At 36.1% G+C, this 57,591-nt stretch overlaps 4 protein-coding genes across 9 annotated transcripts; 2 read left to right on the top strand and 2 right to left on the bottom strand.

Moving 5' to 3' along the window:
- The first annotated feature begins 9,832 nt into the window (after window positions 1–9,832).
- LOC107586310 (calcineurin B homologous protein 1-like) lies at window positions 9,833–13,022 on the top strand. The gene is made up of 7 exons (XM_016273595.1): window positions 9,833–10,110; window positions 10,585–10,657; window positions 10,750–10,830; window positions 11,824–11,948; window positions 12,221–12,282; window positions 12,362–12,484; window positions 12,585–13,022. The coding sequence occupies exons 1-7, from the start codon at window positions 10,005–10,007 to the stop codon at window positions 12,636–12,638; spliced, it is 624 nt and encodes a 207-aa protein (XP_016129081.1). The 5' UTR covers window positions 9,833–10,004; the 3' UTR covers window positions 12,639–13,022.
- A 1,259-nt stretch (window positions 13,023–14,281) lies between these two features.
- On the bottom strand, window positions 14,282–16,822 carry LOC107586264 (cytochrome c oxidase subunit 7A2, mitochondrial-like). The gene is made up of 4 exons (XM_016273542.1): window positions 16,725–16,822; window positions 15,323–15,409; window positions 14,542–14,626; window positions 14,282–14,422 (listed from the first exon to the last, which is right to left on the bottom strand). Exons 1-4 carry the CDS (start codon window positions 16,737–16,739, stop codon window positions 14,364–14,366), a joined length of 246 nt encoding a protein of 81 aa, XP_016129028.1. The 5' UTR covers window positions 16,740–16,822; the 3' UTR covers window positions 14,282–14,363.
- rnaset2l (ribonuclease T2, like) lies at window positions 14,394–21,350 on the top strand. 2 transcript variants are annotated; one of them, XM_016273540.1, is made up of 11 exons: window positions 14,394–14,465; window positions 17,802–17,917; window positions 18,049–18,142; window positions 18,890–18,947; window positions 19,142–19,209; window positions 19,357–19,414; window positions 19,498–19,565; window positions 19,934–20,047; window positions 20,137–20,185; window positions 20,275–20,349; window positions 20,897–21,350. In XM_016273540.1, the coding sequence occupies exons 2-11, from the start codon at window positions 17,908–17,910 to the stop codon at window positions 21,086–21,088; spliced, it is 786 nt and encodes a 261-aa protein (XP_016129026.1). In that variant the 5' UTR covers window positions 14,394–14,465; window positions 17,802–17,907; the 3' UTR covers window positions 21,089–21,350. The 2 variants fall into 2 exon arrangements, with proteins under 2 accessions (XP_016129026.1, XP_016129027.1); XM_016273541.1 differs by having other exon boundaries at window positions 17,846–17,917.
- A 24-nt stretch (window positions 21,351–21,374) lies between these two features.
- LOC107586261 (transcription elongation factor SPT5-like) lies at window positions 21,375–36,739 on the bottom strand. 5 transcript variants are annotated; one of them, XM_016273537.1, is made up of 31 exons: window positions 36,634–36,739; window positions 36,050–36,169; window positions 35,757–35,910; window positions 35,588–35,653; window positions 35,236–35,241; window positions 34,577–34,591; window positions 33,914–33,983; window positions 33,762–33,830; window positions 33,547–33,612; window positions 33,415–33,445; window positions 33,262–33,330; window positions 30,834–31,085; window positions 30,587–30,676; window positions 29,975–30,045; window positions 29,783–29,888; window positions 29,608–29,701; window positions 29,362–29,498; window positions 29,006–29,161; window positions 28,755–28,901; window positions 27,587–27,733; window positions 27,372–27,497; window positions 27,200–27,284; window positions 26,863–26,967; window positions 26,557–26,659; window positions 25,467–25,594; window positions 25,280–25,385; window positions 25,030–25,188; window positions 24,783–24,951; window positions 23,772–23,975; window positions 22,825–22,920; window positions 21,375–21,917 (listed from the first exon to the last, which is right to left on the bottom strand). In XM_016273537.1, the coding sequence occupies exons 2-31, from the start codon at window positions 36,128–36,130 to the stop codon at window positions 21,777–21,779; spliced, it is 3,249 nt and encodes a 1,082-aa protein (XP_016129023.1). In that variant the 5' UTR covers window positions 36,131–36,169; window positions 36,634–36,739; the 3' UTR covers window positions 21,375–21,776. The 5 variants fall into 5 exon arrangements, with proteins under 5 accessions (XP_016129023.1, XP_016129021.1, XP_016129020.1 ...); XM_016273535.1 differs by having other exon boundaries at window positions 34,577–34,588; window positions 35,757–35,913; window positions 36,634–36,738; XM_016273534.1 differs by having other exon boundaries at window positions 35,757–35,913; window positions 36,634–36,738.
- Window positions 36,740–57,591: the final 20,852 nt, after the last annotated feature.

The following is a 57,591-nucleotide window of genomic DNA, read 5'->3' on the forward strand; positions in this document are numbered from 1 at the left end:
ATGAGATTTTTGTTCATATTATCACTGTGCAAAGAAGTACATTAGTACATAAGTACATAAGTGTATTAGCTAGAGAAACGTGTGCTTTAAAAAGCAAATAACCAATTGCAGTGTCAAGTGAATCTACATTCATAACAGGGAAATAATGCAGCCATCACAGATAAATAAGACCAAGTCTGAGACAAACAGAGAGTGCAATTGTGTTCTAGTCCTTGTTTTATTATGTTGGATGAACACAACAGGAACTTAAGATGTGATTAATGGCTAACAGAGACATGCCAGGAACGATGGTTATTCAGACTTCCATTGTGCACACCCACACAGACAGGAATTGGGACTGGTACATAATTCTGTATAATTTGATCAAGGTTTACAAATTTTCCATTACAAAACATAGGATGTGTGAGTATATTTGATTAAACAGAAATGAACTGCTCCGGGGGGGTGTTCACGGTGTGTGTGTGTCTTCACTGCTGTGTGTGTGCACTAAGGATGGGTTAAATGCAGAGCACTAATTCCTAGTATGGGTAACCATACTTGGCCACATGTCACGTCACTTTTTATTTTATTTTATTTTTTTTACTTTTTATGAGTTCAAATAAAATAAAATAAATAAAATAAAATAATGCAACGCATGCAAGCATTTGAAAATACTTACTGCTGTAACTGCACCCCTAGCTATCTGGGACAGCAACTGATGTTAGATTTGTTGGATATTGGTTATAGCAGATAAACATTGAAGATCAAAATTATACAACAACCTACAAATTCCTAAATTTCGAGGTCACTGCATAGTCCTTTTTGAAGTTATCCTAAAAGCGCAGGAGTAAAAGTGCAGTTTTTTAAGCATATTTCATGAGTTAAATATATTGTGATGCGCAGTATAAAAAACTTCAAATGAGATATTTGAAAAAGAACAATGATCAAAATTAGAGAACACTTTCAGATACCTCCCAGTTATTGGTGTTAATCTGGTATCTGGTGCTAATTTCCTTAATTATCTGACAAACACTATTTAACTGGCAGCCTAACTTTTCAGTTTCCAGTTCCAGACTTATGAGATGGTGAGCTGTTCTAAAGTGACTGAAACCCTCCAACAGCAGGTTGTCCAGATGAAGGCCAATAGCAGCAATAGCAAGAGAAGTTGGTCGTTCCAAATCTGTGATTTCAAGAAAACGGCATCTTTAATGATGTCAATAACTCATTAAAGTCCCCCAAAAAGGCTGGTCGTCCACGAAAGACAAATGCACGAGAGGACAGGATAATGCGGAGACTCTCAATGGGCAATCGGTTCAACACTGCAGTTGGAATTGCTTGCCAGTTCAGCGCTGAACAGGGTAAGGATCTGTCTTGGTATACAGTGTCTCGAAGTTTAAGAGAATTTGGACTGAAAGCTCTGCAGTGACCAAATCTCTCATTCCTCCACATTGATATTGTTATTAAAAGCATTCCTAACAATACATGGTGTTAGGGTAATCATTTTGTCTGCTCTTTCAAGAAAAGGCTGACTTTTTGGAAATGTTCACAGTAAATTGCTTGGGAAAATTCTTGGAGATCTGTGTCAGAAAAAGGTCTGTGTGTGATAGAAGTCACCGATGTGACGTTACAGTGACAGTTACGGTGACAGAACAAAATGAAACCAAATGCACTTGTGCTGCACACCTTTTCCTGCTACTTGTATTGGTTATAATAAGAACAGCATCTGATGTTTATTGTGTTAATTTGAAAGCAAAACTGCAATTTATGTTTATACTTATACAAAATAATTGAACGCGTCCTGTCTGGATATCAGTCTACAGGAAATGTTGGCTGACTATTGCAATAAACCTGTTCAGCAGTTTATTTGAAGAGTACAACTGTTCAAATGAAATACGATTCCAGATAACAGGCTTATTTTTCTCTACATGCAGAATTTTAAAACATGCAACACTTCTAAAATCCTTACTGACTCATCACTTATGAAGAAGTGATTTATCACTCAAATTGTGTGAAAAGTTTGAGTTTCAGAGAACCCCCCTCAATTCTTTTTAATTTTCGATTATTTGTCATCTTGGCATCTTGAGATTAAATGGGTAAAATTCCTGAGGAATGTAAACAGGAAGTGAAGTAATTTTGAAGCCGGTGCTTGCTTTGGCTTTACTTCAAAAAAAAGGTTCTTTGTAAATGCATTTGGCTAATTAGAGCTCTTTTTCAACTGACTGTGCAGGAATGACAGGAACCAGTGGAAAGATACTGGAAATTCCCCCTCAAACCTACAGCGGATTTTCTTTTTTGTTTATTTTGAATAAAGAAAACAATAGGCAAATGACATCTATAGAGAGCGAGCTTCAGGTTGTTTCAAACTTTTCCCAAGCATGCCAGAAGTCATTAACGAAAGCAACTGGTTTCATTATGTGACAATGAGGTCTGTTCTGCTATTTCAGATGAGACTTCAAACATACATGTCATGCACTTGTTAGGGCATGATTGACCAGTGCATAAAAAAAATACAAATAAAGCTATTCTATTAATAATGTTGATACAGTCTGAAAACACTGAAACCATGACTGTTGATTTTAATACAAAGAAACAATGTAAAATGAATAAGAAATATTTTATATTCTGCACTATGTCACAGATTAAAGTAAATTTGACTCTTTGTATGGATTGTCTGTTTTTTCTTGCTTCCATCGATCAATCAGAATTATGGTGAAGGCACACCATTGTTCACAGACGTCACTGCCCAGGGCAAGAAACTGTTTTTGTGTGTCTGGATGTTCATGTTTTGACGGGACTTAAATGCTTGGAAGGTGGAGGTTGAATGACCTAATAAGAAAAGAAAAGAAATATTATCAAATCTACATTAAAACAAATTAAGTAAATCCTATATGGTATTCATGCATTTAACAGAGGGGAAATCAGATAAGCCATTTTCCGCAGATGCTTGATTACTGGAAAATATTTAGCTCCCTGCCTGTTTTCTCACAATGGTTTTTGAGATTGAACAAGTCAAAGGAAAAGGCCTTTGCATGGTCAGTTTCTTGTATTATAATTATAGATGTATATTATTATTATTATTATGTGTCTCAAAGTTTGAACACATACTGGGTTCTTTTTTTGACGGCCCAACCATCAGAGCAGCAGAGGGTTACATGAACAGGACACACATACAGTCCTTCAGTGATTTCAGCAATTAGAGCCTTTGGTAAATGGCGTCAGCTGCCAGCGCAGGAGAGTCCCGTCGACCTGTTCTGCACTAATGAGACGTCCGTCCTCCTTTTCCAACAAGCAAGGGTCAAAGTGTACCCACCATAAAACCCAGAGCAAAATTAGCCTTATAGACACTTTTCCCTTTAACACACTTTCACTTTCACAATTTTACCTGTTTTATTTAAAGGACATTCCTTTTGGTTTGATAATTCACTAAAATGTGAATCTTGAGAGTTAGAGATAGGCAAGTGTTTTCTTACTCTCTCTGTATTTATATTGTGTATTTATCATCTACCATGTATAATGATAATGACCTTTGTGGTGTAAACTCAAAAAGATCTGTCAATCATCCAAACAAGTTTCATTTCCATGCTCTGTGGTAAAAACAGAAAGAGGTGTGGGTTACAGGAATCAAACTGAATGGAAAGAACAGAAGAGTTTTCACCAGGTAAACTGTTGAAGGCTTTCCCTTCATTCCAAACAATGGCTGATTATTTGTGAAGTTAGATGGAAGGTTTCATTTCATGTGTTGTTGGCTGCAGCAGCAGGTCTGAGTTCATCAAGGCCATTGTAATCATTTCATTGAATATCTGAGTTAATAAGGATCTGCTTGCATGAAACAAATCCTAATGAGTCATACAATGAGTGAGTATGTCCAGCTATAGACAGGCTCTAAAAGCTGCCAGGGCAGAGCATATCCACAAACTCATAGAAAATAACCGATTTGATTTGATTGATTTTTCCGTACATTTCTGCCTTATGTACATTAACTGACAGTCACCACTGATAAGCTACCACTAAATATTGTAGAAACTTAATTTGCTGTAAAGTTGCTTTGCAACTATTTGTATCGTGAAAAGCGCTATACAAATAAACGTGAATTGAATTGAATTATTTACTATGTTTAAATGACTCGCATGTCTGGCTAAAAGGTAAATAATGTAATGCCTTTGAATGTTTGACAGTTTAAGGATTGAGGCATCAAAAACATTTGTGTTAAATAATACCTTGTTTTCCTAACTACAGTAAGTATATGGAAGTATTTTTAGTCATACACAATAACTATTTTTCTACCAACCGTTAAACCAGCCAAATATCACATTAGTAGTTAAACTCCACAGGAATCTGTATAAACAATATTCCTTTATCCTATATTTGTGCAAAACACATTTGACCATAATTGCTGCATACATATATAGGTTTAAAAATCCAAAGTAATATTATAATAAATAATAATTATTATTTAGTATTATAAACAAATTTAAAACAGGAAAATAAACAAATAAATACAAGTATAACTAAAAAATAATTACAACATTTTCATTTTCATGCCTACATTCAGGATATATGTATATGTATTAAAATTATTTTTTTTTAAATTTGTAACATAATGTAATATAATACAATAATACACTCTAAAAAATGCTGGGTTGTTTTGGGTCAAATATGGACCAACCCAAATGTTGGGTTCAATTTTTACATTACATTTTTAACCCAAAAGTTGGGTTACCCTTACGAAAAATAAGTTTATTCAAGTGTGCTATTAGTATACTTCCTTTAAACTAAAAATAGGAAAGTATACTTTTAGTCTACTTTTTATGTACTTCTCAGAAATGGGCTTTCTGTACTTCTCAGAAATATACTCAAAATTACATTTAAGTATACTTGACTTATACTTATACTAAAGTCTAAATATATTTGAGCTATACTTGTGTTCCTAGAATCCGTGTTTTCATTGTTATATGGTAGGGGGTGCTACTACACATCTTCTGTACAAAATTTCCAAAAACACAAGTGAAGAAGAAACCGAAACAACAGATGCTTCCACATGTAATCCATAGTAGTATACTTCAAGTATGATGTAAAGTTCACTTAAAAAAACTTATGAGTATACTTGCAGTATAAAACTACTAAACTAGTAGTTTACTGAGACTATACTTCAAAGTGTACTAAAAATGCTACTACAAGTATTTAATTAGTAAACTATCAGTATACCTGTAAGTTCACTTTTAGTATAGTTGCAGTACAAACTAAACATTTTGATGTAAACTAGTGGTGTACTCAAAGTTTACTACTGTTATACTTAAAGTATACTTAAAAGTATACTTTTATATTCTAGAAAGTGGGCCAATTTAGTCCCAAGGAGTATTGAAATAGTAAATCTACAAGTATACTACTAGTACACTGATACTTGTATACTTACTACATAAAGTTTACTTAAAAATATACTTGAACCTTACTTAAGTATACTTACTAAAATAAGCTTGAAGTATACTACTTTTTGGCAAGGGTACTCCAAATTTGACCCAAAGTTGGGTTGAAATAACCCAGCATTTTTTAGAGTGTATGAAGATATACAATGGAAGAAAAGGCTAGTTAATTTCAAACAGTTACAAGAAATGGCAAATTAAGAATTAAACATGAAATTTTGAGGTAGAAAAATTAAAATTTTATTTTCTTGTAAAATACTTTTATTTACAACTTCACAAAATCTTTTTTTTTAACAGTGTAGAAAGCATCTAATATTTCATGACCTGGGATTTAATCAATAATTTGTATCTGCCCATTTTTTCCTATATTCATGAGACATATTCATGGGACTTTCCCGTTATTTTAATGACTCTTTGCATGACAAATCAAAAAGCAATCGTTTGTCAACTATTTCAAATTCAAAACAGTTAGTGATGTGGTGCGTCAGGATTAATGTTAACAAAGGATGTGAGTTTGAGAGCATTGCTTTTCTTTCAGATAAATATCTGGAACAAACAGTCGCTGAATAATACAGACCTTCCGGAAGCACTGTGTGGGTGTTGCCAGCATTTTCAAATATTATATACATGTTGTAAGAATGAAAGTTTGGTGTATATAGTATATGGCACAAGAGTTGATATAGAATACATGGATTTCAAAGGAATATACAGATTGCTTTTTCATTTATGCCAATATGAATAGGTTTGTGATGAGTAAATGTGGAGTGAGTTTGCAAATATAAAGATGACAAAAGACATAAAAAATGTACACTGAGTCACAGTGGTCAGAGGAGGTCTTAATGTGGGAATTTCCAAAGGTGGACTCTTCTACTCCCAAATGGTTTGAGAATAAACAACACGTTTTACAACGTGTGCAACATAATCCTTAAGGTGATAAAGACAATAACAGATACAATGTAAAAATTATTTGTAAATAAAGATTATTGAAGTATGTTTCACAAGAAAATATTATTTAAAAAAATTATATTTCACTATTTCTTTCTACTTCAAAAATTCACACAATTCAGTGTGTTACTTGCTCTTTCTTTGAAATCATTCATAGCAATTTCTGAGTTAAAATTGTTTATGCAACAACTTTTGACTATCCACTGTCAAGGTGACAGGACTATAGCTTTACATGCATGTACTGTACAATAACAGAACAATCGAAAACATCTTTTAAACGCTTGTTTCTTTCGGTACCTGAATCAGTTGTCTATGATTAAGGTGTGGATTTATTACAAACGTGCTTTTCTTTGTCTATTTTTATATCCTGAGGAAACTTATTTTAAATGTGGCATAAAATGCCAATGGATCATTGAGAAATTATCTCAATGGTATGAAGAATTAAACCACACTGCATTCAGACAATTTGGGATGTGCAAAGTGTTGAACCCTGAAGGAGGCAGCAGTGAGACGGTATTATGCCATGTTTTGTGTCTTTCTTTTTGAAACTGTTTTCTTTGAATTTCCCCACAGGCCTTTTCTTTGCAGGAATGTGCAACCATTTATAGCGTCAGTGAGTCTCAAGGTGCTTTACCTGCATCAAAAGGTGTGTGGCATCATAGATGTTTCCCTGTCCAGCCTGTGTGTTTACAAACCACTTGGCAATGTGGATTTTACACATTTAATTTATATGATTTAAGCACAGGACTTTCAATAAACCATTAACCATAATGGTTTACAAGGATTGAAAATGGTCCTTGTAACTATGTTAACTATATTAACTTGCAAATATACTGAAAATATGATGTGCAAATGGAGTATATGCATGTGTCCTCATCATGCAAATATGCAAAAAACATCACGAAAGTCCCCACATCTCCATGAAGCGTAATATCCCAAGCACAAACTGGTCAGTTGACATTTTATTGGCATCTCGACATGTGAACTTGCAATGAATTTTTAGCATAAGATTCCCCGGTATTTTTACTTCAGCCATCTGCACTTGATGCAGTTGTAACACAACATGAAATGTCATTCCTTTGTGTCTGTTAGTTTTGTATCATTGAGATACTAATATCGTTTTTATTAATAGTTTAAATGAGTTTTTTTGTGTGTGTGTTTTTGTCATTTTTATTCATTTTAAAATGTCTATATAGTTTTTATTATCATTTTTATCTATAGTTTTAGATTTAATTTATATAATTTATATGTAATATGTGTTATATGTATTATGCATTTATATGTAATTTACATGTATATGTAATGTACAGAAATTGTTATATAAATTACAGTTATTTTTGTACATCAAGTTAAGCTAAATAAAATTTTGATTTTTTTCCCCCCTTGGCAGCTAACTGTGATAAAATAAGTTTGGTTTTTTAAATGTTGTATTATATTTAAGTTATTTATTTTATTTATTTCAAGTTTATGGGTTTAGTTTAATAACTCTGTTAAATTAGAATAAATTCCAGCTGACAGTTACAATATGTGTATATAAAGGGGATTAAATTAGGTCTCTAATCACATTATAATAATGGCTTCCAACAGGAACATATTCTTAATTAAGCCCACCTGCAGGGAATCAATGGTATATTTTCAGTTCACAGAGAACTTTCACAACTGCCAACTTCACAATTTTAAAACTGCATTTTACGAGACGCAAGGCAATAAAGACCTTTTAATAAAACATATAAGGAGTGTGCAAATGTAATAAAATGAATGGCTTTTAAATTAATAAAGTTACATTGCAACAGTTACAAATAAAAATTCATTGTGAACATTTCAGACCCATAGCAACTTTAAATTTGTTCTTTTAAGACCTCACAACTAGCCTTATTGATTTTAAACCATGTCAAAACTCATTATTAGAGTAATAAAAAACCCTTGTAAGCATGCAATGAAAAGCATGCCAAGAGATATAAAAATTTCTTTCTCATTCTGATATTGCTACAAAGTATTAGTAAATACAGTGCTTCAGGACTATTATTGTAACTTTCCTCAGGGCAAAGCTTCTCCTGGTGTTTAATATGCAAGTATTTGTGTTTGAGGACATCATTTTGAGCGTTCCTTTCTTTCTTTCTTTCTTTTAGATCAGCTTCCAGATATATTTCTAGTTCATAAGACATGAGAAAAGCTGCAAAACCTGTGTAATCAAGATCAACATGATCTTTACATGTTTATCTTTTAAACACATGTGACACATCCTGACCTACCTGGAAGTGAATGTATTTCTATACGCTTGTGTTACAATAACTGGCACAAAATGTGTTAAATATCTAAGATACGTTTATCTACCAGCAAGTTTTAATTCAGTATTTCAAAAAGATCAGATGATTTTTTTTTTATTTCCCCCAGCAATTTTCCTTTAAAGTAACTACTCAGCAACAGACACCAAGCTCTGAAACCTGCAGTCACGCTTTCCAGTGTTGCTGCTTCAATCACATAAGATCAATAGCATCAGGGGAAATATTATTTTAAAGATGCAGCTAAGACTGAACGAAATAAATGGTTTTGAGGAACATCTTACAGTAATATTTTAATATCTTACATAAACAGGCAACTGTACAGACAGTGTACCAGAGTAGATGGAAAGATGAAATGCGCACGAAAGACTCTGGCGCCATCCAGTGTATTAAAAGGCGCTGAGCCCGTTATAAACGCTATAAAATTGCACTCTCTTAACAAAAATTGTTTATTAATGTGCGGAGGAGACAAACTGAAACTTTTGGTGTACGTTCTTTATATAAATAAATAAAGTGATATGCGTGATCGTGCTAAGCTGCCATCAAAAATATACATGGTGTATTGCAAAATATAGCTACGGATCACTTGGCATAAAAACAAAACAAACATGCTATTAGTTATAGATTAAATGCAATTATTATGAACAAATACATACCATACCAGTGCCACTGTGTGTGATGGGAAGTCCGACTCATTTCAGCTGATCGGTTCTTTTGAACAATTTCGCAGAACCGGTTCGATGATTCATTTTATGCTGTACGTGACTACGTAATCACGTTGTATCCGAAATAGCGCAAGCGGATATTAAACACTCATTTACGTAGACACATATTGCTGTTTATGAAATGTTTTTGTTTTATTTTCAAGAATGTTTGTTTGTTGTTCATATACCCAAATTCAGTCGCAACAATGATTTATTTCCGAAACATAGATTCATCTCAAATTAATTTTCTTGTCTACAACACTGTAGAAAATGGTCTTGTCTGATAAAACGTATTCATGCAATCACGTGATACAAATATTTCTAGTACGTTTTATTTTTAACATTTTGGAAATTATTCCATTACGGTTCTTGGCTCATTACAAGTAGGACGTTCGAAGTGATTCGGTCTAATTCATAAATGAATCATTCAACCGCTCAGACGGATTTTGTGGAGTCGTTAAAAAGATTCGACTCAAAAGAATCAGATTTCGTTAGTGGGCGTTGTAATCTGTGTAAACAGAGCGTGTATTATTCAAGCACAAGAAAAAGCAACGGCGTATATGCGAACATTCCGCTAACATTTTCAACGTTTTTTTTTTGTTTTAGTTTTAAATTTCATGACTTCTTGGTTTTCATTCTTTTTTGCTCCCAGGTTCTCTCTGCATATGGGCTAAATGTTTGAAAGCTGTCGATACATAACTAACTTATATAAAATGGGTTCGACGAACTCCACCCTATTAAAAATCCCTAACGTCGAGGTGTTGATGCAAGAGACGGGCTGTGAGTCATATTTGACAATTGTGTTTTGTTACTGGCTTATTGTTGTTGTTGTTGCGGTTGAACGAGTAAACAACGATATAAAATATCATTTTCCTGCACATTTGTTTCCGTTTTTAGTTGTAACTCTCAGGCTTATGATCACTAAGATAAAAATATCGGGTACAAATTCGGTTTACATGAGCGAAAACTGTCCTAGATTGACAGTGACAGGTGTTGTTCAGTTTATGAGCATTTGCTTTCCAGTTACAAACTAATGTTACTCAAATACATTGCACAAAAAGGTAGCCTATGTGTATATGTAGAATAATTTAAAAGTAAAAATGCACTAATGAATTTCAGTGAAGCTGGCTGCAGAGAATTGTTTAAATGGTCAATTCAGTTTGTTTACGGTCCACTTGAACTCGTTTGTCGAGTCATGATTCTACAGGGCTTCAGTGAAACATTTTCATAATTAATGTGATTTCTCTTTTCCAGTCTCGCCTGCCCACATTATTCGCCTCCATGATCGCTTCAAAGCTCTGGATAAAGAAGGACGAGGTCATCTCTGGTGAGACTGATGTCTTATCTTCTCTGATGAGATAGATGTCTTTTGCAATTACATAAATATTAAGCCATGCGACTTGTCTCATTCTCACATAGTCCCCAGGATTTTGGAGCCATAAAGGAGTTGGCAATGAACCCCATAGGAGACAGAATAATAGGTGCCTTCTTCTCCCCAGGGTAATGAATCTTGCTTGGCATGAGCTACAAAATTTAGTTGAGTGAAAATAATTGATGTTCACACTGAAGTCTTGAATATTGGATTCTAACATAAAACACTGTAGCAAGTCCTGAACTGTCTGATTAAAGGGTTACTCCACCCCAAAATGAAAATTTTGTCATTAATCACTTATCCCCATGTCGTTCCGAACCCGTAAAAGCTTTGTTCGTCTTCGGAACACAATTTAAGATATTTTGTATGAAAACCTGGAGGCTTGTGACTGACCCATTGACTGCCAAGTAAATAACACTGCCAAGGTCCAGAAAAGTATGAAAGACATCGTCAGAATAGTCCATCTGCCATCAGTGGTTCAACCGTAACATTATGAAAGCGACGAGAATACTTTTTGTATGCGAAGAAAACAAAAATGATGACTTCAACAATTCATCTCCTCTGTGTCTCTCCGCGTCACTGTAGCGCCATTTTGGAGAATATCTGCTGGACGCAAGCAGCGTACGCTATTCTGTGTCAGCTGCGACACAAGGATAGGAGGTTTTCTACGTGTATTTACACTTTGATTTGAACGAAAACAGTGCATCCGTGCAGCGCGGCTGACACAGAAGAGTGTATGCTGCTTGTGTTCAATGGTTATTCTCCAAAATGACATGGGGTAAGTGATTAATGACAAAATTTTCATTTTGGGGTGGAGTATCCCTTTAATGTTTTTCCATGCCAACCTGTTATTGTGGTATATATTTTTTTAGATAACCCTACCCCTAAATGACTCATAAAAACAAAAAATGGTGGTTAGCCGATTCGCATTTAGGTCAAACACTCTTTCCAGTCTAAGTTAGTGGTTTTTGACAATAATAAGCTGCACAATGATCAGGAAATTAGTTCTGAAATATACAGCATGCATGACTACATTTCTCAAAAATGTCTTTCTCAGTAACCAAAATCATAAACAAACAACCATTGTGTCTTGAAGTCATAAATAATGATGTTAATCTCAGGAAGGAAATGGTGGACTTCCACACTTTTGTGAAGATCCTGGCTCATTTCCGGCCCGTTGACAAGGACCGACCCAAAGAGCCCAATTCTCCCGAACTCATCAATAGCAGGAGCAACAAACTCAAATGTATGTTTGCTTTTGCTTTTACCCTGCAGATAAACCACATCCTCTCAGTAATGGAATGGGCGATGTTACTTTAGTGTCAATGTACAGTCAGACAGCCATTATCACAGAATAAAGGACACCCTGAAAGGGTTTATTTCACAATAATGACCAACTGACTGAACAATATCCTGCTTATTACACTGCTATTGACCAAATAATGCAGTATTGCAGTATTGATTTGAGTTTAAGTAATCTTGTTCCTTTAAATCTGGCCTGGTTCTTCATTCCTGTAGTTGCATTTCAGTTGTATGACCAAGACAAGGATGGCAAGATTTCCAGAGATGAGCTTTTAAAGGTCACTTGCTTCTTCATTCATGTTTTCAGCTGTTTTCTCACAAACTGAATAAGACTGACAGCAGGTTGATCATTGACAGGTTCTCCGGGCCATGCTGGGGATGCAGGTGACAGAGGAGCAGTTGGAGAGCATAGCAGACCGCACTATACAGGAAGCAGATCTAGACCGTGATGACGCAATATCTTTTGAAGAGTTTCGTAAGGTATCACCTTAAATTCTGCATTCACGCTGTTTGATAAAAGCACATGTTATAATGTCGATGGAATATGACTGCTGACATGTTTCAACCTGTTTTGTGTTAGTCTCTGGAGAAGGTCAACATTGACCACAAGATGAGCATTCGCTTCTTACGCTAGACTAGAGCATCATGGGAAAGCTTGTACACCAACCTTATACGGCTCTATCTCCAAGCCTCAGAAAATGGAAGGGATGTCTGAAATGCCCAGGACAGTATGATGGGATCAGTGTTTGTCTGTCTAACAGGAATTTAATGCACTGGTAATGTCTGCATGAAAACTGCACATTTACAAATCATATAACGTTTACAAAAGTAGTGTTGGGGTCAGTAAGATTTTTGTTTAGTAAAGATGCATTCAAATAATCAAAAGTGACAGGAAAGACATTTATAATGTTACAAAAAGATTTGTGTTTCAAATGAATTAAACCTTCTGTTCAACAAAGAATAATGAAAAATTTCCATTTCCACAAAAAATATTAATTAATGATTATTATTGCTGATAATAATAATAAGAAATGTTTCATGAGCAGCAAATCTGCATTTTAGAATGAATTATGGAGGATCATGGGACACTGAAAATGGCTGCTGAAAATTAGGCTATCACAGGATTTTAAAATGTATTAAAATGAAAACATTTATTTTAAATTATAATATTTCACATTATTACTGTTTTATTTTTGATTAAAGAAATGCATCCTTGGTGAGCAGGAGAGACTTCTTACAAAAACATTTTAAAACCTTACCGACCCTTGTAGATTTTTGCATTCTGTGTCTTGATAATAAATTAATTTTACTGAATTGATTGGTTAATTTTGTATATAAGTATAACTAGCAGGAAAGAGTTTGTAATAATGTTCAGAATGAACAGTGTTGAATTGTCATATGTGGGAAGTGTGACAATCTCAAGATAAGATTTCCCAAGTTTGAAGGTTTATTAGATAGATGTGTACACTTTCATCTCAGTAGAGTTTTTTAGCATCTCGGTTGCATGATGCTTTCCATACATTTTTTAATGTATGTAAATTTATCCTGAATCCTGATTAAAAACTGGATTTTTTTTCTGTCATTTACATCTCGGAAAATGTGTTATTCTATCAATGCAGCTATGCTTCATGCAATTTTACCTACAAGTGAGAAGAAAGGCTACCTCACTTTACTGCACTTATGCATGCTGTACCAAAACCACTAAAAAGGGCTTTTTTCATCTTTCTGTGAAATGTAACTGACTTTTAAGAATGATATTAAATAATTTTGCACAATATTCAAAGTATTGTTTGGTATCTTTTTGGACCAAAGTTTAAAAAAATTGTTGGCATAAGCCCAATTTGAAAAGCAGTTTTTGTAACTGGAATTCAGTTATGTATTCAGCAGCTAGATCACAAATAATTTTTGAATACATCTGACTGAGCAACCTATAAATTGTTATTCTGTTGGCACTAGGTGGCGCCAAACGCGTATTGTTGATTAATGCCAGTGATACACTACCATTCAAAAGTTTGAAGTCAGTAAGATTTTGGAAGATGTTAAAGGGGTCATATGATGCGATTTCAAGTTTTCCTTTCTCTTTGGAGTGTTACAAGCTGATTGTGCATAGATATTTTTTTGAGCCAGGATGCATTAAATTGATCAAGACATTTAAAATGTTGGTGAGCATAAGTGCTTCTTACAAGTACATAAATACTTTTTTCAAAAACTTTTGAACAGAAGTGTGTAGTGACCAAACACTTCGGTATGAAAGTTGTAGTTGTAGGATTTAATGTATTCATGTTTCATATATGTGTTTTATTGTTTAAGGTATTTGAAATGAAATAGATTTGTACAGCATTATGCAGTTTTAAAGTTATTATGCTTTACTCTTGGGCAAACAGGCCAACAGCAACCAGTAAAAGGAAAAGCCAGTGCCTAAAGAGAACCACAAAGAGAGAGAAGACTTCTTTTAATACTGGTATGTATATTTTTATAAACCTAAAAAAAAAAAAAGTAAATCCAAGTTTTCTTGATTGACCAGAAGGGTTTTGTACCTGCTATTGTGATGGCCATGGTCAAACGGTACAGAAGGACATCAGTAGAGCCTCCTTTAATGTGGACTGGCAGACCGTTATCCTCCTGTTAGTGTGGATAAATAAAAGGAGATGTTATTCTTGCAATGTATGGCCACAATGCAACATAAAATTAGTATAGTTGTATTAACTTAAAAGTCCTTTTTGTTGTGCGAAAGTAATCTTTGCAGATATAAATATGTTTCTTCAGATTAGATACACAAAGAATAACATTATTAATAATTAATATAGTTCTTTATTGATTTAATTAGTTATATAATAAATTATATATATTTATTAGTTATAAAGCTATAAAGGTCTTGTATATTATTTATTATACAGTGATTAACAATATGTAATATATTCTTATTTATTTATTTTACATTACCATATTGAAGATATTTATATCTTTTAAAAGATATTTTGAAGTAACCAGTTTTGATTTCTATTGTCTTTTTTTGTACATAAAATGGAAGTAAATGAGAACTGAAACTGTTTGGTTACCAACATTATTTAAAATATCATCTTTTATGTTCCGCAGAGCAAAGAAAGTAAGTCATACACAGTTAAAAAAAAGTTTTTGTAAAAGTTTTAAATAAAGATTATGGAGTGAGTAAATGATGAATGATAAATGATATTTGACCTCTGAAATGTGCAAATGTAAATCAGAGCACAGTGCACATGTCATCTAAACAGATTAATACATTTTATGTTTTGAGAGTGTATTAATTTTGACATCATGCCAGTCTGAAATTCTTCTTACCAGGAAAACCTTCTGTCTGTCAGGCACCTTGTTTTTCATTTGCCGGACTGTTGTGCTGAAAGCCTGTGAGGCTAGCCGGGGAACACTCTGAAATAACCAAAGTTTCATTCAGTGACGTTCAGTCATGTCATTTTAAACATTCATTCTATAAACAAACAATTGCAAATATGCTAAAACATGCTAGTTCCATGCTAAAATATGTTAGCAGCACCTAAAATGCACCTACAACATGGTAGCAGCATGCTAACAAAATGCTAAAACATGCTAGAATCATGTTAAAACGTTAAAACATGGTAGCAGCAAAAAATGCTAGTGATGTGCTAAAACATGCTAGCAACATGTTTGTAGCTTCTAAAACATGGTAACATAGATCTGTCTACCCATCACACACAGATTTCATGGCTTTTACCATTAACTTTTTACATTAACGTCAATTTTGATTGTATTTCTCATTAGATTACCAAAACTAATGAAATATTAACCTAAGTCAGGGTTAAGCACGTTATATTTTTGGGACTCCCAGACCCCAAACAGAAGGCTCTGTTACTCCACACCTGAATATTTTGATTATCTTTGCTATATTTCAAGTAAGTTTAAAAAGAAGAAAACGTGAAAGGAATGTAACATTTTATGGTTCTGAAGGTCATCAACCCAGCTCACGTGGAGCAGAAATGAGTTATGGTTTTAGCCAATTGCTGCTCACCAGCACCTGGAGCAAACCAATCAGATCGTAATACACACTGTTGGGTTGGGCTAAGAACGTCACGCCCCTTTTACTTCACTGTCCACCAGCGCGCGCGTGTGTGTGTGTATGTTTTTTTTTCTGCATGCAGGCATGCTAAATGTGGAGAGGCTAATGGTGACATGACCTCCTCAGTGTCCATTTAACAAACAGTTGTGTTCATTTCATATAAAAACACATTCATCTCAAGAAGTTTACAAGCAAACCTCTGACTGTTTGTTTCCCTGTAGAGTACTAAAAATGATTTCTGATTAGGTTTTTTAAAAACAGATTTGTTTGCACAATCAAAAAGACAATAAAAGAATAAAAGGACGAACACACTGATTCGTTTACTCATATGAGTTTCAGTATCAGATGGCTGTTGAATGACTGAAAATGAGTGTTTTTTAGAGGTCATTTAAGGCAGCCGGTCATTCAAAACCCACAGCAGCTATCAGTGTTTCAAACTTAACCAAATTCGAAATCTTTTCGCATCAAATATACAACATTACCATCTAATAACCAGCTTTTCCAAGCAATGTTTGCAGTGCAATAGAGTATCGTTGTGTGGCATATTTCCTGTTTCACAAGTATTTTAGGAGTAGATTCTTCCTGATAACACATCTACAGCTGTTATATCACAGACTATGGAAGAATAAAGAAGAACAGTAGTGGATTTACCAGTAAATGCCTCATGTCCGACGCTGCTCTCTGTTGAGCTTGTTGATTCTTGTCTAGTCGGGGCCCTTACAAGGACACACACATATTGCAGAGCTTTTGAACCAGAGCCAGGCAGTCAGGAGGGGAAAGATCACTCTGAACAGCCAAGCTGCCAGCTGATTCACTCAACTGCAAAGCAGTAGTCCTTTTTCATATTTACAAAGCATATTGTAATAAGTTTTTCAGTGAAGCATAATACCTTAAAATGTCTTAAACTATTTGTCATGAATAGAGCCTGTTAAAAGGTCCTACACTGCTTACACCTAAGGTTAAAGATGATTAAATATCAACACAATTCATAACTGTCCCGAAATCTGACATTCTCAAGAATGCGGGTCATCATTTTTTTTTTTTTTTACAACAGATAAAGCTTTCTTAAAATATTAACAAAGTCATGATTTTGTTTGGAATGAACCATTTTGATTTTTGCATCTTCACCTACCAAACCTTCAAAAATAAAATAGAATTAAGTTTAAAATAAAATGAAAAATTAAATATTGAAATAAATAACACATCAGACTAATAAGCGTTTAATTTAATTTTAAACTTAATTTTTGCAAACCTTCAAAAATCTAACATTTTGTTTTTATTACATTTTTATTAAATCTATGTTTCCTATAAACATTAGCATTTGATTGGTTAACATCTTTCAAAGGCAATTTTAAGTGACATTTTGCTTTGTGAAGTAATATATAACACGTTATGTAACATTCCACAGTGTGCATATTTAACAAAAACATGTTTAATTCAAGGTAACTGTTTAAAAAATGTTGAATGGCTAAACAATATAAAATGATTGTTTTGTTTATTTTGGTTAAAAGAAAGGAGCCATTTCAGCCTGTTCGCCCTTAAGTGGGTTACAGAACTTTGCCTTTTTTTCATATATGGAGCTAAAACTACGGCATTAAAGGGTACGGTATTATCATTAACAGCTTGCATTTTTCAATTGCCACAATTAAGACTGCACAGGCGATTCTCACATTCTCCCCAGTCTCTTTCTAATCATAATGCATGGCAGTATCACTTCCTTTTTCTCAGGCATGTAAACATAGAACATTCACTATGTTTCGCTTCTGCATTAGACCAGGGGAAAGGAAACTGATGCTGACACTCTGTCACTGGAGCTCAGAACTGCAGGATCAACATGAGCTACGGTAGTTATTTATATAATTCTAATTAAATTTGCATTTACAAGAGCTATATAGAACCTAATTTCTGAAGTCATACTGCAGTTGTTTTGAATTCATAGATTTTGCTTTAACTGTATTGTGCTGTGTTGTTTCAGATAAGCACATCCTCTGGGCCTGCACCGCTGCTCTGCTCACTGGTTGGGTCCTCGCGTATGATAATGGACTCTGTTCTGGGGCGGTCACGAGGCAGTAAGACACAATAGTTTAAATATTCTTTAATTAATAAATCAGCATATATTTGACTAGCAGAGACCAGCAGTCATTTATCTATCAATATTTAAAGGAATAGTTCACCCCAAAGTGAAAATTTGGTGAATTTATACTCACCCTCAGGCCATCTAAGATGTGGATGATCGTTTTTTTTATTCATTGTAACAGATATGGAGAAATTTAGCTTTACATTTTAGCATTATCACTTGCTCACCAATGAATCCTCTGCAGTGAATGGGTGCCGTCAGAATGAGAGTCCAAACAGCTGATTAAAACATCACAGTAATCAACATGACTCCATCAATTAATATCTTGTGACGTGAAAAGCTGCATGTTTATAATAAATAAATCTATCATTAAGACATTTTAGCTTTTTAAACGGTCGCTTCTGAACAAAATACCAGTCTATAATCCATAATAAATCTTCCTCCTTTAAAAAGTCCTTCCCCTGTTGTTCTTTCACATCAAAATCCACTGACATATTTGTTTACAGCTGTTCATGTGAGAAGTGATTCAATGCTAAATTTCTCCAGATCTTTTCAGACGAAGAAACACTATTTCATTTTTGGGTGAACTATTCCTTTAAATACTGCAAATGAACACAATTAAATAGACAATAAAAGAATGTAATTAAACAGAAATGCAGGGCTGCACAGAATTTGAAAAAGAGAAAGGTACAGCAAATAGAAAGAAAAAGAAGGCCTACAACTGCTTTTTCATTTTCAGCTCATGCAACTGGACTTGTATGCATCTCACTCTTCAGTGGCCTGGGAGTTTCTGTATAGTATGTCTGTATATTTTATATATTACACCAGTGCTAGTAAACTTTGCACAAGACTCTATTGCAATCTGTCTGAAATCATATGAAGAGCAACTGATATTGATATCAGTGCTTCATTTAAAACCAGTTGTGATCTCTGCCTTTCATATTACTTCTGCTTAACATGATCAGTCTTCTTTTTTCCTGTCCTCCCACAGGGTATTAACAACAAAACCATTTGCAAAATACCACAGACTGTTCAAAACTGGACCATCCATGGTCTATGGTGAGGAATTCAGTGGCTGTTGTTCCCATTCCCGCTCATCTGAAAATGAACACTTCACTGGAACATTCTGTGTTTTTGATTGGTCTTTTTTTTATTATTTCTGACATTATTCATTTCTTTATTTGGAAAATTTCGAATGACATTTAGGCCTGTACGTACTGGGCACTGCTGTGACTGTTGGCCGATATATCATTCGCATCTTCAGGTAAAAATGCTTCCACCACTGTTTGTTTGTATGTATTTATTTGAAGCGTTAAATATAAAATGTAACATCATGTTTATGTTCAGGAAATTGAGCCTGAACTCACTCAGCTGTGGCCATCGTTAATAAAAGGAAAACACTTCTTCTACTTCTGGTAAACACAAACTATGAACTTTTGTGATTTAATGTACCACCGCCTGAAGCACAATGATATTAATATTTCCACAGTATATTTCCATAGTAAAGGTGGTCACTTGTATCGTTGCCTAGTGAAAATTTGCAAGCCAAATCCAATTCCAGTAGGTATCCGCATGATCAGGAGTTTCGCATGATTGAAAAAGTTTACACGTCGTATAGGCTACATAATTGACAAAGGCCACTCGTGAGAAAGTGTATTTAGAACAAAATGAAAAAAGAGCTTTTTTAACTTAATGCCTGGTATGTCTGATGGTAGCTCGTACATATTTTCACTGCTAAGAAGCAGTAGTGATTGATTTGATTTGATTTGGTTTGGTTTGGCAGGAGGGATGAATGGATTAAACATGGAACGTGTGCAGGCTGTGAGGAGAGCATGGGTTCACCACTTCTCTATTTCCAGGTCTCTGTCAAGCTTCGGAAACTCTTTGACATTGATAAGTGGGTGTTATTAGCATGATAATAACATTATATACCATGATATTTTCTTATCATGAGCTCATCTGTTTCCCCCATTTCATTTTTTGTAGCATCTTGGAAAGCTCTGGAATCAAAACCTCATGTGACGTGTCATACAAGGTACGTTTATTGGACTGGCTATGTTTCATAATGTCTTGGATTTCATACAAGCAACACTTCCATCAATCTTAACATGATGTGATCTGCAGCATGATGACATACGTGGTGTTCTGACCCCGCTGCTGGGACAAAACTATGATTTGCAATGTGTGACGGACAGCGAGGTGAGAGAATTCAATGTTCAATTATATTTTTCAGTCGAGAATATCAAGAATTATAGAGATCGTCAACTGAACGATCCCGACATCCCGAGGTGTAGGCCTAAAACACATTTGTACATTGCTTCCTGTCCAGCAGATGGCACTAGATAATAAATCATATTCAGTCATATTTTGTGAATATGAATTAGCCTTTTTTTATGTGATTGGCAAGACACGTGTCTCTTTTGAGTTGTCTTCGTGGGGGTCACGAACAAATAATGAAGAGATAAAGCCAGCTTCATTAAATAAATGACTCTGAGTCGGTTCTTTTAATCAATAGTTCAGAAGACGAGTTATGATTCAGCTGTTAAATATTGTATAAATTTAACATTCTCCAAGAGTTTCTTTCATATGGAAGCAAAAATTGCATTATAATGTAAATTTACTCAGATAAATTAGGACTGGAAAATCTGTATTAATACCCAGGTTTAATAACATTAATAAATTATAAGAAATAAAATTACAATCAAATTTAAACCCAAAAGCTTAAATGGTCTTTCTTCATTTTTAGGGCCGTGAAGCGTGGATCCAGCTGAAGGTTCATCTCTTCAGGAACCAAACCCTTGGATGCACCAAACAAGAACAAGAGCAAAATTTTGATAGATTTTCGTGGTTTAACAGCACAGGACATCCCTGTCCAAAGAACACCACCATCTTTTACTTTCCAATTAACTACGAAAATCCTCATGAACCCTGTAACTAAGAGAAGCCGAAGCTATAGACTTTCACTGCTTTCATGTTTGACTATCCTTTTCCAGTTCTCAGATCTGATGCATATGTTCAAATAAAACTTACATAATTCCTAAAGTATTTAACCTTGTAATTTTTTCCCATTATTATATATGCAAATCATAGGGATTTGAAAGACCTTTAATGCACTCAGAATATACACCAATTTCTAATGACATTAAAGGTTCGGAATGTAATGGACCATGATGTTGAATAAACTTTTGTGGTGCAGAGCACAGTGGTTTTTCTCTTCTGCTGGAGCTCAAATCACTCGTAAGTGAATAAAAATGGAATTTTTCTTTATGGTCGATGTTCTAAACACTGGCAGGCAATAAAAGGTTTAAAACGAACAGCCATCAGCTATTAAATATTTCATGCAAACCCTCAGGATGGATGGATTTGGGAACTCATGGTTTACATTTTATTTGACAAGGAATCAGTTTGCCAAAAAGTATGTTTCTACACCACAGAAGAAACAGAAAATGGACTATCCACTAAAACCTTCAACTAAGTAAAAAAAAAATATATATATACATATTGTAAAAGGCCAGTTACTTCACAATGTAGATGATGGTGAACAGAAGAAAATCAAAGCTCACTGAAAGTGACTAATCTGCAGCATCTGCATTCGAATAGCAAAATGTTTAAATGCATGGTGTTCTTCACACTTCCAATTTCCCAAGGAAGCGGAGATTGAGAATCTTCAGTTGCTCATCCAGTTCCATTCGAACAATGCCGTCTTCACCATCAATACTGAGCAGGACTCCTGTGGCCTCCCTGTCCTCTCCCAGAATCACCTTCACCTGAGAAGCACACATTCACATTTATTCATGTTGGAGAAACATTTTCCACAAGTGACATAACAGGGTTCTGACGCTGGATTTGGGACATCCGACTCGGTGGGAGGAGCAGCGGGCTTATATCTAAGTGATATTCGGTCTCTGCTTTTGCACCTGTTCATTTCCTAAACTCCTCACTGCTCATCCATTATATATTTAAAATGGAGACAAAAATTGCCCTGGTTAATTCTCATCACTTCAGTGTCTGCAGCATGGACTTGATTCAAGAGCGATTTCAGGCAAGTATATGCTTCAGTGGTTCTTGCAGCTGTGACTTTCATGATTGTGGTCTTGATGTTCTCTAAAAGCTCTAAATTCAGTATTTCCCAAGAATTTAAAGGCCTAAGAGTTTCTGTATGTGTATATGAAATTAGATCATTTATCAAAAAAGTTACATGTTATTCTAGCTATAACAGTAAATTATTATCTATAGCATGAAAATATATTTATACTGTAATAAGGAGGGCACTTTAAAGTGTATTATATTATATCTGGACTCCATGAGCAGAATTAAACAAGGTGTTTAACGTTGCACAGAAATGTCTAAAATGCTAATTATTGCATACTATTTAACATACTTTTTGTTCATTTATAAGCAACACACAGTATATACTGGATCATGACATATTTAGTAGATTGTAGGGCTGACTAAACATTAATTGACTAAAAATGTATCTACAGAAAGCTTGAAATGTCTTCTTTAAAATGAACCAATACAGTAGATTTTGGTAGAAAAGCGTTTTCTTTGCCAAAATTGTGAAATGAAATTCAAAATCAAAATAACCCACCTCAAGATTATCTAAGGCCTTGTGCTAAGAAACTTAAATCACAATATAAACAATCACATTTGGTTACATAAGACCAGCAGTACCTTATTGTTTTTGGTTGGCGTAACAGGTTCCAAGTGTTCACTAGAAATACTAACGACCTTCTCCGTGGCTTGCAGGAAAACGGAGCACATCCCCCCCTATGTGAAAGAAGAATTTGTCCATGGATGAATCAGAGACAAATTGTGATTTCTTAACAACAAACAACTAACAGGGTGTGATTCATCAAAATCTAACAGGGAATGGATCATTATCACAACAGAGACAAGCTTAATCCATTGGCAAAAATGTAAAATCAGCCCCGGGCATCTCAGCACTACATTTGCAATATGCAAATCCAAACTTCACATGCTTCTACTTGCAGATCCTTGCTGAAAGTCACAGCACATCTATATCCACAAAATCAGATAAAACCACATGTACAACACTCACGGTGACACTCCGGATTACACCGGTCTGATTGATGACGCCTCCATCCAGGAATGTGTCTTTCACACGCACCATGATGTCTGTGGTGACCCAGTCACTGGAGGCCTGGTCGATGTTAGATCCGGGAGTGTGAGGGTTGTAGCCTCCTGGAGATGGAGCTCCAGGAGTCATTGGACTGTACCCTACCGGACTGGGACTCGGAGTGGCCTGAAGATCACATGAAGCACAATTCAACTCAATACTGTTTGTGCAGAAAACGGAGCACATCCCCCCCTATGTGAAAGAAGAATTTGTCCATGGATGAATCAGAGACAAATTGTGATTTCTTAACAACAAACAACTAACAGGGTGTGATTCATCAAAATCTAACAGGGAATGGATCATCACAACAGAGACAAGCTTAATCCATTGGCAAAAATGTAAAATCAGCCCCGGGCATCTCAGCACTACATTTGCAATATGCAAATCCAAACTTCACATGCTTCTACTTGCAGATCCTTGCTGAAAGTCACAGCACATCTATATCCACAAAATCAGATAAAATCACATGTACAACACTCACGGTGACACTCCGGATTACACCGGTCTGATTGATGACGCCTCCATCCAGGAATGTGTCTTTCACACGCACCATGATGTCTGTGGTGACCCAGTCACTGGAGGCCTGGTCGATGTTAGATCCGGGAGTGTGAGGGTTGTAGCCTCCTGGAGATGGAGCTCCAGGAGTCATTGGACTGTACCCTACCGGACTGGGACTCGGAGTGGCCTGAAGATCACATGAAGCACAATTCAACTCAATACTGTTTGTGCACCCAATTATTGTGAAATAAAGCTTTGTTGCTCCAAGATTATGCACCGAATTTGTTTTAGTGTTTTAACTGTGGAAAGACATCAGAAATCTGCTTGTAAACATGGTCATGTAACATTACATTTTCCTCAGGAAAGACATTAAATGTCCACAGATTGTTAGTTAACTAGAAAACTCTAGAGAGGAGTATTTTGTTATATATGCACTATAATACATTCATTATATTCATATTTAAGTGATTTCTTCATTATTTAATGAATGTTTGAACAAATCTCTCATAAAGTTATTACATCCACCATTTAGATGTTTATATTTCAGTTAACTACAACTAAACTGAATTTTTTTTTTTTTACTTGAGGAAAACATTAACAAATAAAACCGAAAACAATTTTTAATTCAGCTATTGGCCAAGGCAACATTTTTCAATATAGATTATAAATATAGAAATAAAGATTATATAGATAGAAAATTTATATATAAAATTACTACAACTTTCTAAACTGAAAAACCTAAAAAAAAAATTAAAAAAAACGGACTCAATATTTGATATGCCTTATGTTTAGTTAGAAGGTTTGTACACAACTTAGTTTTTATTTGAGAGTTGATTATTAAATTAATTTGATTATTTAAAATTATATAAACGTTATTTTCACAAAATTAAAACTTTAATTTCAGGTTTGCTAAAAAAATCATTTTGGAGCATCACTAAGGCATCTCCAAGTAGTTGGTTTCTTGCTTTTTTTTGTTTTCAGCAGCCAAAACTACCTGGTAGGCCATGGGTGATGGGGTGGGGTGGTAACTGGCAGGCGAGTGTGTGTTTTGGTATCCCACTGGGCTTGGGGCCACTTGGTGGTAACTCTGTGGGCTGGGGCTGGGCTGGTAAGACCCTTGCGGAGAGGGAGCTGCATATGGGGAGTACTGGTCAGTGTTGTACCTATGGTGCAAAAACATACTCCGTTTAAGATGTTCTCAAGCCAGAACAAAATCATAAAGCATCTGATTGAGCCCTCACATGGCAGGAGTCCCAGGAGTCTGAGGGTTGTACTGAGGGTTGACCTGTGGGGAGGGCACTTCTGGGTAGCCAGGAGTCTGAGGATTGGGCGTACCCCCATAGCCTTGAGGAGACGGTGAGGGTTCGTCGTCATAGGCAAACTCGTATTCATCATCAGGCCTGAAAACAGAAGGAAAACGAGATGAAGTTGAGGTATGTGTGATTGTTTGATTGCATACATGTGCATGTTTGTCCTCGCTCTGCTTCTTACCGTGATGGTGTGTTTGGATTGCTGGGGTCCCAAGCGCCGCTCTGACCTGGCGTCCTGCTCCCATCATGCAGAGGAGTCTGGGAGCCATAGTGAGGAGTACGGCTTCCTGTGAGCAATGAAAGATGGGTTTAAAAAAACAAAAAAACAGTGTTGCAAGTTTATAATAATATATTTTGGCATTTCTTACCATCATGAAGGGGTGTCTGGCTACCATACATGGGGGTACGAGAGCCAGTTCCATAAATGGGTGTCTGGGAACCATACATCGGGGTTCGCAAATGGGTGGAAGTCCTTCCTTGTCTTTCTTTGCCACCACTGATTTAAAGAGAGCAAAAATATTGAAGTGTTAAAAAAAAAGAAATTACATTTAGAAGAACAAAAGTTCTACACTACTATTCAAAAGTTTGGGGTCAGTAAGATTTTTTTTTTTTTTCAAGAAAATGAATACTTATTCAGCAAGGACACAAGGAATTGATCAAAAGTGACAGAACAGCATTTATTTAAAATTAATCTTTTGTAAAATCTTTAATTATCAATTTCTATTCAAAGAATCCTGCAAAAATATGATGGTTTCCACAAATATTAAGCAGCACACCGGTTTTCAGCATTGATAATAAATGTTTCTTGAGCAGCAAATCAACATATTAGAGCGATTTCTGAAAAATCATGTGACAGTGAAAACTAATGACTACTGAAAATTTGGGTTTAGCCATCACAGGAAGAAATTATTTTAAAATATATTAAAATAGTTCTTTAAAATTGTAATAATTCACAATATTACTGTTTTACTGTATCTTTGATCAAATAAATGCAGCCTTGGTGAACATAAGAGACTTCTTTCATAAACATCTAATTAAAAAAAAAAAAAAGATCTTCTGTCTAGCAATCTCTGAGGTGTGTAATATGCAAGTATGTTCCAGGATCCCTGTGCTTTTCAGAGAGCTGCTACAGGGCTGTCCTATCGGTCATAGTTTACTGCACCAGTGAAATCAAAAATAACATGTCAGACGAACAGAATCCAGTCTACAGTGTAATGAGGCAGAACTGTCAAACAATAGTTGGGAGACTAACAGCTAGGATTCTCACATAGAACTTTCCCACACAGGACCAGCCACTTTTATTTACATTTTTTGTGTGAGGAATATATGTTAAACGAAGCGGAGCATACTGACTTTTACTGGCAGCTAGAAGTAATGTTATAAAATTAGCCAAAAATATGGAATAAACAATTGTGGAAGAAGCAGAGAAAGTGTAAATCTTTGTGCACTATAACATACACAGTTGTTAGACGCTGCCGGTCCACAGAGATGGTCTGGCAAGTTGAGTGGAGTTCTACCCTAGCGGTTGATTCTGTGGCATCCTTCACCACTCCAATGTAGCCTGTGGAAATGTAGAATGTGTTATGAAACCTGTGGCTTATAAGAATACAAGACAAAGTGAACATATGGTCTCAAAGTATTTGGACACTGATGCCACACTTAACATGTTATAAAATGCAATGAAATTTAAACAAAACACTAAACCAAAGCAAAAAGCTTCTCACAAAAGGTTGCTCCAAATAATAAGAATATGATTCATTTAACCTTTGTATGGTCCCTGGGATATACGGACAGTCTGCCCAATAAGATCATTGTCTCGTCGCCCACGGCCCCGACCCATGCCACCACCTCCGCCCCTGTGCTGCTGTCCTGAAAGGAAGACCAAAAAAGATCTAGATCAAAATATGAGTAGTCTTTATATCATTGATATGATTAAAATGATCAAATGGCAACCAGACAGACAAAAACATTATTGGCAGACAAACACACTAGTGTTTAAATGAATAATTACATCCTCTTGCAAGGTTTGAACCTTTTGATAAAAGCCCAGATTTTCAACCACTATGCTACAAAACCCTGTGAGTTACATGAAATTGCTTACCACCTCCGCCAGGGTGCATCGGGCTGCTGATGCGTGGACTCATAGGTGCAAAGCCTCCCACTGTAAAATTGGTCACGTCTCTGGGCTTTGGGGAAAAAAACGGGACTGTTTTACAACAGGAAATTTGGGAAATGTATAAGATTTGTCCACAGATGTAGCAGAACAGACCTACCTTTGAGCCGCCCGCCAGAACGAGGTGGCGTGCTTTACAGACAAACATGCCTCCGTTTTCAACCAGCTTCTTGCAGTGAAGAAAAGCAAAGCCTCTGAAGATGTGGCGAATTTCACCTTCACGGCCCTGATGGATCACATCAAGGAGAATATTAACTTCCTCCAATGTGGATCTGTTATACAATGTCAAACCTTTATTATGTCTCTGGTAGTTACCGAATGAGGTCCATCAATGACTTTTACAATATCCTTCACATGGATGTTGTTTTGCTCAGAGTCGAGAGCGACAGCAAAGCGGTTGTCCTTCCGTCTGTTTACTGCCTGGTGCCGTACAGTCAAAACTTTCCCATGCATGTTCAGAACCTAAAAATGTATCAGTGTGAAAGAAAATTCAGAGCAGAATTTTTATTTTATTTTTTTAAAGAAATGAATACTTTCAGCAATATACTCAGCACACCAGTTTTCAACATTAATAATAATAATATGTTTTTTGAACAAGAAAGAATGATTTCTGAAGGATTATAGGACACTGAAAACTGAAGTAAGGGCCGCTGAAAATTCAGCTTTGCCATTACAAGAATAAATTATATTTTAAAGTATCTAAAAATACAAAACAGTTATTTTAAATTGTAATAACATTTCACCATTTTAGCACTATTTTTGATCAAAGAAATGCAGCTTTGGTGAGCATATGAGACTTGTTTCAGAAACATCTTCCCAACCCCAAACTTTACACCAGTACCGTGTCAAAGTTGTTATTTACCTGGATACACTGCAAGAATTCTTATCTTTCAAGCATACAGAATCGGTAAAAATAGCAATACACTTATAATTATATTTTATAAAAATACATGTTGCTTCAAGTAAAAAAAAAATTTAGTTTTTTTTTTCATGCTGAGACCAGTGAAATGTTTGGCAGCTCAAGTACAAACATGAACCACCAACTCAACCCTTTGTGTTGAGCCCTGATTCACGATGATATTGCAATCACGCTCCTGCTGATGTGAATGTTATTGAAATGCAAGCCTAGGGGTTGTAACGGCATGATGACAATACAGTCATGCTGAGACCAGTGAAATGTTTGGCAGCTCAAGTACAAACATGAACCACCAACTCAACCCTTTGTGTTGAGCCCTGATTCACGATGATATTGCAATCACGCTCCTGCTGATGTGACAATGTTATTGAAATGCAAGCCTAGGGGTTGTAACGGCATGATGACAATACAGCTGCACAAAGGTTTTGCCAAGATAGTCACAGAGTGAACTCAGTGGCCTTGAAGGGACAATGGTGAAAAGTGTGCTATTGCTGTGAAGAAACAGCAAGTGTGTACTACTGAGTTTCGTTTACATTACACTTGAACTTGCTTTCTCTTGAACTTCACCTGGAAGGTCTCTCTTTCCAGCCTGACAATGACACCTACAGTTTGGGGGTCTAATTGTATCAGCTCTCCCCACTCATGCTGGCCTCCTGCATCCACACCTGAGGCAGTCTCAGAGCACAGCTGCAGGTCCCGGGGCAAGACCTTCAACTGGAACAAAAACAGACATCATATCAGATAGAGAAAATACAACATTGACTGCAGTATATTACATGTTTCTCAGAAAAATTATACAGCTTAATAGTGAAACCTACCTCATGCATAGTGAGATCAGAGAACAGAATAACAAAGTTCTCCTCCACACGGACTATGAGGCCTGTGTCACCTTCAAAACGCCCTGCGATAACCTTTACATGGTCGCCCATACGGAAGTACTTCCTCAACTCATGAGCTGGAAACTCAAGAGGGTCCTAAACAAAAACAAAGGCACGATAGTGAGGCAATAATCATGGTGTAAAAGGGACACAACATGGAGAACAGGATTTTCAGGATATTTGAACTCTTGCAAAGCTTTTGAATTCCATTTAGTGGCACAGAATTTACAAACCAAGAGAAAATGCTTTGCATACTGGCACAGTATTGACACAGAAACTTGTGCCGATTTATTCACCTTGAGATCTTCATGCTTGGGCATGATGGTGATCTTGTTGCCATCCACACTCAGGATTTTACCCTGAAGGTTGATCAACTCCCCCTCACACACTTCCACATTATCTCCTGCCTGGAGATTGTGCTCACGCTCCTTACCTGTATTAATAAAATCTTTGTGATTAACTTTGCAAAAATGCATGCACGGAAGGATTACGCAATACATTGGCACAAAAAAAAAAAAAATCTACTTTCTGGATGTATTTACCTGTTGTCTCTGTGACTACTTCAAGGTCAATCCCCTCTGGCTGGTCCTCAAACTTCTCCAGCTCCGACAGAGTGGGTTTGACCCCTTCTGTGATCTATGCAAAAAGAGACACGATAAACCAATAAGGAACAATTAGACAGACACCTAGAACCACAATAAGTGTGAGGGCTCTTACCACGGCTGACATAGCAAAGCTTTTAAACAGGAAGCCTTTGCGGCTGTATCGGTTGCCTTCAAATATCATGAAGTCTCCGTCATGGCTGACCTCACCACCTAGAGACCTGTGGAGCAGAGCATGTGTCTGTGTGGCTGACATATTTCAATAGGTTTTGATTATGAGCGACTCAAAATCAGAGTGCTCCTTTACCTGATCTTTTCAGCATCAAAAAGCCTCTGAGCGGGCCTCTTAAACTTCTTTCTCTTCGCAAACCAGTCTTTCTGTACGATGAAAGAAAAAGCCGGGGTCACATCACTAAAAGGTCACATAGCATATGTACACTACCATCCAGGTTTAGGGTCAGTAATTTTTTAAAAATGTTTTAAAAGCAGCCTCTTATGATCACAAAAGCCACGTTCATCCTATTAAAGGTAAAGGAAGTAATACCGTGAAACATTTTTAACTTAAAATCACTGTTTTGCATTACTCCAGTCTTTAGCGTCACATGATACTTCAGAAGTCACACTAATATGCTAATTTGGTGCTTAAGTAACATTTTATTATTATTATGAATGTTAAAAAGAGGTTTCTTTTCTGCTTAATATTTTTTGTGGAAACCGTAAACATTTTTCAGGATTTTTTGATGAATATAAAGTTCAGCATTTATTAAAACAAAAATCTTCTGCAACATCTTAACTGCCCTTTTGATCAATTTAATTCATCCTTGCTGAATAAAAAGTATGTTTCTCTCTCAAAAAAAAAGTACTGACTCCAAACTTTTGAACAGTAGCGTAAATATATGATAATGATGATGTAACCTACCATACTCATCCTCGCTTTAATGCGATCTAAATCAATACGAGGAATCATTTTCAGTGAGATCGTATTTTGGCTCGGTTCAACATAGTCCACCTAAACAAGGCAAATAAATACATGCATCAAATGTTTTCATGCCACAGATGTAGAGCTGTATGAATGACAAATTGAATAACGTAACCAAAATATCTAGCACCCTATTTGGGAGACGTTTCCTTTATTACTATATAGCAAAGTCTTCTGCTGTACCCACCTGTGCAATGTCATCTTTATAAAGGCCTCTCTTAAGACGAACCCAAGACTTGGGCTTAAGGTTGGTCACTTCCTTAACCACCTTCAGCACATCTGTCATCTCTTTAATGGGCACCATCTGCTGGTTCCAGAAGCCCATACGCAGGTTTCCAACACCCTCAATGGCGGACTTGACATGGGTCTGCTTGTACGCCTCCACATAGATATAACCTTTGACGTGCTCAGGGGCCACCACTGATTTGATTTGAAGCGGCTGTGGAGAAAAAAAACAACATAGTACAACAGATATTGTAGTTTTTCCTCTTCTCACTTGGCCTACAATTTGATAAACGAAAACCAAACGGAACTTGAGACAATTGTTTTCAGGAAAACTTCAATAAGTGAGGAAAAGTTTAATGTGTGGCACACAAGATAAAGTCCATACAGTTCTGTGCCTTACATAATGAGGATTTAAATGGTGCGAGTCAAAAGTACTGGCACCATTACGGGTATTAACCAACCATGGTGCTAACGCTGGCTGTAACCAAAACAAACTAACATCAAGACTAGAATTTTCATGCTGCGATTAATTGCTAATGCTTTTATCATGGTATATGGTATATCACGATCAACATATTAGTACAACAGATATTGTAGTTTTTCCTCTTCTCACTTGGCCTACAATTTGATAAACGAAAACCAAACGGAACTTGAGACAATTGTTTTCAGGAAAACTTCAATAAGTGAGGAAAAGTTTAATGTGTGGCACACAAGATAAAGTCCATACAGTTCTGTGCCTTACATAATGAGGATTTAAATGGTGCGAGTCAAAAGTACTGGCACCATTACGGGTATTAACCAACCATGGTGCTAACGCTGGCTGTAACCAAAACAAACTAACATCAAGACTAGAATTTTCATGCTGCGATTAATTGCTAATGCTTTTATCATGGTATATGGTATATCACGATATTGAAATTTTGTTGCAAAAAAGTGTTGTCATAATACAGTATAACAGGTTTAATAACTTTTTTCTTTAAACAAATACAATAAAGAAAAATTTGATAAATTAGTAAAAAATCGTAAACAGATTAAAGTGCAAAAGAATTATAAAGACCAATAGGTATCACTTTACAATAAGATCTCATTAGTTAACCTTGGTTAATGCATTAACATTCACAGTGAGCAATAGCTACATTTGCTACAGAAGTTATTAATCTTTGATAAAAAAAAAATAATACAACTCTTAGTTCATGTTAGCTCATTAAATAACAGTTGCAACTTTTGATTTTAACAATTACAAATAACAATATCAAACGTGTTATTAAATATTGGAATTACCTCAAATTAACGAATGTTTAGAAGAATTATTCATTGGCAGTTTGTTTTAACTAATGAATTAACTAATGAAGCCCTAATGTAAAGTGTGAATGAACAATAAAGAATCAAAACACTTTCAAACAATAGGACGTTGTAGTCCAGAGTAAAATGTAAAAAAGTTGGAAAATAAAATAGCCTATTAAGTCTAAATATTTAAGTATTTGGCGCCGTGATGAACACCATAGCGAGTACAAAAATCAGAATGGCTGTTTAAACATTTCAGAAACAGGAAGTAGCACAAATGCTTTGTTTATGGGGTTTTCCAGAACTACCACATTTTGCTATAAGTTTGATTGCATCATATAAGAATTGCTGTTAATATTGTTCATCGTCTGTTTTATTACGTCTTAAATTGATTTTTCCGTACTGCTGGTTCATCTGGTCAGAGGAGAACTGGCCCCCCGACTGAGCCTGGTTTCTCCCAAGGTTTTTTTCTCCATTCTGTCACCGATGGAGTTTTGGTTCCTTGCCGCTGTCGCCTCTGGCTTGCTTAGTTGGGGACACTTTATTTCCAGCGATATCGTTGACATGATTGCAAAGATATTATTTAAACTGAGCTGGATGTTGACATCACTGAATTCAATGATGAACTGTCTTTAACTGAAAAATTAGTGTTTACTATTGTCACTTTGTATTATTGACACTATTTTCCTAATTAATGCTGTTCAGTTGCTTTGACACAATCTGTATTGTTAAAAGCGCTATATAAATAAAGGTGACTTGACTTGACTTTTCGGGGGTAACTGCATTTCTGCAGTTCAGCATCATTTGCTGTCAGAGAGTGAAAGTGTGCTTTCATCCAGAGTGTCTCTCATGTGCTCCGCCATGCGCTTTTCATCCGTGCTTGTTTACATCAGAGTGCGCATGCAGCGGTGTTGTGCATTTTAACCAGTTGATGGGAAAAGTATTCTTAAAATGCATTCAAAATTCAGAATAATTTGTAATAAATAATTCTCAGTATTTTGAAGTGCCCATGATAACAATATCGTGCATATTCATTATCGTGATATATTGCATTACCGAATACCGGCACATGTCTAATCAAGACAGAGGGAATGTGGAAAACCTACTGTGTCGGTGCACTGATAAGCAATGAATTTTCGCATCAAGGCAATGGCAGTTGCTCTCTCCTCTCCAATCTACAGAGAAACAGAAGAATTAAATCCTGCACATACAGTAGCCTCATCAGAACACCCATAGGCCACATGTTAGATAGTACTAACCTTACACTTAACGGTCCACAAATTAGGATCCCTGCAAGAGACAAATCTCTTAACATAAGCCCAGTGGTCTTTTCAGAAATACTTAATTTAGTATGTTTAATCAGCAATAAATTGTTCTTTTTTTTTTCATACTTGACCCCAGGAAGCAACTGTTGCTGGGTGATGTCATCAGAAAGATCCTCAGAGCCGCCATAGAAACTGAAGTAAACAGTAGAACAGGAATATTTAGAGAAGTTAATGCAGCAAAACCAGAATTCCTTTCATTTCAACATGCACGTGCTGAATTGAGTCACACACTTCGTAAAAGTAGCATACACTTTGAGTACAGGTGAACTCTGTTGACTTACTGCTCGCCACCCGAGGACTTGGCATATTTTCTCATGTAATACTCCCCCAGAGCTTCCTCACGTGAATCCCTAAAGAGAAAAACGGGTATTTAACATGACTTCCATAGTTCAGATTCAGTCATGTGAAAGTGTGAGCAGTGTAGCTGTCTCACCTCCAGAGATTCTGCAACCTCCTTGAACCGGAGTGATCCTCATCCAAAACTACATGGTCAATGTTGGATACTAACAAACGAAAACAGAATAAACAATTATATGACAAAAAATGTATACTGTGACTAGAAAAGAAAGCTAAAAAAATGTCAGTAGCTACGTTTACATGCAGCGTAATAATCCGTTAATAATTTGACTAACGACTGATCGCTCAAGCTGAATGATCTAATTAATGTCGATCCAGTGGTGCAGATCTTAATCCATTAAATAGAAGAACTGTTATCTAAACCTTTGATTCTTTGTAAACAATTATTACACACTATTTTTTATATATGCTGTGCAATTAAATGTAATGAAATATTGTTCAAATGTTTGAGGTCCGTAAGATTTATTTTTATTTTTTTTTTAAGTTCTTGAAAGACGTCTCATGCTCATCCAGGCTGCATTCATTCAATCAAAAATACAGTAAAAACAACAATATTCTGAAACATTACTATAACTTATAATTTTCTATTTTTATATATTTCACAATGCAATTTATTTCTGTGGTTCTGGTAGCATGCATTCTGAATCTGCAAACAGATGGTCTAAAAGCAGTGCATGTAAACACAGCTACTGAACACATGGTTGAATATCCATGCACACCAGAAGATTTAAGCACATACCTTCGGCCTCTTCTGCTTAAATCCAGAGTTGAGGGAGGAAGGGAGGAACATGAGCCATAATACAAAGTCATGTGCACACAGCATTTTCAGGCAAGGGCATAGACAGGACCAGGTAAACAGAAATAAAAAGGGAAATTACCAATGATGGGCAGGCTTACACATGTGGTATATTTTAAAGATGGAAACTATGTGATAATGATGTCATGTCACTGTTAGCGGATGCAATACAATAAACACACTTGAATACTATCAAAAACAAGGAATTGGGTTTTGTTTTCTGTTCAAAGGAGCATTTTCAGGCAAATGACCATATTTGATTCCCTTTCAGAACTCAGTCAGTCCCCCCTATACAGTCCCCTGGCCTTGTTCAATGGATTGTGCATTTTAAAATTATAGGTTTTTATTAACTTTGACTTTACTCAACATATTTTGATGACGCAAAGAAGAAAAAGTGTATCGCTAAAAATGTATTTGCCATCCATGCCCCTTGTTTAGAAATATAAGCAAATTTAACATTAGCCAAACAACTTTAAACATCACAAACAAATGTTAGATGGGTGCAGATCATGGGTATGGATTTAACGAATGAGAAAATGATTTGAGAATCAGTTCAGTTAGACAGAAAAAAAACAGAGCAGAGAAATCTGGAGTTGGTTTACCGTTAACTGAAGGAGGCATGCATAAGAAATAAATAAAAAAATCAATGAGCGCAAGAAATACTTTCCAATAACTGGCATCATTTTATACAACACATTTAACACACAGTCTGTTGTTGGTATTTCATTTAAAATGCCTCCATGTCATAAAGTTATAAATATGATATATTGCATATAGGACTAAACACATAATATCAAAAGAAATCTTAACTCCACTTGCCAGAGTTTGAAGTACGCATACAGGGGACATTATTGCATATAATACAAACATTAAATATATAATAACTTAAGATATTTTTTTTTATGTAACAAACAAAACATTCACAATTCATTTAAAATAATAATAATATCTTACCTTTTTCTAAGATGTCTTCAGCACCATCCTCCCATGGATCTTCATCTTCATACTCATCGTCAACATCTAATCAAAGATAGAATAAAATACACATTATAGCTTTTCAAATGACATCTATGCAAAATATGTTGCTTGATCTAAGAAATATGTTGGTAAGGGATTTTCTAACCGGCTTCATCCAAGATGAAGCCACCATGCCGAGGTTTTTTCCTGGGCCGGTCATCATCCTCTTCTTCCTCTTCATCATACTCCTCCTCATCCTCCAAATCTTCTCCCTCCTCCTCCTCAGCCTTGTCACTGCCAGCTACACTCCCCTGTTCCTCCTCCTTAAAATATATGTGTTGAGTGAGTTTTTTTAATGAACCATTTCAGATAAACAAAATATAGCATGGTCTTAGCTACCATAAAAAGCTATTTATCGACTATTTACTGACACGTTCGGGGAGGAGCTGGCTGTCTTACCTCATTCTCCTCCACCTCCTCAGCCTCGCTGCTCCTCTCGCTCGGATTATCAGAGAAATCGCTGTCATCGCTGTCAGACATCTCTTTGTTTTCTTCTGTGTTATCCAGACGGCAACACTACTGTACAAACCACATCAAATACATGTAAAAAGCAAAGAATAGTAAACAATTACAAACGGATGCAAGATTCGTCCATGAACATAGCAGTTGACATGTTATTAGACTGAACCCAGACAGAAAAAAGAGACACGGCGAATGATGCGAGTCATAACGCAATACGATTAAACAGTACACTGTATTTCTTTACTTGGGTATGCATAATACGACTTACGAGCTTAAAACTGCAGGTAAACAACAGTAAATCTAGTTTGTTCCTGTTGTCTTTAGGGTGATGCGCTCTGGCTAATGCTGCTAAATCCAGTCGACAAGGAATTAGCACACGAGCTAGCTAGCACACATCTTATTTCAAATAATAACTCGTGGCTTAATTACCACGGTCACATCTTAGTTTATTACGAACATACCATACCGTGAAGTATGTCTTAAATTTACCATTAAAGAGCGGATAAAAAAAGTCTTCTTACCTTTAAACAGCTGTCTGGTTTTGCTTTAATCAGGCAGCAAAGGCCTTCTTCTTCTTCTTCTTCTTCTTTTTTTAATTTTATTGGCGGTTGGCAAACCAACTTAACGGTGCATCTACCGCCACCTACTGGACTGGAGTGTGGGCAGTACTTTGAAAGAAAGGACAAGGACAGAAAAAAACTGTCCCCCCCAACCAAAATAAATATATATATATATTCCGCTGTATATTTCTATTAAATTCTTTCACTTATCCCAGTATTTGTCAAATAATTTATTAGGAGACTATACTTCCCTAGACATTGTTTTTCCTTGCAGATTTCCCACTGTCATGTTTTGTTTTCCAACTTGTGTTTCTAACTCCCTTCTTTCTTCTTCATACCTTTTACAATCTAATAAAATATGTTTTACTGTCTCTTGTGTGTTGCAGTGGTTGCAAAGACCAGTGGGGTGTTTTCCTATTCTCTGTAATGTAAAATTTAAACCAGCATGACCTATTCTAAGACGTGTAATTATCTTTCCTTCCTTTGGATTCCTGCTCTGCCTAATACTATTTAAGCCTACTTGTTTTTGTATGTTATACAGATGTCGTCCAGTATCAGTTATGTCCCAGTATTCTTGCCATATTTTGTTTGTATGTCCCTTAATAATGGTTTTGATTTCTGTTCTACATAATGATATTTGTATATCAACTGTTTCATGCTTTATTGCTCCTCTTGCCAGAATATCTACAATCTCATTTCCTTCCACCCCTACAGAGCAGGAACCCAAAGGAAGGAAACATCCAGTCCTTTATCATACAGTATTAAAAGCAAGTTGAATATCTGGTATATGATATCTTGTCTACATGATGTTTTCCCAGACTGAATACTAGATAGAGTAGATAAGCTGTCAGAAGCTATGATAACATGTTGGTTCTGTTTATTTCCTTCCAACCACTGTAATGCCTATAAAATTGCTAAAAGCTCTACTGTGTACACGATAAATGATCTGCTGTTCTGCTATTTCATAATGTGAAATGAAGAAAGCAGACCCAGTACGGCCTGTCTCTGGCTGCTTTGATCCATCTGTAAATATGAATAGTTTGTCTTGATAAAGGTTCATATAGTCTTGAACTATTACCCTCTGTGGCATTATTTTAGATTTTTCTTTTAACATTTATTGAAGGCTTATATCTAGAGATGGCTTTATGAATTTCCAAGGTGGTACAGTTGATGGTGCCACAATGGGGCTTACTTGGAGCTGGCTGAGGCTTGCGTTTTGTGCTTTTGCATTTCCTATCCATCCGAAACTGTAATAATTACTTTTACTATGTTCTGAACAATCTTGTAAGATGGCCTTTGTGGAATGTACTCCGCTTTGCCCTTGTAGATTTATCAAATACGCCAGCATGATCTTGATCCTCCTAATACGTAAAGGCATCTCTCCTGTCCCAACTTGTAATGCAGATACTGGTGATGATTTAAACGCTCTAGTACAAATCCGAAGTGCCTGTGCCTGTTCCACATCAAGTTTTTTAAGGGTTGATTCTGATGCTGACATATATGCTATAGGCAACCATAATCTAACGCTGCTCTTAAAAGAGCCTGATAGATGTTAATGAGCAATGCCCTGCTTGCTCCCCAGTCTTGCCCTGATAGACATCTTAAAACAATTTTAACCTTTTTACATTTATTCCTAACCTTATCAATATGTTGACACCAGGTCAACTTCTCATCAAAAAATACTCCCATGACTCTTACAACCTTAACCTGTTGAAGATTTTGCCCATATAGTTTAAGTAATACTGTTTTAGGACATTTAGAAAAGCATATAACTTGTGATTTTGAGATTGAACGTTTAAATCCCCATTTATGTGTCCACTGTTTTACATTCCTTATTGCATTTTCCTTCTTAAATATTCAATATTCCGACCTCTAACCCAGAGTGCCCCATCGTCTGCATAAAGTGACTTGCCTATATTTCCTTCAGCCTGATCAAATATGCCATTAATCATAATATTAAATAATATTGGACTACATACACTGCCTTGCGAGTCCATTGTCCCCCCTCCCTTAAGAAACCCAGATTGATGTGGTGACATAAGACCATTTTTTTCAATATAATAATCTATTTGTTACCATCCTTTCCATGGTTTTCCCTAATTGTGACATTAATGATATAGGTCTTTGAATCTGACGGGTCTGGATATAGCTCTTTCCAAGGCAGCAAAGGCCAATGTTGTTTTCTTTCCTTAAACGTCCATAAGCAATAAGCAGAGCGAGAGCTGCAGAGCGCCATTTAGCGCTTTGGAGGACAACCGTATTGTTTCACGCAATGTATGGTCCAAGTATTTAATAGTTGCTGATTAACTATTAGTATGTTTTTATCTCAAGGGTTTTCCTCTTGTTGATCTATTTTATAGCAAACAGCAATGGCTACAAAAATAAACTCTCACTTGCATATCAGCGCTATCTGTGACGCACTCTCTCTCTGACAAACTACAGGAAATACTTTTGCTTATTGTTAAATCTCTTAAACTCACTGATAACAATACTCATTGATAACAATAAGAATAACAAGTTCCTTCAGGCTTATGATAAAAAATGTTCTTTCTAAATTAGGTGGTATTGTTTTTTCAATACAGTGCTGTTTCTTCTTGTTCTTTGTTTTGTTTTTTGCAATAAAAAAACTACAGGAAATACGGAAGATTTGTACTTCCCCATACAATTCACTGTGATACAACATATTTTGTTAATAGCCTAATTAAACATTTTAATTACCAAAAACGAAATAAATAATATATGTGTAGCACATTAACATACTGTAAATCTGTTACAATCTGCGACCCTGTAATTTATGTTAGCCTACATTCTGACTAATTGTGATGCTAATGTTTATTGCTATAAAACTGCAAAATCCCCCCCAAAATTTAAAAAACTTAAAACTGCAGTTCGTAACTTTTTTTTGGGTTAAAAATTATCCGAAATCAATATTTGAGCAAGTATATAACCAGCCAGTGTTCAAAACTATCACCTTACTTTAGCCTGTTTCACTTATAATAATGTTTTCTGGTTTTCGCGGGAAATTCGAGCATGCTGCATTACGTCACGTCTGTAAACATAAAGAAGTTGTCCCGACTAGTAGGCTATCCCCAGATAGCATGCGGATGTGGGCCACTTAAGGCAATGATATGGCACTGCTGGCCTTCTTATGGCCCGGACAAAATAGATGTAAGCCTGAAGTGGCCCATATGTAAAACAACAAAAATGGCCAAAATGTATTAAATCACATGTGGACTTCTGTAGGTAAAGATGCGATGTTGATGGCAATGTGTAATCTGAATGTGACCCTAAAGTGGCCCATGTGGTAAACAGTGATTATGGCTCAAATAGTGCCAACCAAATGTGGGCCACCTTTGGCAAAAATTTGGCATTATCGACAAAGGGTGTAAACCAAATGTGGTCCACATATGTTTCAGCAAATGTGGCCCAGTTATCCTAAAACATATCTGGGCCAGTTTTGTCAAAGAACAGTGAGCACTGGCTAATGTAGCTGTGAGCCTAAAGTGGCCGACATATGATGCCACAAATGTGGCACAGTTATCCTAAAATATATCTGGGCCAGTTTTGGCAAATACTGTATATGGCACAGTAAGCACTGGCTAATGTGGCTGTGAGGCTAAAGGGGCACACATATGATGCCACAAATGTGGCCCAGTTATCCTAAAACATATATGGGCCAGTTTTGGCAAAGATATGGCATGGTAAGCACTGGCTAATGTGGCAGTGAGTCTAAAGTGGCCCGCATACGATGCCACGCATACTGGTAAAAAATGTATAGCCTGAATGCTCTGTAAGTCGCTTTGGATAAAAGCGTCTGCTAAATGCACAAATTATTAAAATTATTAATTAAATTACAAATGTGGCCCAGTTATTAAAACCGTATCTGGGCCAATTTTTGGAAAGATATGGCACGGTAAGCACTGGCTAACGTGGCTGTGAGCCACGAGCGACAGCGGGCGTTGGCGACCGGATGGGGCGTGTCCAGCGACACGACAAAGTTCAGAATCCTTCAACTTTATGCAAATGAAGAGCGACTTTCTGAAGCGACAGCCAATAGGAAAGAAGACGGTAGAGCTCATGTGATCGTTCTCCTCTCGGCGCCATAGATAAACATACGCAATGGAAGAAAGTAGGTTCTGTTTCTCATTTATTTTTGTTTGTATGTACGGATTTAATTTCGATTTAGATTATATTTAGTCTTTTGCCTCCAAAATGTTTGTACTTCGCGGCAAGAAACCTGATTCGCTGTCAAGGCAACCAGTATTGAGAACGCCCACTAGCAACCTCATCGCAAGCCCCTGGCGACATGCAGTGACAAAAGTAGCTGCTAGTGTGAACGGGGCTTAAGGTGGCCCACATATGATGCCACAAATGTGGCCCAGTTATCAAACGTATCTGGGCCAGTTTTGGCAAAGATATGGTACGGTAAGCACTGGCTAATGTGGCAGTGAGTCTAAAGTGGCCCGCATATGATGCCATGCATACTGGTAAAAAATGTATAGCCTGAATGCTCTGTAAGTCGCTTTGGATAAAAGCGTCTGCTAAATGCACAAATTATTAAAATTATTAATTAAATTACAAATGTGGCCCAGTTATTAAAACCGTATCTGGGCCAATTTTTGGAAAGATATGGCACGGTAAGCACTGGCTAACGTGGCTGTGAGCCACGAGCGACAGCGGGCGTTGGCGACCGGATGGGGCGTGTCCAGCGACACGACAAAGTTCAGAATCCTTCAACTTTATGCAAATGAAGAGCGACTTTCTGAAGCGACAGCCAATAGGAAAGAAGACGGTAGAGCTCATGTGATCGTTCTCCTCTCGGCGCCATAGATAAACATACGCAATGGAAGAAAGTAGGTTCTGTTTCTCATTTATTTTTGTTTGTATGTACGGATTTAATTTCGATTTAGATTATATTTAGTCTTTTGCCTCCAAAATGTTTGTACTTCGCGGCAAGAAACCTGATTCGCTGTCAAGGCAACCAGTATTGAGAACGCCCACTAGCGACCTCATCGCAAGCCCCTGGCGACATGCAGCGACAAAAGTAGCTGCTAGTGTGAACGGGGCTTAAGGTGGCCCACATATGATGCCACAAATGTGGCCCAGTTATCAAACGTATCTGGGCCAGTTTTGGCAAAGATATGGTACAGTACCCAGATTGCATGCAGATGTGGGCCACTTAAGGCAATGATATGGCACTGCTGGCCTTCTTATGGTCCGGACAAAATTGATGTAAGCCTGAAGTGGCCCATATGTAAAACAACAAAAATGTGGGGCTCTGTAGGTAAAGATGCGGTGATGTGGCTGTGAGCCTAAGGTGGCCCGCATATAATGATACCAATGTGGCCCAGTTATCCTAAAGCATATCTGGGCCAGTTTTGGCAAAGATATGGTACAGTACCCAGATTGCATGCAGATGTGGGCCACTTAAGGCAATGATATGGCACTGCTGGCCTTCTTATGGTCCGGACAAAATTGATGTAAGCCTGAAGTGGCCCATATGTAAAACAACAAAAATGTGGGGCTCTGTAGGTAAAGATGCGGTGATGTGGCTGTGAGCCTAAGGTGGCCCGCATATAATGATACCAATGTGGCCCAGTTATCCTAAAGCATATCTGGGCCAGTTTTGTCAAAGATATAGAACAGTGAACACTGGCTAATGTTTGGGCCACTTTTGGCTAATATACGGCACAGTCAGCATTGGCTTATCAGTGACATGGCAAATATGCCCCATATATTATAAAACAGATGAGGACCACTTCTGGTTGTAACACTTAACAAGTGAGGCCACTTCTTGGATGTAACACTTGACACTGGCTAATTGAAATGGAAGCTTGAAATTGTAAATATGGCCTAATAGAATTTGGCTACTTTTGGTAGGATGCAACACAGTTAACTGATGCAGGATGATCGGGATGTGAGTCTTAAAGGGGTCATATGATGCGATTTAAATTTTTCCTTTCTCTTTGGAGTGTTACAAGCTCTTGGTGCATAAAGAAGATCCGTAAAGTTGCAAAGACTAAAGTCTCAAATCCAAAGAGATATTCTTTATAAAAGTTAAGAGTCAGCCACACCTACCTAAAACGGCTCGTTCTAACACGCCCCCACATGTCTACGTCATGATGTGGGAAGATTTGCATAATGCCGCCCAAATGTTCAAGCAAAGAAAGAAGGCATAACTTTTATTCTGTCTGTAGTATTGTTGCAGCCGCCGCCATGCCGTGAAGGCGCTGTGTGCTTCGTTGTGAAAGTGAAACTACTTTGTTTGGTCTTCCAAAAGAGGACGATATTGCTTCGTCATGCCTGGAGCTGATCCGTGCTGGTCGCTGAGGAAATACTTAAACTTTGCGCTGTCGATCTCCGGATCGGCTTTCACCGTGGACGAAGCAGAGTCCAGCCCGGGGTCGTCACATGTGGTTGCTGCAGGCATCACAGCATGGTAAGGGGCAAAAAAAAAAAAAAACCATGGTAAGGGGCGTAACATTTCCGTCACACGCTTGAGGAATTCGGCCAATCACAACGCACTGGATAGCTGGCCAATCAGAGCATACCTCGCTTTTTCAGACCGATGAGCTTTGTAAAAATCGACGCGTTTCAGAAAGGCGGGGCATAGAGGAGAAACAATAATGTACAGTATGTGTTTTTTGAACCTTAAACCGCATAAACACATTTCATTACACCAAATAATGTTCTTTTTAGCAGCATCATATGACCCCTTTAAGAAGGCTACATACGCAGCAAATTTTTTTTTGAAACATGCTTTTAATGGCAGTTTTTTATATGTGTACTGTGCAGCATAAAAACAGAAGTGCACTATAATGATTGTACTCTTACTGTCACGGTTTCTGTTAATTTGGACTTTGTTTTCCTTTTGCACCGTTTCCCTTGTTGTGTTGATTGTATTATTCTGTTCAGGTGTGCCTAGTTAATTATCCTTGTTTGGTCTGAGTACTTAAGTTCCTGTATGTTCACTTTGAGTTGTTTTGGTCTTATGTCTACATGTCGCTGTGCTACATTGTGGTTGGATTTGCGCTGGTGGGATTTACCCTTGTTGGATTAAAGACTATAGATATATAACCTTACATCTTCGTCGTGCGCTCTTTAACACAGCGCAGAGAACACAAGAACAGTTTTTAAAAGTGTTGTATTGTGTCTTTGAATATTTATCTGTGACATTTTAATTGCTGTTTGTGCAAAACTTGGGTCAGGATGATTTGATCAAGTAGGACACATTTCTGGAATTTATTTGAACATTTATGGAGGACATTTTTTAATTTCTCTTTACAATGTTGAGTATTGTTGATTCATAACTCACTTAAGGCTTACTGTGGCCCAGATAATGTACATTTATGGTTTATTTTGTTCATTATTAGTAAAAATGTGGCTGTGTAGTGGCCTGCTTGTGGACCGCTGCCAAAATGCCACCATTCCATGCAGCATGTGGGCCACGTGAGGAATGTGGGTAAGACCAGGGTTAGAATAAAAATCAACTGTGGGCCAGTTTTGGTTTATTTGGTTGGTTTACAATAGCAATGCTTAGGCGCTCACTTAAGGCCCAAATCTGGCAAACCGAATGGGACTGCCCAAATGTCATTATTCCATGCAGTATGTGGGCCGGAGCAAGGGGTTGGATCTGGGCCAGAATTAAAATAAATGTTGCCCAGATTTGGGCCAGTTCTACTTTATTTTATTTATTTATTTTCATGGCTGACATGCGGCCTACCTGTGGCTTGCTTGTGGCCCAAATTTGGCAAACAGGAGCGGACCGCCCAAGTGCCATCATTCGACATAGCATGTGGGCCAGAGTAAGGTGTTGGATCTGGGCCAGAATTAAAATCGATGTGGCCCAGATTTGGGCCAGTTCTGCTTTATTTGGTTTATTCATGGCTGACATTGGGCCTTCTTTTGGCTTGCTTGTGGCCCAAATCTGGCAAACAGGAGTGGACCGCCCAATTGCCATCATTCCACGCAGTATGTGGGCCAGATCTGGGCCTCAGGAATTTTGTTATCTGGGATGTGAGGATCCTGCAGGTGGCCGATCGTTTATAGCCTTTTCTCACAGCAGCTGGAATAATTAAATTTATCATTTTGATGGTGGATTGTAATCCAGAAAGGATTATGTGTGTATGAAACACATGTGAATGAAATTAAATTATATTCCCGTTTTAAATGTGCTTCTGATAGCCTGGGTTTACACAAGATTTGTATTTTAAAGACAACTAGTTCGAAGGGAGCATAATTAGCTTTTTGGGTTAGAAGAATTTCTTAATATGAAATTCGAGTGGTACAGACTACAGAAATTGAAATCTGCTCGCTTATACACACTATATTTACATAGTCACGTAATGCTGATGTTGTTAACATTAACAATTTGAGAATAAAGTATAACAATAATAATAATTTGCACAGTTTGATGTGATATGAGCTAATTTAGATTAAATCACCATTGGTAGCGCAATTTATTGTAATGCTTTTTTCCTCATTTGGTCAGAACAAACGTGGCAGACTTGTTTCTTACTTGTTCAGATGACAATATACGGTGAAAATTCTCATTTGGGTCATATATTCCAACACGTAGGCTAGAATCTGGGATTCTGAAGTACAGTGAATATCCACACCGGTGAGGTGACTGACTGCCACACATACTCCTCAAAACATTAGATTAATCCGTGCTGGAGCCGTGCCAGCACACAACCCACGCAAGGAAGATAATTCCGCAAACAGCTGCAATTGCAGGTTTTCAAACAGAGATGGTGACAAAGAGGCAAAACTTATGGAATGCAGCTTTAAGAAATAGCCTACATTTTTTATTTAAAAAAAAGGAAGAAGAAAAATGAATCGGAAATAAAACAGCTCATAAAAGTGTTGTCTTTTTATTGTACACCATTATAAATACAATAAAAGGTTTCAGCAGTTCGGGTTATATAAAACACTTTTTTTTTTAATGAAAAAAGTCTAAACATGCCACTGAAACACCTGAAGGCTGTCAAATTCCTTTCATGTCATGAAGTAGAACAATGGTGTAATACATCCAAACATTTTCTAAACATCTAGCATTGTAAATGTATGCTGAACAGTTAAGCTTTTCTATTGATATACATTTAATGTAGTTTGATCATATGTTCTCTGCAAAGTTATAGACCAACTGCAAAGGTCAAATTGCAGTAAATTATTATTATTATTGTCCTGAAACATTTCATAGTACAGTAACCTTATAAAGTTTTGTTGGTGGACATGAATCATAGTGTATTTATGTTTGGAGTATCCAATCATAGCGTATCAGATGTTTTGCAGACTCTGAGTTTCTTTATGTAATTATGTGCACGTTATCACATACTGTAGCTTAGTATATGGTGTCTGTTTTGCCATTCAGAAACTTCTCCAGAACTGCTTCAGGAATCCACAGGAATCTGCTCCTTCAGATCATGTTTTTAATGTTTTTTTTCCATAATGTTCTCTTAATGTCTCTTATTCTTCTCTGGAGCACAACGTTTTTCAGCATTCATCTGTTGTAAAACATTTAGTAAGGTTTCCAAAAAAGTATCCGCTCCTTCTTCTTGATAGAACTCACAGTCTGGACATGGCTTCATTTTGTCCTGCAACTTAATATGGTATTATGTAAGGTTAGTGCACAGTCTAGAAGATAAAGCATTCCAGAAGTAATGATAAAAAAGTTTTTTTTTTTTTTTAAGTTTTACGTTACCATCAAAATCAAAACTAATCCACTCCATCCTTAATATCTCTGATGTCGGGAGAAAATGAAGACTCTTATGTTTACGTTTACATCCAACTGCAAAACACCCACATTGCTTACAAGACACTGTTGTTGCTACAGCTGCTCGAGCGTGGAGAAAATGGTGGGACAATCCGTCAGCGGTTGTGGGTGGGGCCATCAATAATTGAGATTGTTTAGGATTTTTGGGGATAAAAAAAAAGAGTGAATGGATTTTTTATCATTGTAGGGTAGTTGTGTCCATACACCTGCTAAGACACATTTATATGCAAACACTATGTAAAAGTGAATTTTGCATCCGATGTCCCCTTGAAAACTACTTTAAACTTTCTTTTTTGGCTACAGGCTTTCTCAAGCCAACTTCAAACTTTGTTAACAAACTTATACAAACTATCCTTGAACTCTAGTCCATAGAAGTGTAATGCAAATAATTTCACTTCATCCATTAGTAAAAACAAAAACATGAGTAGTAAAAACATTTAAAATGGCTGCCTAGCATGCAAGGAGACCAGAGGCTTTAAAAACAGACATGTGAAACACATTTTTCTGTATGCACTTACATGCCCTCTTGAGTGGAATTTCTTTTTGTTATTTCTGTTGTTAAATACGTGTGTAATGCACCACACATTATAATTATGTCTGGGTGCAGGCCAGTTCTAGCAATAGACTTTGTCTATTTTATTTTTTATTTTTAGCGTTTTTAATATTGTTCAATATGAGTCCTATGAAAACATCTTTTTAACATAACTTTTAATGACAATTCAAAAAATTCTGTTGAATAATCAAAAGAATAGAATTGCAATGTAACAATGTTTTTTTGAATTCATATATTTGACAAATTTCCTTGTGGAAATCATTACAATCAGCTTGTGAGTCATTACAAGCTGTTACAAATATTTCTGTAAATACTATTATTGGATCATCCTAAATTTCTTGCAGATATTGAACTCACCTTATATGTCAGCGTCTTCAGGATCCTTGATAGTTGCCGAGACTGAGATTTGGCCACACTCTGGATTTCAACAAACAAAACATTCAGTTCCAATGCAAAGCATGCAAGCGTGGACCTGGAGCAGTTCTGCTAAAGGAGATGACAACAATTAATAGCCTATGACAGCGATGAGGTTTAAAGAATGCACAGACATTTCAGCAAAAAAAACATTGTTTATCTATGTAAAAACAAACTGTATATGTATATATATATATATATATATATATATATATATACAGTGCTTGCGAAAGTATTCATTTTTTTCAAGTTTTTTTATGTTGCAGCCGTTAAACTGCTTTAAATTACTTTTTTTTCCACATCAATCTACACTCTATACACCATAATGACAAAGCAAATAACAGGTTTTTAACATCTTTGCAAATTTATTAAAGATAAAAAACTTAAATGATTCCATTGCATAAGTATCTGTGACAGTTGAAATTTAGCTCAGGAGCATTCATTTTGCTTGTAAATGTTTCTCCCATCTGCATATATGATCATGGAGCTCAACTAGAATGACCATCAGCTTTTTGGTCACCACTCTAATCAAAGCCCTTCTCCATCAGTTGCTCAGTTTTGCCAGAATAGATCTTTTATTAAGTAAGTAAAGTAAAGTTTCCAAATCATACCCATTCAATTGAAGTTGCCGCAGGTTAACGTCACTCAAAGTGCACTGTAAAACATTTACTGTAAAATTTACAGTAACTTACTGGCAATTTTGGTTGCCAGTAAGACTGTAAATTTACAAAAGTACTGTAAATCAATAATTACAATTGTACTGTAAAAATACAGCAAACTCTTGTGTGCTGTAAAATTGTAAAATTACAGTAGAAACGTTTATGAATGTGAGTGAAATTACAAGAGCACAAGAAATTACAGTGAAGAATTTTCACTGCTGTGATGGTGTGTAAACATTTGGTTAACTTATTTCATTTGAGTCCACTGAGAAGGAATATTTCTTAGTATAAAACTGCAAACACTTAATGTGTAATAGTAAAGCAACTAAAAACATGAGTTTAACTCAAATCGTTGCAGTTCAACGTCAGCTATAGCACACATGTATGTGCTGAAACACTTAACAAAAAGATCATCACTCCGTCAACTCCACATTTACTACCTTTAAATAAAGCAGCAAAGCATCAGTGTTTGTGGCTCATCATTGACTGAAGCACAGGATCTACTCTCCAGCACAATGGTGACCCACAAAACTACATTAAACTAACAGATCTCTCTTGAGCAGAAACACATTAATACAGTTGAGTTAAATATTTACTCTCCTTATAGATCATTCTGTGATTAATTAAGTGATGATTGTGCTTTAGAGGAACAGCTGCTGTTAACAAGCAGAATCACTGAATGAAAGAGAAGCACCAGAACTGCAACTGACTTCAGCCACAGCCTTAGATGAAAATCAAGACATCATTAAATCTCTCAAGATCTGATTAAACAACTCCACAAACAGCATTACCAACTTCACACATTACAATTTGACTTTAATTCTGTCATATATCTACAAAAAATATTTGAGAATTAACAGAGGTTTAGATGTTTTATTGAAAACGTTTCGTTTGACCTGACCATTATGGCGATCAGGGTTTGCTTTAGTTGGGCTCTTGACCCTTTACTTTTTAAAGTCTAATTTTTTTTGGCTGCTGTAACTGTGTTTGTAAAGTACATTTGTTATAGCAAGAAAAGCCAAGAAAATGTGCGAGTATGTGGTTTTGGTTAATTATTGATAATGGAGTAATCGTTATCTAGTGGCTTGATTCAGTGATCTCATTCAGTGGCTTATCTTGAATGACATGGTATGGATTTTTTTGTTAGTTTCGTGTTATTTACAAAAGCTATATCCTCCTGAGATCCAGCTATGGAGTTTTTGCCTTTGTAGTGGACATTATATTTGAGTGAATTTCTCTGAGACGTTACATGTCACAGTTTTAAGTCAGGATGTCCTGTACAGAGCACATTCAGGGCTTTCCAGAGATACCAAATGATTGGATGTTTCCCCATTACCACTCCCTCTCCTTGGTTTTTAAAAATGACTGACATTAATTTAGTGATAAAATTGTACATCCTTATGGAAATATGATAATATTTTGTAATTATAATTTAAATCTGATTCATTTTCTAATTGTTTGTCATAAATCAACATCTCAGGAAAATGTTATGGGGTTTCAAATCAAAATATGATTTCCTGTTATGAAACAGGACATAATTTCATACATGTCCATTGTAGAGGACACCAGGACTAAAAGCATGTTTATTATACATTTTGGGAGACAAAATAATTGAATAGGAAAACAAATTATATATCAATATTCTTATGAAATATTAGATATTATTATGAAAATCTGGCCAATTACTACTCCCATTATTACACTTCTTTTTTTCAACATGCTGTCCCAACAGCACTTTAATATGCAAATTAGATACAGTGTATAGATAACATTGTGCTTAATGGGAAAACCAGTTTATGGAATTTTTACACACATATTGCATAAAGCAAAATGGTATATCAAATCATTGTGTTATATATTTTATAACATAGTTGAGAACCATCCTTAAACAAAGTTAGTTATAAAAAAATCCTGAAACCTAAAAGTTGATTGGTGATTTTTCATGTCTTCTCTTGTCAATAAATTTTTTTTAGAAAAACTGAGTCCTGGTGTCTTCTACAGAGGACATAGCATAACTTATGAATAAAATATAACTTTTCCAAAATTGTATTTTACCATTTTTTTCTTATGCTCTAAACAATGTAATGACATGAAAAAATACTAAATTCACAAAGCTTTTTATTTCTGGTTCTCAGGAGGATATGATCCTGCACGATATGACAAACTGCTACTGAAGGATTTTAATAACATCTTATGCACAAAACCTTTAGTACTACGGCATTGTTTAGACCAGTGTTTCCCAACCTTTTTTTAGTCTCGGCACCCTTTGGAAATTTTAACAAACTTGTGGCACCCTACAAAATTAATTTTGTCACAATATTTGAAATTCTAACTTCGATATGATAATTTGAAAAGTATAGATATTCGGTACAACAGGGAAGAACTGCAGAATATAATGTCATACAGATATTTTTAATATTATTAAAATATTTTGTCCATTAATGGTGCAATCAGTAGGCAAATTTCTAATGAAGAGACCAATTTATATGACAGATTTTAATGTAGGCTTTTATACATATGTAAACATTATTTAATTACCATTATAACTAGCTATCTCACACATTTTTGCTCACTCAGTGTTTTTTTTTATTTTACAGTGGGGTAATTTTGGTGCAGTAGCTTGATTTCAAACTTTGAATTGAATAAAAAATGACAAGTAAGCAGTCAGCAATAGAATAAGAACAAATAAAGAAATTAATAATGATAGCACAAATAAAAAATAACGACAGGCCTTCGAATTAAATAAATTGCTTTTTAGTTTTTCAGGTAGGTCTAACAGTAGGGATAAGATATTTAACTTTTTTTTTTTTTTTTTTACCAATTATCCAAATAATGTTTAGTCCAAGAAAGCTATTATTATAAGAACATGCGAGCATTGTGGTTAGCAGATCAATGAATGAGAGGGCAGCGTTACCAGAGTTGCCCATATACCACACCTTGTTACAGCACAGTAGGGCTATTGCAGACAGAAACAATACTGTACTACATAGATGTTTCCTGTCGGCTCAATTTTTGAGTGGACTTTGCTGTTCCGATGAGCATGAACGGTATAGGAGTGGAGTGACTGAGCGGAGCACACACACGCATAGAGCGGATAATACGCAGAGCGTCACACCACGTGAAAGTGAAAACTGAGCGGTGAACTTTTGTTTTTTGTTGAGTTTTAGTAGCGTGTTTTGTGATGTTCAGAGTTGATCTGTTTATTTATTTTGTCGATGGTCACCATTGTTGAGATTCATACGCCGATTCTTGATGTGTGTGTTTCACAGTACATCACAGTTAAAATAAAAAATAAAACTACAATCTTTCATAACAGTTTGCTTGTTTCAATCTAATGTAATATAATATTGTTTTGCAAGAGAAAAGACACTGGATAAAATCAGTGAATATGGTGTTTAAAGACGATTATATCATTTGCAAAACACAATCAACAAAACTTCAAGTTTTGTTTTGGCTTTTTTTTTGCCACAACAAATGTGTTTAACAACACATAGTTAGGCTACAGCAGACAATGAAAAGTTAATGTTAAAAAGTCAAGATTCAAAAGCCGAACTAAAGCAATCACTGATCTCCATCATTGTAGTGTCAAAAAAAAATCAAAACTTCTGTTGATTTTCAATAAGATCTTCTGTAGACGTCTGACAGAAATAGTGTCATTGTGGTTAGTAGTAATGTGTGAAGTTGGTAATGCTGTTTGTGGAGTTGTTTAATCAGATCTTGAGAGATTTAATGATGTCTTGATTTTCATCTAAGGCTGTGGCTGAAGTCAGTTGCAGTTCTGGTGCTTCTCTTTCATTCAGTGATTCTGCTTGTTAACAGCAGCTGTTCCTCTAAAGCACAATCATCACTTAATTAATCACAGAATGATCTATAAGGAGAGTAAATATTTAACTCAACTGTATTAATGTGTTTCTGCTCAAGAGAGATCTGTTAGTTTAATGTAGTTTTGTGGGTCACCATTGTGCTGGAGAGTAGATCCTGTGCTTCAGTCAATGATGAGCCACAAACACTGATGCTTTGCTGCTTTATTTAAAGGTAGTAAATGTGGAGTTGACGGAGTGATGATCTTTTTGTTAAGTGTTTCAGCACATACATGTGTGCTATAGCTGACGTTGAACTGCAACGATTTGAGTTAAACTCATGTTTTTAGTTGCTTTACTATTACACATTAAGTGTTTGCAGTTTTATACTAAGAAATATTCCTTCTCAGTGGACTCAAATGAAATAAGTTAGCCAAATGTTTACACACCATCACAGCAGTGAAATTCTTCACTGTAATTTCTTGTGCTCTTGTAATTTCACTCACATTCATAAACGTTTCTACTGTAATTTTACAATTTTACAGCACACAAGAGTTTGCTGTATTTTTACAGTACAATTGTAATTATTGATTTACAGTACTTTTGTACATTTACAGTCTTACTGGCAACCAAAATTGCCAGTAAGTTATTGTAAATTTTACAGCAATTTTTTTTACAGTGTACAGAAGGACAAACATCACTGCAACACTCCACCGATCTGGGCTTTATGGCGGTGTGGACAGACTCAATGCTGTCCTCAGAGAAGACACATGAAAACACACTTGGAATTTGCAAAACAGCACCTAAAGGACCCTTAGACTCTGAGAAACACGATACTCTGGTCTGATGAACCTCAATTCCAAGCATCATGTTTGAGGGAAACCAGCTCTGCTCATCACCTGCAGAGTACCATCCCAAAAGTAAAGTGTGCTGGTAGCAGCCTCATGTTGTGGGGCTGTTTTTCAGCGGCAGGGACTGAGGGACTCGTCAGAGTAGAAGACAAGCTCAATGCACCAAAATATAGAGATAGCCTTAATGAAAACCCAGTCCAGAGCATTCAGAACCTCAGACTGGGCAGAAGGTTCACCTTCCAACAGGACAATGACCCTAAGCACACAGCAAGAGTGGCTTATAGACAACTCTGTGAATGTCCTTGAGTGGCCCAGCCACAGCCTGGGATTGAACCCAGTCAAATATTTCTGGATAAACTTGAAAATGTGCGTCTGCCCCCATCCAACCTGACAGAGCTTGAGAGGTGAGGAGAAGAATGGCAGATAATTGCCAAATGATGATGATCAAAGCTTGTCGCATCATGCAGAAAAATATTTGAGGCTGTAAAGGTGCTTCAGCTAAGTACTGAGTTGAATACTTATGCAATGTATTTTTTTTTATTTTTATGAATTTACAAAGTTGCGACAGTTCTGTTTTTGCTTTGCCATTATGGTGTATGGAGTGTAGATCTAGATAATGTTCAAACAAATCTTTATTTCATGCAAATTAAAATGCTTACAAATGTCATTAAACTTTCAATTTATTGAAAATCTACAAATGATTTTAACAGATATTATACAATGATTAATAGCTTGTGTTAATGTACAACACTTGCTGCTGTTGAGGTGTGATACGGGTAGAGTTAGGGACAGGTTTGGTGGTACGGGTAGGTTTAAGGTTGGGTAAGTGGTCAGCAGTGTACAGGGGTCAATTTGATTACTATAAGAGAACACGATTCAATCTGTTTATACTATATTGTTTTATAAATTTAACTATTTTCTTAAAAAAAAATTATTTCTCCAGTTTATTTATGATTCAGTTAATATCCTGTTTAATGATATACTGAAGAGTAGTATATTAATGTGAGTGTTGAGCAGAGGCGGACAGTAACTAAGTACATTTACTTGAGTATTGTACTTAAGTACACTTTTTGAGTATCTGTACTTTACTTGAGTATTATTTTTTCTGGGAACTTATGACTTTAACTTCACTACATTTGAAAGACAATATTGTACTTTTCACTCCACTACATTTCTATCAAGATCGTCGTTACTATGTAGCAGCTTTGAAAGTCAGTGGTTGATTTTTTCCTTCTCTATAACGTGACTGTGACGAGTGGAGCGGGGCCGAGAGCCGTGGGAACGGAGCGAGGCCGGTGGAGTAATTGATAATGAGTGACATCTGCGCCACTCACCGTCTCGAGTCCCACGGAGGAGCTCAGGAAGGATAAAAGGAGGAGTGACGACAGTGTTGGACGAGAGAAGACCAGGCCTGGATTTCATTTTGTGTTTTGTGTGCGGCAGTCGTCCGCGAGGGACTGCCGCTTTACTTTCATTTTGTGTTTTGTGTGCGGCAGTCGTCCGCGAGGGACTGCCGCTTTACTTTCATTTTGTGTTTTGTGTGCGGCAGTCGTCCGCGAGGGACTGCCGCTTTACTTTCATTTTGTGTTTGTTTATTTGATTAAATCTTCTTTAAATGTTCGCCGGTTCCCGCCTCCTTCTTCCCGATCTACAAACACTGTTACAGTGACTTTCTTTCTTTTTCAGACAGTTTATCAGTAATCACTCTTGTAGGGCTACATGAAGTGATTTCCCAGCATTTTTTGAACACTGAGTTGCAAATGTGATATTTATTTACAACAATTCAATAATAAGAAGTTAATATTGTGGTATATATTAGACACAATATTGTCTGATTTTGCTCAATTGTGTAGGTGAAAATATTACCTATAAAGCCACAGAAGAACTGTTGTGCGTCTCCTAATAAAACACAAAAGGTGTTGGACTTGAAGCAGCACTGCACAGACTGTTCTGTGTGTGACATCCAAGTACAGCGAGAGTGATTAGACAGCATTTTTAAAAATGTTTGTTTTGATGTCAAATAAGTCTTGCTGTTTTGCTTTTTTGTTAAAACAGTGTTGCTGTTGTAAAGTTACACAGCTACAGTTGTGTTGCTGGGTTTTAAAGCAGGTTTGATTTCTCCCCCCCCCCTTCCTTATCAGACTGTATTTACAGGATTTCACTGTCCACTCTGTTCAAATGTGGATGAATGGCTACACATAGATGTGTGCACACCCTGTCAGAGCTGTGTGAGATCACTACCATCCTGCTTTTGTGGGGGTGGGTAGGGGTGTTAATTTTTTTCCCCCATAGGTTTTTAACATTCTAAAAGCTCTTTATTCCAAAGATACTACAAGCTAGTAGGTGTAATGTATTGTAAGTTGCTTCAGAAGTATTGCAAGTATTACGTACAACAATAAAACAGTGCATTGACATAAAAAAAGGAAATTTACATTTGGTAATTAAGTACTTTTAAAAGCAAGTACTTCTGTACTTTTACTTAAGTAAAAATCTGTCTTTACAACTTTTACTTGTAATAGAGTAATATTTGACCAGCAGTACCTGTACTTTCACTCAAGTAATGGAGTTGAGTACTTTGTCCGCCTATGGTGTTGAGGCAATAAAAACATTTTTTTGCACCAAAATTACAATTTGTTATGTCTTTAGCAAGCATTTAGCTAAACTTAACCAGCCACCCTTCACACAAACCTTGTTACATTAGCTAAAAGTCCAATCCCCATAAAGATACTAAATGATTAGTAATCGTTTATAAACATTTACAAATGATGAATAGTTTCCACTTTAGATTGGCTACTGCAAAAACATGAACAAATAATTAATAGATTATTTGTTAAGATGTGTAAATAGAGGTCTACACAACAAACAAAGACCAACAAATGAAGATCATAAACTGAAAGTTTACTGACATTTGTAAGCATTTCAGTTTACATTAAATAATATGTTAATCATTAGGTAACGATTAGTAAGTTCATTAGTAGACATTAACATGAACATTATCTCATATTTCTAGCTATGTGAATATATATGAACTAATGATCTGTTAAGCATTATATCATGTTTGTTAATGATTTATAAATGAAAGTTATTTATAAAGTGTTACACAGATTTACAAACAACTACAAAGGTGGTTGTGACTGCACTTGTGATTTCATGTGTTTTTTAAAGTTCTGTCTACAAAAAAAAAAAAGATTTCTATGAAAGTTCTATGAGAGTGACACTGGTGCATTTACATGATATTATTGATCGGATTTTGGGATTTCAATTGCTGTATTTATGACAGAAACTTTCACTATTTAGGATCAGGCCTCTATGAATAAACTCTAAAATAATAAAATATGTGACCCTGGACCACAAAACCAGTCTTAAGTCACTTGGGTATATTTGTAGCAATAGCCAACAATACATTGTATGGGTCAAAATTATCGATTTTTCTTTTATGCCAAAAATCATTAGGATATTAAGTAAAGATCATGTTCCATGAAGATATTTTGTAAATTTCCTACTGTAAATATATCAAAACTTAATTTTTGATTAGTAATATGCATTGCTAAGGACTTAATTTGGACAACTTTAAAGGCAATTTTCTCAATTCATACATCAAAAATATGCAAAAAATGCTGCTGGGGTATAAAGTCGGTGCTCTTTGGATGCAGGATTTCTTAATTCATCAAAAAGAAATCAATCACTCCAAGGCACTCAAAATTATAGTGAAAAAATGTAAAAGCCTTTATTCACATGGCTTTACATTTAAAGCAACACACAAGTGCACCGATGCACAGGGGAGAAGATAGGATAAAAAGGTTACAACAGAGAGAGTCTTTCTGGATATAGGCAACTCATTTTCCAGGTTTAAATGGAGAATTGAATTTTTTCCCTCTTTTTTAATACTTTGTTGTGTTTTTTTGGATCTATGTTGTACTTTATGATATTATATTGAGATTTATGTATTTTATGTATTTTCTCTCTTCTTCTGTTTTGCTAATCTAAATAAAAATTATTTGAATTTATTGGGTACAATTATATTTACGAAAAATAATTCTGTGTGATGCGTTGGAATTTAATCAGGTGACTATGTCATGTGACAAATTGATTGTTTAAACAGACTCTGAGTGTGTTTGTAGTTTGACACCCTGATAGCTGCAACATGTCTGTGCACTTGTGTGTTGCTTTTAATGTAAAGCCATGTGAATATAATTTTTTTCACTATAATTTCGAGTGCCATGGAGTGTTTTGGCGATTTTCTCAATATTTAGATTTTTTTGCACCCTCAGATTCCAGATTTTCAAATAGTTGTATCTAGGCCAAATATTGTCCTATCATAACAAACCATGCATCAATAGAAAGCTTATTTATTCGGCTTTCAGATAATGTATACATCTCAATTTCAAAAAATTGACCCTTATGACTGGTTTTGTGGACCAGGGTCACATATATGGAGAAAAAGCTATGGGAGCCTTTACTAGCTCAAGAGAGCAGTGTTTAGAGATGGGAGAAGAAATATGTACTAAAGAAATTGTGCATACTTCTTTAATCTTGAAAAATGAAGTGGAGTTAAACATGAAAATACATCTCTGTAGTTTAATAGGTTGACTTCAGAGCTTTCTAAAAAAAATGTGACACTTTATCTAAATTTTCTTGGCAGTTTATGAAAATTCATTTGTTGGATGGCTTCCACCATCAATGAGAGAGGGTATTATTACTCTAGTACTTAAATCCCAAAAAGCTTCTCTTTTTATTCATAAGTTGCACCCAATCACATTATTAAATAATGACTAGAATTTTGTCATCTGTCCTGCCAAAACGACTTAAATGGCCTTGATGGCTTGATTGATGAGTGCCAGTCCCTGACTAAGCCATGTTTAAAATA

Source organism: Sinocyclocheilus grahami, unplaced genomic scaffold (assembly GCF_001515645.1).
Source record: "Sinocyclocheilus grahami isolate Dianchi unplaced genomic scaffold, SAMN03320097.WGS_v1.1 scaffold79.1, whole genome shotgun sequence".
Taxonomy (NCBI): domain Eukaryota; kingdom Metazoa; phylum Chordata; class Actinopteri; order Cypriniformes; family Cyprinidae; genus Sinocyclocheilus; species Sinocyclocheilus grahami.

Coding starts and splice junctions, on each gene's coding strand:
- LOC107586310 (XM_016273595.1), top strand. CDS start 10,005: ATGTTTGAAAGCTGTCGATACATAACTAACTTATATAAAATGGGTTCG. Junction 11,949..12,220: donor CAGGAGCAACAAACTCAAAT/GTATGTTTGCTT, acceptor TCATTCCTGTAG/TTGCATTTCAGTTGTATGAC. Junction 12,283..12,361: donor CCAGAGATGAGCTTTTAAAG/GTCACTTGCTTC, acceptor GATCATTGACAG/GTTCTCCGGGCCATGCTGGG.
- LOC107586264 (XM_016273542.1), bottom strand. Junction 14,627..15,322: donor ACAGACAGAAGGTTTTCCTG/GTAAGAAGAATT, acceptor CCACACTAACAG/GAGGATAACGGTCTGCCAGT. Junction 14,423..14,541: donor CATGGCCATCACAATAGCAG/GTACAAAACCCT, acceptor GGTTCTCTTTAG/GCACTGGCTTTTCCTTTTAC.
- rnaset2l (XM_016273540.1), top strand. Junction 19,415..19,497: donor TATATCATTCGCATCTTCAG/GTAAAAATGCTT, acceptor GTTTATGTTCAG/GAAATTGAGCCTGAACTCAC. Junction 20,350..20,896: donor AATGTGTGACGGACAGCGAG/GTGAGAGAATTC, acceptor CTTCATTTTTAG/GGCCGTGAAGCGTGGATCCA.
- LOC107586261 (XM_016273534.1), bottom strand. CDS start 36,130: ATGTCTGACAGCGATGACAGCGATTTCTCTGATAATCCGAGCGAGAGG. Junction 33,331..33,414: donor TGTGGACCGTTAAGTGTAAG/GTTAGTACTATC, acceptor GTTTCTCTGTAG/ATTGGAGAGGAGAGAGCAAC. Junction 29,162..29,361: donor CCAAGCATGAAGATCTCAAG/GTGAATAAATCG, acceptor GTTTTTGTTTAG/GACCCTCTTGAGTTTCCAGC.